The sequence below is a fragment of the Aplidium turbinatum genome, chromosome 4, assembly GCF_918807975.1.
Source record: "Aplidium turbinatum chromosome 4, kaAplTurb1.1, whole genome shotgun sequence".
Lineage (NCBI taxonomy): Eukaryota > Metazoa > Chordata > Ascidiacea > Aplousobranchia > Polyclinidae > Aplidium > Aplidium turbinatum.
The window spans coordinates 7,933,504-8,005,592 of record NC_137475.1 but is presented as its reverse complement, the minus strand read 5'-3'; the positions used below and the strand labels follow the sequence as shown (position 1 = coordinate 8,005,592).

Below are 72,089 nucleotides of genomic sequence, written 5' to 3'. Positions count from 1 at the left end.
TGCATAAAACTAATCGTTTCAAGCAGCGGTTCTAATAAATTCGGTTTGCGACCTAGGTGTCAATATGAACAAGACAGTAAGCTCAATTATAGACTATTTTAATTGAGTAAAAATAGCGTTATGGTTATGACGTCATCACCTTTCTCGCCCCTCCCAAGATTTTTTGAAAAGTCGGCGCCTATGATAGCCTAACAGGCATGTAACTTTGTGATGAAGAAAAATTGTCGACAAGCAGTAACTGAAGCTACATCACTACAGTTTAATTTGTCACTAAACTCAGTCCAATTAAACGAGAACTTCGGAAGAACTGTTTACCAATTATTTAGTCTTACTTTTAAAACAGAAAGCAAACATAGTTTCCTTGGCACTCATACACTTGGCGCAATGACACATCATATTGGCGCCAGCTAACTGGCGGTATTGCCAAAATCTTGTGTCTAAACTTAAAAAATCGGTTTGAACTTTTCCCAATAATACATAATTTTCTCCTAAATCAGTCATACAGTAGGCTATACCGATACGTTTAGATTTTAGAAGAACCTGTGTTGTGTGCTGGACCGCAAAGAATATTTCTCTTGTTAACCTCTCTGCTGTGGAGGTAGGCTTCCATCTTTCAATTGATTGAGTTTCGCTTTTAGCAGCATGATCGTTGCTTACTTCACAAGGTAGATTTAAACGATCTGTCTTAGCCTGATGCTGCGAGTTTGCTGTGGCAATAGTAAGTTGCGCTAGCTTTCGGAACACAGTTCCCTAGTCATGTGCTATAATGAATAATAATAATAATAATAATGTTATGGTTTTATTTATTGTCGCTCTACAACAGCTAAGGTCTTTTAGCGATAGGGCTCATTTTTAATTTATATCAGGTTTACGATGTTATCACATTATTACCCGACTCATTCTCACTGCGCTATGCAGGATAGAACACAATCGGTACCGTTTTTAGAGTCTTCGGTTTGACCCGACCTGGAATCGATCTCAGATCTACCAGCACCAGAGCCGAAGGCGAAACCACTCGGCCACTGAGCTGGTTGCTATAATGAATGGTGTTGAAGTCAGTGAGTGGTTCTAAAGTGTGGTTCTTTCGTTTAGCTTGAGGCTGCTGGTTGTTGAGTTTCTGTGTTGTTAGGCGTTTTTTGTTGCAAAATTTGTTTTCAGTTGATTAGTAGATTAGATGACGTAGTTCTTCCCTTTCGGCACGGTTGTTGATTTTAGGATTTTGTCTGCTGATGAATATGGCCTCTTTGAAACGTAATTTTACCGCGTCATTTTCTCGGGCAATTATAGTAAATTCAAAGTCGGTGTGGCATTGTTGTTGATGATTAAAGACCGAGCTTTTGTCTGAGCTGAGGTGTTCTTTGATGCGGGAGTGGAGTGGTCGAATCGTGCTGCCTATGTAGCTTTCATTATAGCACAAGCACATGACTAGGGAACTGTGTTCCGAAAGCTAGCGCAACTTACTATTGCCACAGCAAACTCGCAGCATCAGGCTAAGACAGATCGTTTAAATCTACCTTGTGAAGTTCCATCTTTCAATTCAGCTTAAAAATTAATGCAGAACGCTCTTGATTTCTGAATGTTCCGATGTGAGAGGTTGCTGATATGCTGTATAATAATTGCTCAGCCGCTGTCCCTTCAATGATGATTTAACGTTAACGACACCAAACCAAGTAGTGATTATTCTTATGAAAGTACTGATATCACCATAATATGATATGTTAAACTTTGCACCAAGGTGAATTAAAGCTCGTGAAGTAAAATTATTAAATATTTGCAAAGCCAGTTTAAGGTTTTGTCGCTTCAGACTTAAGGGATTTAGAGCTTTCAGGGATAACCGATAAGAAACGTTTAAAATCAAATCTGCCTGATCGTTTCATGCGAGAGATCTTTAAACTTTTGTTTTATGTACAGTAAAAAAGTGTTGTGACTGTTCAGCATGAGGAGTCATTGAGTTTGATAAAGTTACTTTTCGAACAGTCGAATAGCATGGCACGATACAATATTCAGTGCTCCAGAAAAATTTGTACACATGCGGGGACATGTTATAAAACATAGAAAATATTAGAATATAATGAGAATAAGACATTGTGGTGGATGTCACTAAGCAGCCTACAACTGTTCATAAATAAGCCATATGATAGAACAAATTTTAAATGATTCATACTTCAAAGACAACATTAGAGATAAAATTAAGTTTAAAATCAAAGTATTGTGACTACTATCTTGTTTGGATGTTGAAGCAGAATTTTGTAATAACACAAGAGCATCACCAATTCGGTGCACAACATTAATAGAATTAATAGAATCTACAGTACTTTCACGGGGAAAGAAAATTTTCCCAACTTTTTTATCTTTACTGAATTTAGGAAAACATTAAGAAATAAATCTGCTGCCATTGACACAGTTTCCTTGGCTTGTGGCTCTGTATTTCCAGCATTAGGCCAATGAATGGTCCCAATGACAAGATTCTCCCTATCATCCATCAACTTCCATGGAAACATTACCTTTAACTTTTCTTTAATAGCTTTATGCTGTAAAAAGAGTCGAAATATTGGATGCAACCTATTTCGCCCCATGAACACTACGTCCCCCGAAATCGGGAGACGCAGTGATCAGAGGACAACATTAGTTCAATCCTTATTAAGGGTTAGGGTTAGAAATAGAAACATTTCTAACCCTAACCAATCGGTTGAATCCTTATTAAAGGGTAAGGTTTAGAAATAGACACATTTGTAACCCTGACCCTAACCTTAACCCTAACCACTAGGTTGAATCTTTATTAAGGGTTAGGGTTAAAAATAGATACATTTGTAACCTTGACCCTAACCTTAACCAATAGGTTGAATCCTTATTAAGGGAGTTAGAGTAAGAAATAGAAACATTTCTAACCTTAACTTTAACTTATGCAAATAAAAGCATGTAAATCATATAGCTACAGAGTGTTTTAAAGAGGCTGCGTATTTTTCTAAACAGTTTTTAATTTACTCTTTAATTTTATAGACACTTAACAATGAACGTCCAAACAAGCACAACAAGATAGACCACCTTCATGAACAGCCGGGCCTTGCACAGAACGACACTCTTAGAGCAATCAGTCAGATACAAAGAGCCGTGAAGTACGGAATGCAAAAAGAAAAAGAGGCCGCCAAGCTAGAGAATTCTGTTAAAGCCTTTCAAGTGAAGCTGAATCAGGCTGAAACAATAATTCACAACCAATACAAGAGGATTGTGGATTTGGAAAATAAACTTCTTGAAGCAACGGATGCCAACAATAGGCTTGCCGTTTTCTCCTACCAACAGGTGCGTTGACAATTGTTAGAACATTAAGGTCTTGGCTTTCAATTGATTGCCACCTCTTGGCGATGAGATTTGTCAGATGCAGTGCATGATATAAAATGCATAGAGCGCAGACAGATTTATCCACTGTATTAAATAGTCCTGAGAGAGCATATTAATTCTAAAACGAATTTAAGTCTGGGTCCATCCCTCTCCTTTTTGATAAAATAGTGTTATAAAAGTAGCCTACCTACCGTAAGCTATGTGATGCTTTTGATTTTTCCTTATGACTTGTTTGTGGATGGCCTTGTAAAATTTTTTATTTTTGTTTGTAGTCTTGCCGGCATGAGCAACAGTACCAAAAAATACGACAGGAAAATACGCAGTTGCAAGCGGATTTCACAAATTTTAAATACCATATAAGTATTTTCCGTGACTTGGAGTGTCTGAGCCTGGAAAGTGTATGGCTATAGTTGGGAAAGGGACATGGAGGCATTCTCAAAATTTTGTGCGCCCACAAATCTAGTGTTTGCACCCCAGATTATTTTACTTTTCATAAGACCAAAAACCGTTTTTGATGTTTTGAACATCTTTATCCTCGTACGGAGAAAGGCTGTGGAATCGGGCGAAAAAAACATAGGCTACGACTCTGACTCCTCGATTTGTAACTTTTGGTCATACTTCTTCTTTGCATGAAGTCATTTAATATCAATGCATTGATAATAATTATAAGCGATACTTGAACAAACACGTTTTTAAAGGTGGGCTGCCTAAAACACAATTTGAACTTTTGAAGGCAATTCGCAGCAGCCAGCAGCCAAGCTTCGATAAATTCTACAACAAATCAGCGCATGGCAACTTACATTTTCAAGTTTACTTAATCCTGGCCAGAAAATTTCCTGCGAAATTCCAGTGTTTCAAAATAAAATTGAAAAACCTAAATTTAAAGTTTTCCAGCCAAATTCTAGTTTATAAAAAAAAATTGATTTCGTCTTGTAAAATTTGAATTTTCCTAATTATTTCCCTAAAACAAGCAAATCCCTAAAAACTTCTCTACAGCCAAAATTTTACTGCAAATTTCCCTAGGGAAATATCCCTAAAAGTGGAAACACTAAGCTCAGGCTGATGTGTTACTGTACTTTCTTCGTGGCATGGTTGAACTACTTGTTATTATGACATAATAGGCAGAGTTTCATCATCATCATTAAGTTCCTTCCTCTCGTCGAGGGTTGGGCGCCAAGTTTCTCTGTTGTGAGCAGGGAATGGAATGGGATGGGATGGAATGGAAGACATAGCCTATTTTGGGATGGAAGATGGAAAATGTCAAGGATGGAAAGGAATGGAAGATCTTGATGATGGGATGGAAGACCCATCTTCCATCATTCCTTCACAATTCCATCATTAACTTTCTAACGCTTTATCAAGGCATGCAAAATATTACGTTGCTTGCTGAACTAATTCGAACGGTACCTTTTAACAATAATTCAAACGGTACGTAATCCATAGGAAATACTGCTGTTAAATTCTTATAGCAAATTTAGCCTATGGTTTTTAGGTTTATTTGTGGCATATTCAACGTAGAGATCACAAAATGTGAAGATGGAAGAGATTTCTGAGATGGAATGGAAGATTTCTAAGATAGAATGGAGATGGAATGGAAGAAAATCTCAGGATGAAAGATGGAAAAAATGTCTTCCATTCCATTCCATTCCATCCCATACCCTGGTTGTGAGATTTTGCTACTGCAGTTTTGTAATCAAGTCCTGACAGTCTTCAATATCATGAGTCCAAATTCTTGGTGGTCTGCCCCTATTTTGTTTGCCGTTCATTTTTCCTTCTATTAGTTGTCTTTGAATAGAATTAATGCGAATCATGTGGCTAAAATATTTCAATTTTCTTGATTTGTTTGTTTGTAAAATTTCCATGTTGGTTTGTATTCTAGCTAGTACATAAAAACATCCAGGTCTATTTTCTCGGTCATTTCTTTTTCAAAACCCAACAGAATCAAGTTCGCCTGTCCGTTCGCGTTAAATTCGGGCCCAGGTCCAAAAGTACCACCTAGACCCCTCTGTCAACGCCCCTGGTGCTAGGCTTTTAAACAACAAAAGCAAGCAAAAAAATTATAATTTTTTATCCCAGCTACAAAAGTTTTCACTCTTTTGTTCCGTCGCAAATATTTTATCTATTATTAATACGCCAACAAAATACGTGTTCACTAACTCGATTTGCATGGAAACTATTTGTATTGGTGAAAAAAAGTAGAAAATAACACATGAAATAAAGCCATGATCAGCAAGAAAACAATAAAAATTGAAATATCAAGCATTCAAGCTCAATGGGGGTTAGGTTAACCCCCCACCTCTTCCCTGCGTACGCCGCTGTATGTACCAATTATTTCAAATTTTTGTGTTCTGTGGTTGTATAAAAATGCTGAAAGTTGCACAATGTTGTAATGGCAGGGGCGTGTGATTTTGCACTGCTCACCCCCACTTCAATGGGTGGAGGGGAGGTGATCACGCCTCTCACCCCCTCCCCCCTTAGGGTGTCCAACGTTTTCTTCGTAAACAGTTCTTCGTTAAACAATTCTTTGTAAGCAATTCTTTGTAAACGATTCTTCGTAAAAGTAATTTTTTGTAAAACAATTCTTTCCAAAGCATTTCTTCGTGCATGCAATTGAGATTTGATGCACACGAAGAAATGCTTTACGAAGAATTGTTTTACGGATTTCATTTCACCAGCAGCTGTTTACGAACAATTGTTTTACGAACAACTGTTTACGAAGAATTGTTTTACGAACAACTGTTTACGAAGAATTGTTTTACGAACAACTGTTTACGAACAATTTTCCTATAACCCCCCCTTGCATAGAGCCCATCTGTAATGGACTCACTCTTTGCTTGGAGACAGAAAAGCATTTATGGTGTACAGACACTTTCGCCTTGGGGACCTTTCAGGTCCTACACTTTTAACCCTTGCATGCAATTGATGTACATAAACCAACCTACGTTTGAACTCTTTGTAAAACATCTTCGTATTATTACCATGAAACAGCCCTTGCTGACCAATGATCTCAGATAAAATTTAAAGTGATAGGGCTCTCCGTACAGCTATTGATAAAACGCTGCACCGCCTGAGTATAAATTTGGGTGGGACCCTAAACAGACGTGGGCACACTAACCAGGGTTTTGGAAGCGGTAAATAGGGCCTTGCGTGATTTCAGCCATTGAATATTAAGTCTCTGGAGCAACTTTTTTTTATTTCATTTCCTATAGCCAAAAACAAACATTAAACAAACTAAAATGAGTGGGTCCCTGGATGAAATATGAAGAGAAATTAATACGGCCCTACTACCCAAGACCACTTTTGAACAATATGTTTGCACTGCACAATCACAACAGCGCTAAAAATTCAATACTTCGAGAACGCTAGATGCAATAAGAAGGTAATCAGGGCTTTCCTGCTGCAGCTGGTGAAAATATTTGCCTATTTGTGCAAGTACAAAGGAACAGAAATCTAAACCAATCCAAAAGTAGGGTGAAAACACCTTTGCCTGTTTTGTTGAAAGGGAGTTAATAACCAAACGAATTGCTTTTTCTTTATGTTCAATCTTCATACTTCATACAGCTTCACTCACATTATAATTTATGTTTTATGTTTGTTAAGAAATGTTTTTGTACAAAATCACAAAACTTGAAATACTCTGACTATGGTATGTTGCAGGCTCTTCGACACCAACAGCCGCAAAGGCCCAATGAATTCGTGGTGAGATTGTGAACAGCAGTTTAAATGCTAACAATGCAGTCGCTTTTTAGACCAATTTGTTCATTTCACATGCAGTTGAAGTATGTTCTGCTTCCGGTTGATCGTAAAAACGTTTCTTCTCCAATCAAGTCGATTTCGAAAACAAACGACATTTGTAGTTTTGACTGCTCGAGCTTGAGCTGTTTCAGTCGTTATGTGCGGACTCCTGATAGTTTTAATTTCGTGTCCATCCTATGCCGTTATGTACAACCATGGTGGAATTGTGGATTGTTCTTTCATTTACTGCATAAGTATATCCGTTGTTAAACACGGAGATGGGTAAGCTATAAGTAGGCCTGCATATAGGATAACAATGGCGGCTTGTGTAATTTCACTGCAGCCCCTCCGATTTTTTGGCACATCCTGTCGGTAATATTCTTGGTACACTCGACTGACGATAAACATATGTTTTTGGAAAAGTCTTTTAATGGCTAGTGTGTAGGGCTGTAGGCTACACCGGTATGATTAGCAAAACACAATGCTCGCTGTTCGATAATGAGTACAAGTAGACACTAGACAGGTAGTGTGCTGACGCAAGGAAAATCGCTCCTTCTCAACATTGCATATCCTTGGCGACAGATGGTTTAGTTGTCTTCTTTCCACAAAGGCAAGGATTCGATTGACTGACAAAAGCAGCGGTTGAGAACTATGTGGCATGAATTGGTGGTGCGATGCTGATGAGCTTAGCCTCATGGGCGAAACACGTGTCTATCGCTGTCAATTCTTACCCCTCGACTGCCGAGAAAGAAATGTAACAGACGTCTTTTTTATTAAATTTGTCGATTTGCAGACCTTTCAAACTTTTTCGCTCTGTTGACTGGAAAACGTCTTCTCAGAGAGGGAAACTACCTCGTTGTCACATGATTTCATGAGGTTAATACTTTGTTGTGTTTTTCAGGTCATCGTCATGCCCAAAGAGGAGGATACTCAGCGTGGCGTGACTAAGTAAATCATCCGTGGATTAGGCTATGGTATAGCCTAGTGGATGATATGTATATATGTAACATGTGTAGTTGCCACTTCTCCACCACGTTGTGGAGAACGGTTGGTCTTATAGTTAAACTGCAAATAGTTCTGATAGCTTTAGAATGATAGCTTTAGATGGCTTCAGATAAGATAAACTACAAGCTTTAACCCTTAGAAGGTTGGGCTCCTTGAGTCTTGCTCAGTTTGGGGGGTGGGTGCTGTCGATTCTTCTTATGCTTTAGGAGTGATATCTCTGTTATTTTTTAAGGCACGGTGTCAAATGAAGAACATGCATTGCAATGTTGTGATTACATTTTTTTTACATAATTTTACAAACAGCCAATTCCCTTCACGCTGTGAAACAGTTAAGATTAACGAGAAATGGGGAAAGTTAATGACTTTCATCCAGCTAATGGGAAAATTTTGAACAATAGATTATGAAATATTTCAGAGGATGTGCGGAGAAATGCCTTATATGTCTCAATTTATAACCTTTATTCGCTCAAACTTTCAGCTCAATAGAGGTGAATAAACGATAGAAAAATCAAGAAATCTCGTAGTCGCAGCCTCAGTGGTTTTAGAGATACAACTGTTGATACAAAAAAGTTGAATTGATAGCCCCCCCAAACCTTCAAGGGGTTAAAACGAAATGTGTTTTTATTTTCCTCTCCGTAGCCATTTTTATTCTGTCACTTTGAAAAAATCATATTTGTGTATATTGCCAGTATACACAAATATTGCTGCTCATGCTTGTGTTTCAATCATGCTTTCAATAATGTTAGACTGCCGTTCTTTGATGTTAAGTCGATAACTGCATATGTAGTATCGTATGAGTGCAGTCTAGTCTAATGCCTAGACATAATCGATCCAGAGGCTAAGGCTACGATTAGGCTACACGGAATGGCCCGTTTCGGTGAGTCCGATCCCTTAACGGGGGATTTTTTCAATTTTTTTTTAAATTATTGGGTACCGTAGCCTAATTATCATTGCCGTTTTAGGGTTAGGGGTTAGGAGTTAGGGTTAGGGGTTAGAGGTTAGGAACTCACCGAATTGGACTCACCAAATCGGACTCACCGAATCGGACTCACCGAATAGTAGCAGACCCACGATTACATGACGTTTCATTGTGTCTAAAATCAAAATTTTCCGTTCCGCTTCGTCTGCCCGACACAGAACTGAAACCGAAATCTCGGGTGATGTATTTCTGATGATATATTCTAAGAGTAATTATTTGTCTAGTTTGATGAATGAACTCACTGATTGCACAGTAAAATAATAACCTCCTGTACATATTCGTATTTTTTTTTTGTTTTTCGGACGCTGAGAATAGTCACACAATTGGTGTGGAGTAGCCTATGACAACATACAGCACAGAGACGCATAAACACTAATCAACGTCTTTTTTCACACAGAAATAAAACGTTTGAAAAATAATCTACAACCAGCAGACCAACAATGCATGAATGTAAAGTAGGGTTTATATACCCTTGCAGCATGCTTCACAACAATACAGGAAAACAAGAACCAATAGGCTACACATGTACTGTAAGGTTGATCCAACAAATCAAGAGGAAATCAGTTTCTGAGAAAAGGCTTTGTAAACGTAGCAGTTGGCATAAACCCTTGCATCATGAACAATTTCAAGCTATCGAACCAACATGCATGAAAGTTCCTTTTTCATCCATTTCTTCAACCTGACACAAAAGTAAGAACTGATAAAGGCTACAATGTAACTGTAAAAAGCTTTTTTTGCATAAACACTCAGCCATACTTTTTAATAAAACATACAGACATGTTATAATGCAGGGCTTCACAAATTTTTACTCACGCGACCCCATTTAATCTCCAAAAATTTTCCGCAACCCTTCCCGGTTAAAGTGATAAACTGTGCGGAATATACATTTGTGATATTTATAGAAAGTTTTAATTGGAATGAAAACTGAAAACAAGCTAATGGTATTCGAAACCTACTGATGTTCGCCTTCGTTTCCGAAGATGGCCAGTGAGATTGAGATCAAGCCTTTATTTTTAATATGGGCTTTGATCAGTGTAGGCCAGGGATTCTCAACCTTTTTTGGCCCATGGACCATGTTTAAAAAATAAATATCCGATGGTCATGGACCACTTTGCTATGTTGACGCCTCATGAACGCCACTAGTCGAAACTGTATTGCACATAGGTAAGAAAACTGAAGGGCGTGTTCAATCTTATTCCTTGATGAAGTAATACGTAGTTAACTAATTAAGCAAACCCTCTTAATATGCACGCTCAATCTTAACTACTTGAATACACATAATTTTATTTTAACAAAACATCATACACATATTGTTTCAATAGAATGGCAATGTCTCAGTTTTGCCTTCTTACCAACAGGAGTTTCTAACATTTTGTTAATTTGGAAGCACTGCAGAATATGCTACAGTTCTTCATTTAGCGTCTGAAAAAATATAACATGTGAGATTAATAGAATAATTTAATTAACATTCAGTGAAACAGCGAATAGCTCTACTCTCCCTAAAGAAACTTTGTATCATGAAGAAGCGCAATCTTCGTGCACCGACAACATCACAACAATTACAGCAACATATGATTTAGCCTATTGATTAGGCCTGCCGGCACTTCACTTATGCCTTGAACCATGGCTTACTTAATACAGGCCTTGCCATCGTGCGAGCTGGAGTCCAAGCTGGAGGCGAACAACAACTCATGTCTATAACTTGCTAAACACACTTTTCAAGGCTTGTTTGCCCATTTTGTTAAATCCTGCTCGATTGATACCATATCAGTAAATAATAAACCACTTTTTTTTAAATTTAATTGATAAGTTATATGCATTCTATGTTCGATTTACAATGAATGACACATTGGAATAAAAGGTGTTAAATGAAACAGTACAAATGCACACAAGAAAACAATATTTCTTGTCCAGCATAATCTGCTACTATTAACATTGATTTAACGTCAGTAACGCAAATACAAGCACAACACAAAAGCACAATGAAAGACAATATGTAATGTATGGGTCATTCTATTATAATACAGTCAAAATTTTGTAACCCATCCTCTCAGGATTTCTTCATTTTTTAATATATTAGAGCTAATGGGAAAAGATGAAGATTGGCATTTGCACTGTCAATATCCATCAAGCGGTTTTCAAGATATCGACGATTATATTTTTGCCAATAGAAGCGCCATTTTCATATCACAAAAACAGCTTAGAATTCTTATTTTGTATACCTAATGCAGAAATAATAAAAATATGTATTCTTATAGTTTTTGGGGCAAGGAATTCAAATATGTTATTACATTTGTGAAAAAAGCAAAGAAAAACACTTTATTTTATTGTACAAAAGTTTGGGGTACTATATTTCAATGCCCCATATCTCGAATCTGCAAAAAGATTTTTCCCCCAACTAATGCATGCTAAACTGTCAAGAAAAGCACCTGCTTCATGGAGAAAAGTATGATAAATACGTTTCGTTGCAAGCTTCTGCAATTGACATGAATTTTTCATTGCTATACTCATAATGTTTTCAATCAATAGACTTGAAGTGTCATACAATTAACGCACTAATGATGCTCTACAGTAGTAGAGCGAAATGAATATGCCATAAATAGGGCACTGCTGATTATTGATTTTTTAATAAAAAGTACATGATCACACAGCATGATATGCATCATGATGTCATAGTAAATGTTCAATTTGATTGGTGACAGATTTTGATTTAAAAGACTTTCATTAAGTGCATCAAATGCACCTTCGTTATCTGTAATTTCAAATTCTGATCTGTCAGTTTCAGTCCAGATGTACTTGAAGATTAGCATGCATCATCACACTCATCCGTGTCAGATGGGTTGTCCTTGGCTAGAATATCAAGCTTTCTTTTGCTTTTCTTTGGCAAGTAATGCATAATTTGAATCCGGGTGTAATTGCATTGTGGGTTTCTATCAAACTTCTTGCCATGGGTATTTAATGTAATTGATTGGCGTGATTTGGGAAGTTTAACTCCATAATGGAGTTGTAAGAGATTGCAGCATCTCGTTTGGCTCTTTTCACATCGCACAATATGTATACTTAATAATGATAAAGCAAAGACGTATCATTGCACTTGAGTCGTAAATGCAATCTTCCACTTTGACTCATGCTCTCCATTATACAAGTTCTAGTTCATTTCATTTCAACTGTGCAGTGTACAATGGGTAACAATTCTTGTCGTTTGGTATACCACGTTTTATGACATTCATCAGACTCTTTTGATTTTCCAATAAAGCACTTCTCCAGCTCTATAACTTTGACACGTAAATTGTTGCAATAATGTTGTGTATTGTACACTGTACAGTATGTTCTACAGTAAGTTATTTGCCTATTAAATTCCTAAAAGACATGATGGTAATACACAACACATTGAGCACTCTGAAAGCATTGATCACTATCATATACTGTACACTGTACAGTGTATACAGTAGTAGGAGTAGCCACAGTCTCATTAACGACCAGAATTAAAGCAAATAGCCTTGCCATTTTGTTGTTGATGATTTAGCTAGCTTTCTGTATTTCTTAATAGGAAGTGGCTATTTTTCCACACTTAATGCCATTGTTACAATCAGGTGATGCCAGAGTTAGGATTAAAGTTAGGAAAGGTTAAGGTAGGGTTTAGAGTTAGGAATATGATTAAGGTTTTGATCTTTGCCCAGGACAAAAAAAATTTCCAAACTACAAGTTTTTGTTTTCAACAGCTTTAATCTTTTCTCAAATTAGGGAAGAATTCCTCATCTGGCAACACTATTAAGGCTATTATTAAACTATATAGTGTAAAATCAGGGGTGTGCAACCTTTATTACAGGAGGGCCATATACAAATATCTGGGTGAAACCGCGGGCCGCACATTTATTTAACATTTTAACATATTATGCTTTATAGTAGTTGCAGGCACAAAAGAGTAGTTTGTTTGTTATTCATGTTATTCTTATGGCATTATTAGAGGTTATTCCTTGCAAAAATAATAAGATAAGACGCATAAATTTCTGAAGAAAACTGCTAACTTATTCAAATTTATCGTCACACCGACTACGAGTTCAGTGAGAAATTTGCAGCTGGTTTCTTTTCCCGACGACTTTTTTCAAATTTACTTTAATGGAAGTGCTCGCAATTCGAAGTCCATTTTCCAGGTGTTCGCCTGTCAGAACCGATCGATAGGGATATTTTATGACGCCAATTTTAGAAAAAAATTGTTCGCACAAATAGACTACGTTGAGCCAAAAAGAGTCATTTTGAAGTCATGAATTTTTTCAAATGTGGATAGTCATCTTGGTTGAGATGTTTTCGGTAAAAATCAAAAAATGCACGACTTCTTTCAGCAGTTCATAAAATCGTTGCAACATGCAGCCCTTGCTTAACCAACGCACCTCGGAAAAGTACAGTAGATCTTTATGTGCCGTGTTGAGATCATCCAGAAACTTTTGAAACTGACGATGGTTGAGCCCTCGTGCTCGAATGAAATTACTGCCGTAATAACCGGACTCAAGACGTGTTTGAACTTCAAGGATTTTGCGCACAGGTTTTTCTAGTGAATGATAACTTGCAATAAAAAATTGCTATGTCATCATTGATTTTTCTCTCCCTCAAGGCAGACTTCAAGAGACCTATGAATCCAATGCTAGTTCCGGACATGGATCAAGCACCATCATTTGCGATTCTGCATAAGCTGGACAAGTCCAGTTCGAACTTGTCAAAAGCATCAATTACTTCAGTAAAAATGTCAGCACCAGTAACTTGTCGTGCCTTTCATTGACTGTAGTGACAGAAGCTCTTCCGTTTCGTTCAAGTTTTTGTACACTCCTTTTACAAATATGGCCAACTGTGCTATCCTTCTGGTCCGTATTTTCATCGATCGCAAAACTCCATGAAACAAAGTTCTTCACCTTATCTCTGAGAGTGTCACTAATATCACAAGCAAAATCATCTATAGCCTACGCCTCGCTATCGTCCACCGTGACAGACATATTTTCTCGAACTCACCCTTCATTTTAGGGCACATTTCTTCTGCGACATCGATAAGACACTGCTTCACAATTACAGTCAGAATACGGTTTCATAGTTCAGCTATTCTCTGTGCAAGCTGTGCCTCTGATCTACTGACGTTCCAAATAATTAAATACAATCGGATGAGCGGTGGCCGGTGGGAGATTTCTAAAATAGTTAAGAGAAGGTGCGAAATGTACAATAATCCACTCTATAATGAATTGTTCGCACGTGCCAGACTAAACTAAATTATAAACACGTTTTGCGGGCCGAACACAATTCAAAATTAGCACATCTTCGCGGGCCACACAATTTTTCTTCGCGGGCCACATTTGGCCCGCGGGCCGCAGGTTACACACCCCTGGTGTAAATATAACGACAATCTTCTTGATAACTGAATAACTGTTATTGCTAAATTGATTTAAGAAGTTTAGTCAAGTTTCACAAGTCATTCCGTTCATTGTATGAAAAACTGATAAATTCTTGCAATGAACAATCGACATTCATATCAAGTAACCAACTGCAAAAGTGTACAAGACTACACAATACACATTGATCATATCTTTGGCAAGGAGCAACGAGCAAGTAATAATTGCAATTCATCACACAACATGTACGCCTCAATAGTCGCCCCATTATGAATTAATTGTTATTAAGTTATCTAAATATAACATGCGAGTAGCTAATCATATGATTTTATTCAAGCATAGGCTTACCTTTTAGGTTCCGAAAAACCGTTAATGCCACAATCGTGTAATACCAGGATGGCAAAGTGATTCATGTAGCAATTTTAGAACGGCTTCTGATGTTGTTGTCACAGATGCAGATGTTGCTCTAGAGAAGGTGTCAGGTGCAGTGTTTTTATTTCCTGGCTTGTAAACGGTAGAGAAGTTATAAGGTGAAAGCTCCAAACGCCAACGTTGTATTTTAAAATTTTTTACCTTGGAAGGATGTTTTAAATCGAACATAAAGGATACGCTTCTTCGGTCCGTAATCAAGTTAAAGTGTCTTCCCAGCAGTAAATGCTTCCACTTTCTCAATGCTTCTACAATTGCGTAGGCTTCCTTTTCAATTGCTGAATGCATTTGCTCCGAGGTTGATAAAGTTCGCGCGTGAAATGCCACAGGACGGCCGTTTTGGTTTAATGTTGCGGCAATGGCAAAGTCTGAAGCATCTGTTTCTACAACCAGCTCAGTGGCCGAGTGGTTTCGCCTTCGGCTCTAGTGCTGAGAGATCTGAGATCGATTCCAGGTCGGGTCAAACCGAAGACTTCAAAAAACGGTACCGATTGTGTTCTATCCTGCATGGCACAGTGAGAATGAGTCGGGTAATAATGTGATAACATCGTAAACCTGATACAAATTAAAAATGAGCCCTATCGCTAAAAGACCTTAGCTGTTGTAGAGCGACAATAAATAAAACCATAACATTATTATTATTATCTGTTTCTACAGTAAAAGGAATGGATTCGTCGATTGGTTGTAGAGAAGCATGGGTTAACTTAGTTTTCAGTTTGTTTTTCCGTAGGAAATACAATAGTACGGTAATTGGGGAAAAACTTACCATAGACATTGTGTAGGCTATGCTGTGAACTCGAATGGGAGGATGATAGTGAATTGAATGTGGAAATGTTTGGCTGATTGATTCCTATTTCAAACAATAATGTTTGTCGATTTTCCTTATTTTTGTGTACGGTACACAGTAACTATTTCCGTAACTAAGGTATTACTTTAATTATTTTGTTTAGGTGAAATATTTAGCTATATTGCTAAGTCTAAGAATGTGTTGCTAATTCAGTGAAATTGCTTCTTAGTACTTGAAAATTGAGTTGGCCCTATTTTTGGCCCCTTGTTTTAAAAGTTGGCTCTTTTTTGGCCCTTTTTGAACGTGCAGTTGGCTCCTTGCCAAATTTACATCTGGTAACCCTGCTTCAAACCCTCAATAGTCAGATTTTATGAAATGCGGTATGCAGTTGAAACAATTTACTGAGCTGCGAGCAGTTGAAACAATTTAGTGTCGTTAGATGGTCCCGCAATACCGGATTACAATCCCGATAAAGCAGTTATTGCGTGGTACAACGATTCTATTGCAGGACGTCGCCCAGACTTCAACAACGCTAAGTTATCATTTTAACATTGTTGCAAGTTTAATTTTATTTGTTTGTGCTATCGTTACTTTGGCCTCCAAGCACGCAGATTTGGCCGCCGAGAAGGAGCTTTCGGTAGGCCACGATGGCTGCCGGAAAAAAACGCGAGTTTTAAGGCCTGCTCTAGTCAACAATTTGGGTCGATCCTTTCCTGAAAAGCATAGGCTAACAATATATACTGCATCATGTTAGCATCAAAAAAGGTTTTGCCATTTTTTACATCATAATAATAAACCAGTAGAGTAGTAGACTACTATTTCTGGTGCTTTCGTGTGTATCTCTATAGTTTTAGAAGCACTGTGAAGAACACAAATCAACACAACACTTCAAAACTAACCGCAGCTATATCTTGTTAGAAACATCGTCCGTTTTCCAGGAATAGGTTGAATGCCATTCTTTGCTGCGTTTGTCTGGTTGACTGGCGGCCGCCAGGTTTCCGATCAGATCCAACTATTATGAACAATTGCCATGGCGCCATTCTCTCCATCAAACTCTATAAAAGGCTATAACATTGTTCCATGTCTGTATCTCTCGTCCAAGAAAACCTTGTATCAATAATAGGCTATGAACAAGTTAGTTAAGAATAAACCTGTAACTAAAACATATGTAAAACAGATATTTCGTCATATGGTTTGTTCCGATCTTAATTTTGTAATATAATATATACAAAAATTAAATTAGCAATACACAATCTATACAGCAACCAGTATATAAGCTACATGGAAGATAGATTAACTACCAGGGAGGCAAGGGACTCACTAGCCTACGACCGAAGGGACCCACCGCGGTAGATGGTAATCTGTGGATGTAAAAGTTTGGTTATTGGCTGCCTCAAGCTGTTCTGCCTGTCTCGACTTTTCTCTTGCTGATCTTGGAGCAGACTAGGAGATGGCGGATCAAGCTAGAGAACTAGCGCGTTTTAGTAGAGAATTAATTAAAATTTTATTTGAATTTGTTTGTGTGTGTGTGTGTGTTCCTTCTTTCGCCCGCTTGAAGAAGGACATCTGCGTGTGGAAAAAGGGCCACTGCAATTTGACATCTCATTTGGTGGAGATGCCAGAGAGGAGCGGCCAGAGGGAGGGTAGCTTTCGCTGACCCCAGAGTCTTCTTAGGATGGGCCGCTGCAATCCAGTCATCCCAGGGCGAGTGGGACAACGGAAAGGGACGGTTAAAGATCTCCCGCTGCTATCACTCTTCCGGCATCTGGCCGTTTCGGATGAGTGAAAGGGACGGGTTAAAGATGGGTTGTTACGCCCTTGGCTGTCTAAGCTTCTTCAAAGATGTTCTACGACCGTACTGGGCTAGTGAGACCCACCGCTGCAATCAGTCATCCCTACCACCGAGGACGACTGAGAGGGCGTTTGAAGAGAAAGTCTCGACTGGTTCTTCTTTCTTCTGACCGTAGGAGGAGGTTTAGAAGGAGTAGAAATGTCAGATGACAAAGGAATGTTATGCTTTTGTGTTATGTCTTTTGTTTTTGTCATGATCACGTACAGGGCTTGTATGGTGGACCGTTTTGTGTTCCGTATGTATGTGTCACCTATATCCAGAGATATCTTCTTTTAGATGATGGTGTGTTTGGCGACATTCATCATGGTTAGGAGTATCGGGTTGTTCTTTTGTCCGTCAGGGAATTAATTGTGGAGAATCGTGTCCTTTGTTATTTCGCTGTCTTCGTTGGTTAGGTCAAAATATTGTTGCTTCAGGCGCTCCCATATTCCCAGCGCAAAGGAGCACTTGGTTAGGACGTGGGTCACATTGTCTTCAGATTTTCTGCAGAATTTGCAATTTGTTATTTTATCGGATTGTATTGATCTATTGAATTCTCCCCATTTGTATCCTCCATCAGCAATCCGAAAGGACGTGGAGGATAGATAAAGTGGAAGGAGGATTTTGATTTCCTTGTTTTTCAAAAGAATCTCATTCCAAGAAATCTTTATTCCGTTTTGATCAATCTTGTCAATCTTTTTTTCATTTTACGTTTTCAGATTGAGGTAGATGTTTTTATAGGAAGTACTTTCCCAGTCGTGTTTCAAGCCTTTAAGTTTGCAAAAGGATTTGAAGATGTCCGCATACATTTCGTTTGGATGTGGGGCATGCAGAATGCTGATGGAGAACAAAAGAGGATTGATGTGCCTCATTCTGTAACTCAAACTAAACATTTGCGCATAAAATATTACGCCAGCAGTTATTTGCGTTTGAATATTTTTTTTTTGAATAACTATAAGCCAGGATGGTCCAAACCCCGCACGCTGGCCGCGTGAAGCTTTTGTGCAGCCCACGAACACTTCCCTTGTGCCGGATTTTGCAATGCAAAGTTTACAGGTGTTGAAATTCACCTACGTATTACAGCAAATAAATACATTGCAGTAGTCACAGCTTTAACTCAACCTGTTATCAGACGTGGCCAAATGGCCACGCCATTCACTATTTTTGAAATTTTATATAGAAGGAATTTTCCTAAGACGCTGTTATTTCTTGACTTTTACTTTTTATTACTTGCGCATCGTTTAAACCTGATTTGGTTATTTTTGGAACATTATGTGGTTTACAAGAAGCATTTTGTCACAGGTTGTTCAGAAATTTTGTCTAAATTCCTATATTTTAGCAATCGGCATCGATATGACTCATTATCGCTATTGTGTAGGCCAGGGGTCCGCAAATAGTGGGTCGCGACCCAAATTTGGGTTGCGAGACCATCCACTCTGGGTCGCAAAACGGTTTAAACTTACCATAAATATAACTTGTATGGCAAAAATAAATACCAACATAATAGTCTTTGATGTGCTGAGTTTCGTGCAATTTGGTAGGCTACGAGAAAATTTATACTTTCGATTGTAGTACAGTAGTTAAGCCCACGGTTATATATCCTTTATATTCTATATATCCTTTCGATTGTAGTACATTGTAGTTAAGCCCACGGTTATATATCCTGGAAGACACCTTGTGCCAGGGCATGAAAACTCTCTCAGCTTATCTCCAGAACTGGCGACTGAAACTCAGCGAGACCAAAACATTGGCGGCAGCTTTCCACCTACACAATCGGGAAGCTGATCGTGAGCTACATGTTCAGAACAATGGAAAACTTCTGTCCTTCTGCCCCGAACCAAAATATCTTGGGGTGACACTAGACAGATCGTACACATACCGCCATCATTTGGTGTCACTGCGCAAGAAAATGACATCCCGCGCTGCACTGCTCAAGCGCCTGGCAAGCTCCAGCTGGGAGGCGAGTGCTGACACTTTGCGTATAGCAGCCTTAGCCCTCGTCTGCTCTTCAGCAGATTACTGTGCACCTGTTTGGTGCCGCAGTGCTCACTACCATAACATCGACACTGCCATAAACAGCGCCCTGCGCACAGGTACCGAATGCCTGCGTCCCACACCATTGGACAATTTTGCCATTCTCGCTGGCATCCAACTTGCTGAGCTTCGTCGCGAAGAAGCCACTCTGTTTCTTAGCCGACGGGCACTAGAGCCTAACCATTTTCTCCAGCACAAGATCTCTGCTCCCCCAAACCAGCACCCCCGTCGACTCAAACCAAGACACCCATTCGTGCCAGTCGCCCAACTTCTGATCAACGAAGCAGATGAACTTCATCTCTGCGGCTAGTTGGGCGGACTATAAATGGAATTCTGAATGGAAGTCAAGTACCACCAAACTCCATTCGTTTATCCCCGACGCCGAGACATGCCCCATCGGCCTGACACTACAAAGACAAGCATGAGTGCGCCTCAACCGTCTTCGTACGGGCGTCGGTCTTTTCCGCTCAACCATGCGCCATTGGGGAATGGCCTCTTCCTCCTCTTGTGAATGTGGTGTCGAGGAACAGACCGCAGACCACATCATCAATGATTGTACCATCTTCAAACCACCTAACGGAGTGGAAGGTCTGCGCGTCGTGGATGATGAAACTAAAGACTGGCTGCTCTCTAGTAGCCTTCCAGTGTAGTCCGGGAACATTGTGAATCTGGGGCGGTAAAAGGATAGGGTAGACCTTCGGCCCCAGAGGCTTGCACGACGACGACGAAGCACACGGTTAATAGGTCCACCCGCTTATTAAGCCCAATTTGGTCCATTCCGGAATTACTGAAGGCACAGGAGTGGTAGAAAATTGTTCCCCGCTTAATAAGCCAAAATCGTCCGGCCCCGATGTGTCCTTAATAAGCGGGGACGACCGTATTGGAATTCATATTAATTTGCAAAGTGTTTTGCGCAAAATTATATACTTCCGAAACGTTTGGGTCGCGAAGATTTCGAACGATTGCTTTTTGGGTCGCACCAAAAAGTATTTGCGGACCCCTGGTGTAGTCTACACAGTGGTCGCAGTCAACCGCGAGTCAAGTCATCAATCACACGTTAAAACTAAGCACTAACAGTGGGACTCTAGTAGGCTTACAACGTATTGTTTCAATCCAGTCCAGGCAGTTTTTATAGCGTCAGTGCACGATCTCGGCTAGTAAAGTTGACCAGTTTTTACGAAGACTCGACGTGTTCAAAACATGAAAAACAAGCTTTGGCAACTAGGAATGATCCGCTACTTTAGTATTTTGTATTTGAACTTTGCTACTTCTGTAAAGAAAAACAGTGCATTTGACAGCAAATAATGGGCTAATCACAACCGAATCAGCAACCACAGCCATCCAAAAAGCGTTGTGCTATATGTGTAGACGACATCAGAGGAACCGGATATTAAAAAAAATCTCGGCAAAGTTTCTCATCGTTGCTTCAAATGCAATATACTTTTATGCACAAAGGCTTTGCTTTGTGACAAAGCACATGTTGAAGCTATTATTTTTTGCTCATATAAATTTTGATAATTTCAATTTATTGCATTTTTATTTCGTTTTGCAAGGGAACCTGTTTTATTTCAGCAATAAAAATTGTCGTATTTAATCGACGTGGTTGCCTATTGAGTGTGGAATTGTCATCATCACACAGAAAAAGCCTCAGGTTGGTGTGTCATACACATTCAGGCACTTAGCCTAATCAATCGAGTTAACAGGGTAGACTGAGGTTGACCAGAGTGAAGTTTCCGTTTTGTTTCACTGCAAAGTGTAGACACACCACTTGTTATGACCATATTCTACTTGATTTGACTTTAGGCCTACTTATAGTTAGCCATATTCTACTTGACCGCTTTTAGCACTCGTTCATGCTTGCATTGTTTGAAGGCTGAAATTGAGAAGCCAGTGACACAAATTGAATGAAACCATCGAAATAAAATGAGCCTTCAATCTCCTAAAATAGTCCTTATATTTTTGCGCAAAACTAAAACGGACATTGTAAAGATTTTATTACGTGGTAATTGCGCATGTAGACTTATAAACAAACTACAAAGTAAACATTATCTGTGTTAAACATAGCATAGGCCTACTAATATTACATTATGAAATTATAGACAATAAAATTGGTACAAATGTAGAGAACAAATGCTTTTGTATCGGAACGACATTATTTCGGCATTTCAAAGCCACACTTAATCAAAATTTCCAAAATATACGAGCAGCATATAGTTGTGCGATTGATTAACACAATCACGAAACTAGGATGGCAATATTGTTCAGCTGAGGTTTTCCATTTCTTCCACGTGAGCGTTTCTTTTTTCAGCATAATCGAAATCCCACGATGGAAAAAATCCAGTGAAAGTAACAGGCTCGGAACTCATTTGCACTTCGATAATTGGACATTGAGGGTCTCTTCCCCGTGGATCCTTGTCTATGTATTCTTGAGCAAGTCTAAAAAATGAGTTTTTTTTATTTTAAATGAAAGCGTTCATCCTCAATGGCGTAGGAAGCCCACTTTAAAAACAAAAAAAGGAGTTCATCTATAGGCCTGCGATAGGCTTACTACATTTTAAGGCAAGGGTCTCAAACACGCGGCGCGCGAGACCGTTTTGGTGCAGCCCGCGGTGCATTTTGAACTTTCAAATAATTAACGATTGCAGTATCTGAACAAATGTTGCATATTTTTTCTATACATTTAGAAACGTTAAAACCATTTTAAAATTTCCAAAAAATGTGAAAATGCTTTTCAAACTTTACAAGACTACGCTACTGTCAAGCCATTTTATTGCGTGCAAGTGCGAGAAACTCATATTGCTACATTACAATCACATTGCCTGTTCACGTTTGTGCCATTATCGCAATAGTAACCTTAATATTGCGGCAGTCAGCTCTTCAAAGATATATTTTTGTGAGTCGTTTGAAAGTCGGTAGCAAGATTTTTGCACTAGTTCGAAATCGTGCGTTTGCGTTATTTTTTGTTTTTTCTTTTTGTTTGCATTTTTTGCCATCTTTCAGTGTTTTCAGTCTCTTTTTGTTCCGACTACTATTTCGTTTAGTGCGATCGTATGTTTTTGGTGTGTTCTTACTAGGGTGTAGGCTACCTTTTTTTTATTGCGTTCTTACTGTGATTTGTTTATTGGGATTTTATCTTGCTTTACGGCCCTCAGGTTCATTCACAAGTATTCATTTGGCTCTTTGAGCAATTTGAGTTTGAGATCTTTGCTTTAAGGTGAGCTGCGCCAATTTTATATTTTTTAAGCGTCTTAAGCCTCTGATTAGTCTATTGCTTCAAACCGAGGTGCTTCTCTCATTTCTTCTTCATCTGCTCCCTCGCCAATCCAAACAAAAACTTCATCCCAAGCATCTAGCATCATGATGTCGTCAGGATCTAAATCACTCTGGGTGAATTCTCCTGGAATTTCCTCAACCATCATTCGACCTGGATGAAAAACATCAAGTAACTTTTATGCCAAAACCTTAACCAGTAGTCAGTGGCGTAGGAGCATATGCTGCCGCCCCTGGCTTTCGTTGAAAATGCCGCCCTAAGTAGACTGCAGCAAATTTTGAAATAGTTTCATGTTCAAGCAATCTTTTCAATAAAAATAATTACAAATAATGTGCCGCTTCTCAGAAGTTCTATAATGCTTGAGAAAGAAGCCTCACTGTCTCAGCGTTAAGGCCAAAAATAAAAGACAAAAAATGGACAACAAATGTAGGCTATTAGGCAAATAAAAAATCAATAGCCGCCTCAAAATTGAACTTTTCGAGCTTTCGCCGAAGCAAAATCAACGATAATATCTTCAAATCAAGTTTTTGAACGTAGTCTCTTTCTATAGAAAGAGTCGATACAGCTGATAGCCGATCATCATTCATGATAGAACGTAAATACGCCTTTATCATTTTGAGCTTTGAGAAACTCCTCTCACAGCTCGCAATTGAAACACCAATGGTAAGATAAAGTTTCAGACACAAGCATAAATATGGTGTCGAATCAAATAGGTGTGATTTAGCTCTCTCTCTGTAGTTATCATGGCTGATACAGCCCTCGATGTAGCCTACTGTACAATGATGTTCCAGTTTGAACGATCTCGTGCGTCTTGCCAAATTTTAGTAGGGTTTTTGATTTGTGATTGAAAATTGTGCAAAAATGTAAATGTTTGAGCTCCTCTTGACCGTTTTCCTATTATTTTTCCACTTAAAGATTTTCCACTTAGTGATTTAGCTAACCACTGTAAAGCATCAAACGCTGTTGCATTACGATCAAACGTGGTTTCACTGCTTCGCACTTCCAGCTTCTTAAATCTGTCAATTTCCACAGCTAACTCCAAAAAGTCCACCTCGTCATCTTTATTTATTTTTGCATTACTTCATTTCTCGTGCTGTGTGCACTGTGCAGCCTCATTTTGCCGCCCCCTTGCAGCCTGCCGCCCCTGGCGCAGAGCCAGAACCGCCAGGTGGCTGCTACGCCACTGCCAGTAGTGTAGGCTACTCTTTGAAGTGCTTTATCTTTACCCCTTCTAGTAGGTTAATTATGTTGTTGATACTAAAAGCATGTTATGGTTTTATAACTTTGCATTCCTCTGTGAATTTATTGCACCTATATACATTATGACCTCATTAGATGAAACAGAATATCAAGGACACAACCATTAGAGCTTAGAGTTCCGAGAGATCAAGAACGTAATTGAAAGCAAAACTGATTATTTTGCTTCTGAGAATGAAAGGTGATTCACAAAATTGTGCATACATTTAAATCTTATAGGACATGCTATTTTAAACTAGGTAGCTTGAAGTCGGCTAACTTCACTGCTAAAAACCACGCACCATTTTATCCACAGTAACTTACAAACAGTGTTGTACGCGTCATTGAAATAATTTGACGGCGTCAGCGTCAGCGCGAATTGCCTAAAAACTTTACAGCGTAAAGGACTGCGTAAGCTCTTAACGAAATTGACGGCGTCAGCGTCAGCGCTAATTTCTAGCGCTATTTTTTGCCAGCGTCTCATAAAACGCAAATATTTCAACCAAGTTCAGGCTAACAATAGCTATAAATAAAGAGCAGGTATTATGTTTTGAGATTGTATTGTAATTAGCTGCTCAGCCTATTAGTTATTTCCTTGCAGAAAAACAAGCATTTCAAAACGTTTGTCTGACAATCTGCTGCGTTTGGGACGCATATTCAGGGGCGCCGAAGCGATTTTTGACTGGAGGGGCAGGAGTATGAAATAAGGGCACTTTTGTTGCTGAAAGGCCAACTTTTTTTTAAAGCTTTAAGATAAGATATAGCGATAATGCTCATCTATCAGCTCATTATCGAGTAATGATACAAATATCCGCTATACAAAGAACAATGGCACGGAAAGGCATCATGCTAATTTATAATCATGTAATATAATTTACTGTGATGGAGAATTTTGTGTCGTAATATTATTTTGAGGCAAAAAGAGAACATTATAATTAGGCTAAAAGCGAATAGCATAAATTGTTATATTGCAAAGTGTGCAGTAGCTTACATGACCTTAAAAGGGCACCATTGCCCCCTCTTCCCTCCCCATTCACAGAAATTTGAGGGCAGTGGGGCATCCGCTCCCCCTGCTCCACCCCCGGCTACGGCGCCCCTGCGCATATTGTCTTTTCCAAATGAAAACATGCGTTCCACACCAGCGCTGGTTGGTATTGGTGTGTCGTATTTCAAAAACAAGTTGAAAACGTTTAGTCGGAAAGGTATCACTGTTCCAAGCGTGCTGTGATAGTTTAGCATGTATAAATCTTTTAACGAGGTCCACTGCACCAACATCGCTCTTTTCAGGGGCATAGAACTCTTGAAATAAAGTATATTCAACGTCCGCGATGCCATTCATGGATTTTTCGCTTTCTGTCTCTGATCCCTCGTTCTCAATACATGGGTGATCACCATTTGGCGATCTTCTTCCGCATGTATTCCAGGTAGCCATTCCAACCAACGCAAAAACTGGTAATTCGGATGAGTCGCGCTGGCCAGAATACATTGTGAAACTCTTATTGAGAAACAAAATTTTCCATGAAAACAAAAAATGACGCTTAGCGCTTGACGCTTAAAATCGGCAAAATAGTTGACGGCGCTATCACTTCCGTCAACTGAAAAATAAATTGACGGCGCTAGCCTCAGCGTCAACAAAAAGTTGACGCCGTCAAATGACACCGTCAATTTGACGACGTCAACGTACAACACTGCTTACAAATTAATCAAGTTTATTTCTTATCAACCAGATATTGGTGTAGATAAAACAAAACTTAGGCCTATAACTTATCGCTGTATTGGTCTAAGCAATTTTTAGGGTACCGGTACCATTTTCAGCTTAGAAAGCGTACAACTATAGTAGACAGTAGTTATACCAATTAACCCGCTCAGTGGCCTAGTGGTTTCGGCTCTGATGGTGCTTATAAATCTGAAATCGATTCCAAGTCGGGTTAAATCGAAGACTTAAAAACAATAGGCCAACGATTGTGTTCTTTCTTGAATAACGTTGTGAGGATAAGTCGGGTAATAATGAGATGACTTTCTAAATCTGATATAAAACCAAAAATTATCCCTGTCGCTAAAAGACCTTATCTGTTGTAGAGCGACAATACATAAAACCATAACATGATTATTGTTGTACTTAGTTATACCAACTTGTCTGAAACGTAAGCTACGCCAACCTTCTGCATTTGAAATTGCAAACAGTCGTGGTGCATTGTTCTCCAAATCTTCTTTAAAACGAGGAGATGAAGCATATTCTTTCTTTCCACCAAGCAATTCCCAAAACTGATTGGTTTCTTTTCCTTCCTTTAGGATTTTAACTTGCTTCTTTTCTGCCCCTAACAACTCTAAATAACAAAGATATTTTTTCAAAAGTTGATGCCAGCACGTCACTGAAATAACAAAACGGCTGTTGCAGTGACACAGTATGAGTAGACTAACATACGTTTTGTGTCAGGGGAATATATATTTAAAATAAACTAATTGGAGCAGTGCCGGTCTTAGGGTATTTCGGGCCCTGTGCGGAATATGCTTTGCGGGCCCCAATGACAATGATCCAATTCAGTAGCGTAGCTAGGTATTTTGAAAGGGGAGAGGGGGGTGGTTTGACGGTGGGCGGGTGAAGCCTGACGGCGTGATCGCTGAAGGCGACACCCAGCGGCGGGGGGTCTGGGGTGCTTCCCCCAGAAATTTGGAAAAATTACTTTGAATTTGGGGTATTCTGAGAGCATGTTCAACAAAAATTTGGGTATGAATATTACTGTAAAATGGTGCTGTCCGGTGGCATAGCAAAAGGATAAGATCATGCTTTCTTTGGCCTTTTTTGGAAATAAAGCTATGTCTCTATGTTGAGTATGGAAACAACCTATTTCGTCCACTGAAAAATTCGTACCCCGATTTCGTACCCTGAAATCGGAGTAACAAAATCAAATTTCGACCTATTTCGTCCCCTGAAAAGATCGAGAGAAATTTTGAAATGTTTGCGGCAACTCCGCTCAGTGACTTCGGCTCTGTTTTTATTTTTGATCTTTTCAGGGTACGAAATGTTCAGGGCACGAAATAGGCTGCACCCGCTGAGTCTCCATGTGTTCTTGTTGCTAATTGCTTTGTTGAATTCACTTGTTGAATTTTTTCATTGGAAATTACTGGAAATTCCACTGGAAATTACAAAATTACTGCATTTTCTGAGTAAATTGCGGGCCCCCTGCCCCCCTAATTTGCGGGCCCTATGCGATCGCACGGTTTGCACACCCCAAAGACCGGCACTGCTTGGAGAATATTAACAATCGGAAACTTCACTCTGTCAAACTAGGGATATGACAAACACTGTGACCGGCCTGCGTTAGAGGTTCAAAGCCTCTGCATTCTGAAAGTATGCAAAACCGGCAGGATTAAGGTCTTCAAAAAGCTCAGTCCAAAATAAAGACTCCCTCAATCAATTGATAACTAAAATGTCATGTTTTAAAGCACAAAACTAGTAGCGTTGACACTGGAGTTCGGGGGTATTTTTGAACCCGGGTTAATTTTATGGGGGGCGAAACCTTTCAAGGAGTTTCGAAACATTGAAAGAACCACACTCTAGCCTACTCTTTGAATATAGGCTTAGTGTGTTTTTTCTTTAAAAGTTTCTTGATTTGGGACCTGGATATCTCATTGGTATTTGGGATCAGCTGATCCTTTCAACTGCCCTATATTTATCAAGTCATGTTGAGAACTCATCATTAGTATCTTTCTTCATTGTATTGAAGGTTGAATGCAATGCGCCATTATTCTCGTTTGTGAGCTGTTCATACCGCACTTTCATAATTTAATTTTACCTATTTTGAGAAGTTTGTTGTCCCATTCAATCTTCGTCTACCTTTGTTTTGTTTTTTCTCACCGTTTAGCTTTTCTTCCATTAATTGGGGACCAGTTATTTCTATTAGTTAGGGACTAGTCTGACGAAAATTTAAACCAGATTGTAGGTTCGTTTAAGAACCTGTTAGCTTTACTAAGTGAAACTTCTTAAAAAAAATACATTTTTTGATTCAATCTAGCAATTTGAATTTTTCTTGGCCTTTGATTAACTGACCTGCACCATATTGTGCAGCAGCCATTTCTAGTTCATTAGCACCAGTTCCTTTCCATATGTAACATTCAGTGTCGGTCTTGATTAAAAAAGCATCATTGGAATTGAGCAAATTTGCAGCAAATTCAACTTGGATCAACTTCGTTCCGCCCGCAGAAGTAGATCTCACCTGATCAACAAAAGTTTCATAAAAAGTAGACCTAGATATTGTTCTATGTAAGACGTTACAAATATCAATGTAGGCTATACAAGTTTAGTTTCATGCTTTAGAAAAAACAGACATCTTTTGTAGAAGAGTAGTCTGAGTTAGTTGAATCTCTTTTCTCTTTTCGACAAAAAGTGGTAGAATAACGTCGGTAAGAAGCATAGCACGTTTAGCTCATTCTAAATTAAGATAACTACACTAAAAGCAATACGACGATAATTTTATTCAGAGATTTTTTGTTCTTAGAAAGTATAATTTTATTCCTGTGTTAAATTGCTTTTACTGTATTTCAACATAAAATAGAATTCAATACTAAGATACTTGTTTCAAAATAAATAAAATGCAGGCTGAAATAACTACTTCTTGAGCAAAACGAAACAGTTGGCCGAAACAGCTCCATAGTAGACTGCTACCTCAAATCTGAGAAAAAAACATTTAGTAATGAACAATACTCTTTGCGTTGTTTTGTCTTCTGATTTGAGACAAAGAGTTTAGAAACAGCCGTTATTCTGGTGAAAGATATAATCGAACAATCATTTTTATGAAGGATCAGCACATTTACTAGCAAAGTCAACCAAGGACCACTAAGAAAAAAATTCAAGTGCAAGAACAAAGGCCAACGCTGCTGAGTCCAGCCATATTATGTGGCCGATCAATTTATTCGTCAAAAATTATAAACGAGAAGATTTTTTGCATTTTTTAAAAGATAGTTTTGAAGTCTTTTGGTTTCAAATTAAACTGTGCTTACATTGGTGTTATGTCATTTAAGGTTTCTTTAGTTTAGAGAATATTTTTGATTCACCAAAAACTTTGGAGCGACATGGTTGGAACGCCTAGTTAATTCAACAGAAAAATTAAGAACCCAAAATTTTGATACTGAACACATGTTCAGCAAACGTTTCGAAAACTAAACTGTCTTCCTCTCCAGCGCTATTAAAACATAACAATATATTAATAAAAGCACTGCGTTACTGTTACACTATATTAAGGTCAATTCAACATAACAGCGTAGGCCTGTTTTCTTTGTAAATGAAGACAATTTAGTTTTCGAAATGTTCCCTGAACTTAAGTTTAGTATCTAGACTACATTTAGGGCTTTTCATTTTTTTATTTTATTTTTATTTTTTGGAAAATACTAATGTGCATTTCATCATTGGATAGTTTGCTTTATAAACATGGGCTTAAATCAATTGGCTGTAATCTATATAGTCGAACTATAATAAAATAACCTAGTACAAGTGTTCACATTTCCACAATCACACGAAAGAAGCCCAAAACTTCACATCTTCATGAACGAGACTTACATGGTAAAGAGAAGAACCTGAAGCTCCTACTTCTGCTTCTTTGGATTTAGAATATCCTCCAAAAGAGATCATGAGAGGATGGCCAAAGATACTCAACAAATGTTTCGGTTCTTTGCCCTAATAAATATTGAAATATGTTTAGAAACCTACCAGGAAGGCGGGAACTCGGGAAACGCAACTTACGCCGTCTTGGTTATCAGAGTAGGGTTATAGTTGGTAACGACTAGAACATCACACAACTAAGGCGAAAGAGCCACGCAGCTTGAGTCCTGTCTTTGACATGGGTTACTAAGAAGGTTGGGGGGGACTTGTATACCTGGGACTGGTATACAAGTCCCCCCATCTCCCTTGGTAACTCATGAAAAAAACAGGACTCAATGGACAATGGACATGGCTCTTTCGCCTTAATTGTGTGATGTTCTAGTTGTTACCGTTATAGTTGGGCAAGAGTGTTGCCAAGTAGCCTACTTTGTATAGTTTTAAACAAAAAGCAATTCATAAACATGTAACTCAAAAATCAAACAATAAATTCCAGTAATGCATCGAATAAAATTTTCAAAGAGTTACAAATTAATCTAAAGTGATCTATTATCAACTCATAAATCAGGTGTAAGTTTAGATATAAAAAATAATAACTTGTCAAAGTAATGGTATTGACATATGTTGAATAAGGGTTACATTCTAGAAGGACTCGTAACTGACGGCCATGTTGTCAAATTCCTAGTGGTGAACCCTGGTGATTGACACTTGCAATCAAGCAAATAACAATTCGAAACAGCAATTGTAGCTCACAGAGCTCTTAGCAACTCCATTCTGTACAGAGTGATGCCGACCCAGAGCATGCGCCCTTCAAGTTTAGCCTAATAGCTGTTCAGGGGGGCAACTTTGGTTGTCGCATGGGAAGATATCACCTTGCTGAAGTTGAATGTGGAAGGCCTGACCAAGTCTAGAATCGACATCTCAGAACAACTAGTGAAAGCCAACCAAGCAATAGTTATTTTTCTACAGGAGACGCACGTTACACGTTAAACTTTTAACATTGCGATTGTCTTAAGATCGGCAATAACAAAAAAGAAATTTTTGGTTTATAAGAAAGCTACAGTGTAATTGGGCAGTAGCCGGATAACCAAAAAAGATCTTATCCAATAAAATTGAATCGTTTATCCTTATTATCCAGTCCACCTATAACTTAAGTTAGTTGAGTATAGCATAGACTGTAATATTATCGTGAAAACTTACTTGTATTGTACCGTAAGTAATAGTCATTTAGGTCTAAAACAAAATAAGTTGTTTGTCGATTAGGAAATGAAAATTGTGATGATTGCGAGTTTTATTTAAAAGCATAACTTGAGAAGAAAAACTTAAACTGAAGAAGAAATGTTACAGTGGACTACTCTACGATATTTGTTTATTGATAAGCGTTACATACGAACGCACATACTTGCACTACGCGGACTTGGACTGGACGTTTTTCATGACTGTCGTACAAGCGCTTGGCTAAGAAAGTGGATGCGATGATCTGGTGAGAACAACAAAGATAACATTTGAAACATCAGCGATGTGTTCCATCCTTAGGTAACTGCATGCGTATGTAGTTTTAGTTTTAGTTTTATGCTGTTTTAACAGTTTAATAAGGTTGCTGTAGTTGTCTGTATTCAAAATCTTGGCTCGCATGTGTAAGGTTAGCCTTAGTTTATGAATTTGTCATCTGTCTGCATGCAGCCTAAGTTGAAAAAAGTAGAAATAATACTTAACACCAAGAAAGTGAAGTAGCTCAGCTATGTTTAAGGATTGTTTGAAGGCTTGTTTCGAGGTACTGGAATTTCATATTTAGTGATAATACCGTACTATTATCGTAATAAAATTTGAAAGAAAACATGTTTGCTTAACCTCATCTTTTGTAGCGTCCAATCCCTGCCAATAGTAGATGATATATTCTACTCGAGTTTTAGGAGTGTAAGTGTACAGTATGACATAGCAATCTCCAGAGTAAAACTCCCCATAGTCATCTTGATTTACGGGAGCCAAATCTCCCCCTTCTACTCGATACACTTCAACCTACATGCAAAATATTTCCTTGAGATTTAACGAATGGCAATGTTCTGGTTCATGGTTGTAGACTGCAGATAACGATCAATGTTTGTAGGCTACAGAGAAAGATTGAAGAATTATTAGGCTACAATCTGTCTGTTTGGGGCAACCAAGATCAGTTTCGGCTCTTGTTCTACAATACTCTGCATAATCTTCACTTGATTTAAGTCAAACAGAAAACAATAAGCATTGGCACTAGCGTAGCCATGGAGTAAGGTCATCAACTTTAAGCACAATTGCATACACGATTGCTATGAATCAGTGTATTAACAATATTTAGTTTTATTTTTGATTCAATTATCGTGACGTCACACTCGTCTCAAGGTGAGAGTTTACATTTACAAGCCTCAGTCTCGCTACGCAGTAGTACGCATTGGTAGATGTGGTCATATCATTATGTAATCACTTGAGTGTAGTTTGTTTTTATTTCTGATCATCACAACGAAAAACAATATGTACCGTATGTCAAACATGGCAGAGATGTAGAAAAAGGTAGAAGCGACTAGGCCTTATACCATTTATCATTTAACTTTAGTAACTTTTTACGAATAGCAGAAAATTTTTAGAAGAATCGCATTAGAAAAACAAAAGAAAAAAATTAGAAAATGTAAAACCTCTCCTGAACCATCGTCCACCATCTTTTGTTCAGCGGCAAAGGATGGTTTTTCGTACAAAGTGCTGACGTCAAACTTGATTTGGTAAGGGAAAGAAGACTCCTCGGCTGACTAAAACGAAAATTTAATTTCTATTGTTAGGATAAGATGAAGCTTTTAAAAAGTAGTAATGAATCTTATTTCAGCCTGACTCAACGAAGGATCAAATTCATGTAGGCTGCCAGTGTAGCTACTCGACTGCGCCTCTATTCGTTAGGCACTGAAAGCAAAGCATATCTGCAAAGGATACAGCGCTCGACTATAGCAACCAATATGAAGCAATTTTGTTTAAACAACTTTGAAATTTGTAGTTTGTATCGAGTTTGGAATCACATGTCATGCAAACTGCTAATTTTTTTTATTATTTTTGCTTGTAAAACTATGTTATGTAGCCTATTATTATCGGTGGTAAGGTACCTTTCTTTCAATATAGACTACTGCAGACTTTAATGTGAGTTTCCTTGTCATTACGAACAGATTTCCAACTGTACCTAATTACTTTTCGTCGCTAGCGCTTTTTTACTTAGAAGACCCAAATTAATTTTTATCGATTGCATGGCGTAGGCTATACGCTCACACACTGCAATTTCGCTTTTTACGTTTTAAGAGCCTGAGCGTTGAAGTTGCTTTCTCAATGTATGAGATAAAAAGGAAAAGCAGAAAAGACTACAGTACCGCATCTGTTTTGGCTATCTTCTCAAAAGTGTAGATCTTCCCCAGCCCTACGATTTGATTCTTTCTCTTCCAGTCTTTGAAATACTGTGTGAAAAGGACGGATTCTGAATTTTCAGACATCACCTGCAAAAAAATGACAACTTACAAATTTGCCGTGAAGTTACATTATTTGTCGTTAGTTTTTATTGCATTACCAATCTGCAAGTTTATTTATACATATTCTTTCAAACATACTTGAAAGCATAGGCCTATATGCCGAATTTTGGTATGTAACCTAACCTAAGCATAAACCAGTGGCGTTCATACTTAAACGTTTATGCCTGTCTTTAACATAAAATGATAAGCATGTAAACTTTGACTTGATAAGCAGGGCTTCAATCAGGACTATAACTTAGAGTACCTTCTTTTGTAGAGAGAAGAAAATTATTTTGCTTGTTTTTTACATCGGATCTCCACAATTAGCCTATACTGATCTACTGTAGTGTTCGCATTGATCTAATGCAGTGTTTCCCAAACTTTTTTTTAATAGCGCCCCCCTGGACAACGAACAGAGCATCAAACGCCCACCTTCGACAAAAAAGTAAAACTAAAGTTATTTTCCATTCATCACAACTTAAAGTCCAACTTTAATGAGACGGATGAGGTTGGTGCAATGTCATCAGCCTCTTGATATCGGGTTTCAGTTTGGATAGGAACAATCACAAGCGTTGTCACGGCAGTGAAAGCATACTCCACCAAGTAGGCCATGAGCTGGGAAAGGCTATGATAAAAACTTTGACCCGATTCCACTCGTGAGGGTATTTCTTTTTGATTTGGTTCTGCAGCCAGAACGATTAATACGAGATATTGAAGTTCGGTTTGAGTGCAATATCGCTTCGCAATGTTATCAGTTCCTCCTCAAGAATTCCATGTTCGGAAATATCACAGAATGGGTCGATTATCCAGTCATGGATTTCTAACCGGAATACATCCTTGAATCCAACTCCCATGCCTTTGTGTACTTCTTGAATGATATAGTTAGTAACGTTAGTTTTGCGTTATGTTATTGCCTAGTGCATTGCACCGAGTCACGTGCACTTGATTACGTCGTGCCGCCCTGTGGCTGTGAGTAGTTTGTAATCACGGCAGCAGGACTTCTTGGTAGCTACACAATTATTTGTCCTTAGTTCATTTTAGCTCTACTCGTGTTGAGACCTCTATTCAATTCCTTTACGTTTACCTACAAGCGTAACAGTGGTGTCAGAAGTAAAATAGAATCTACGTGGCAGTTTTCTGAAGTGAGAAGATTATAACATTGTCGCAGTGGTTTCTGCACAAATTAGTCATGGAAGAAACAGTCAAAGCAATGCTAGCCACAATGGAGAAACAGCAGGAACAGTTTTTATCAACGTTAAATGACATTAGTCGAATGCAAACCAACGAATCAGCGCCAAAGTTTGAAAGTTTCAACCAGGATAAGGAAAAATGGAAACAGTATATGCAAAGGTTCTTGCATCACATGGACATTTACAATGTTGCAACTGATGACAAGAAAAAGGCATGTTTGTTATCCTGGGTTGGCCCCGAGACGTATAGCTTGATTGAGAATCTTTTTGGTGACAAAAACGTACGTGATAAATCGTTCAAACAAATTTCAGATAAGTTAGCATCGCATTTTAAAGAAACCATCCATGTTCAAGCAGCGCGCCATAGTTTTTACAACTGTAAATTACAAGTGGGTCAGTCTTATAAAGATTGGACAGCAACTTTACGAGGACTTGCTCAAAATTGTGAGTTTATAGGCAAAAGTGAGCAGTGCAATCATCTCAGCTATGTCGACGAGCAGATTAGAGATGTTATTGTATTAAACACCCCACACCCTGAAGTCAGGCGTCAATGCTTGACAAATTTAAATTTTTCACTTGATGATGTTCTCAACAAAGCTGAAGTTTATATCAGAACTGTGCAAACCGATAACATCCTAAGAGGGGAAGGGACATCAGATGAAGCAGTTGTCGTTAATAAGATGTCCGCAACCTATATTAAGAGAAAGAAACCTTCAGTTGGTTCCACAAATCAAGGTCGCAAGGCGTGGAAGTCATGCCAGGATTGTTTTTCTAAACATTCTAAGGGTGAATGTCCGTTCAAAAGTTACGTGTGTTACAAGTGCGGAAAAAAAGGGCACATCAAATCTGTGTGCCAGGCAAAGGGGTTACAACGCCAGCAGAAAGACCGAGTAGAAGCTATAGGCCATGTAAGCAGTTGCAACCAAATTCGAAAGACACCTCCATGGAAGGAAAAGCGGAACTCAAAAGCTTACCAACGCATCGGAAAGCAAATTTGGATCCGTGCCGAAGTTAATGGCAAACCGTTCACGTGCCAGTGGGACACTGGCTCAACATGTTCCATGGTGGGATTAGATGGATACCACGACCTAGGTTCTCCCACGTGCTATCCATCAGAAACCTCACTACATGCTTATGGTGGTAGGCCTTTGCATGTTAAAGGTCAATGCTTCGTAAATGTTAAAATAGGTTGTCAACTAAAGTCAAGGATGAAGTTAATCGTATTAAATGAAAACAAAGGCACAAACCTAATGGGTCTAGACTGGAGTGACAGTTTTGGCTTGACCAGTCAGGGTATTTCGGTGTTAGATCAAGTTTCAGACAAGAAAAAACATCTCGTATCTTCACAAGTTCAGCAGACAGAAGAATCCTTACTAAAGCAGAGGGAAAGGCAAGTTTCAGCTTTAACTTGCAAATTTTCCAGAGTTTTTTCGTCTGATCTTGGGAAATGTGTTAAGACAAAAGTTTCTATACACTTAAAACCGGAAGCAAAGCCCGTTTTTTCCAAACCAAGACCAATTCCATTTTCCAAAAAGCAAGCTATCAAAGAAGAATTGGACAGACTTGTGGAGCGCAACGTTTTGCAGCCAATAAATTATAGCGACTGGGCAGCTCCGATCGTAGCGGTGTCGAAAGCGAATGGAAGTATACGAATTTGCGGTGATTTCAAGGGACTGAACCAGCAAATACAAGTGGATCAACATCCGTTGCCGACGTTGGACACGTTGCTGGAATCGCTGGGAAAAGGTCAGTACTTTTCTAAAATTGACTTGTCGGATGCTTACTTGCAATTAGAGCTTGATGACAAAGCAAAAAAACTTTGTGTCATAAACACACCTTTTGGTCTTTTCCAATACAATCGTATGTGTTTCGGTGTGGCGTCAAGCCCAGCCCAATTTCAACGTTGCATGGATAAAATGATTTCGGGAATCCCTGGTGTAGCAGCATATCTAGATGATATCTTAGTTACGGGACCGACAGAAAAAGATCATTGGAATAACTTAGAGAAGCTTATGGATCGTTTAAGCGAGTATGGGTTTTGTGTTAAAGTACAAAAATGTGAATTTTTCAAGGATTCGGTTGAATATCTTGGTCATGTAATCGACAAAGACGGCAAGCGACCGTCGAGCACATCAGTCGAAGCAATAAAACAATTACCCCAGCCGCAAAACCTTCAAGAACTTCAAGCTTTTTTAGGGAAAATTAACTATTATGGTCGTTTTATAGCAGATCTTCCAGACAAGGCAAAACCTTTAAATTCTTTGTTGAAAAAAGGAGCAGTGTTCAGGTGGACACAACATTGCAAACTCGCTTTTCAACAACTGAAAGAGGACGTGATCAATGCAACCACGCTAAGTCACTACGATGAGAGCAAACCACTCATACTAGCCACCGATGCATCCCAGTACGGAATAGGAGCAGTTTTGATGCAGAAGCACGATGGTATGGAACGTCCACTCGCCCATGCATCGAAAACTTTGAGTGAAACGCAGAAGAGGTACTCACAAATTGAACGAGAAGCGCTCTCTATCATCTATGGAGTAACGAAGTTTCACCAATACCTGTACGGTAAGAAATTTACTTTAATTACGGATCATAAGCCACTAGTTTCGATTTTCTCACCAAAAAAGAATCTACCAGTCCTAACAGCTCAGCGTCTTCAACGATGGGCTATTACCTTAATGGCATATCAATATGATATTCAGTACAAACCAACTAATCTACATGGTAATGCAGATGGACTGTCTAGATTGCCTATGGGGTTAGACAAAACGTTTGACGAAAACGAGGAGAGAGAGAATGCAGAGGTTTCTCATTCTGTAGAGGAAACCATGGACGGTTTACCTTTAACTTCGAACGAGCTTAAAACAAAAACGCTTCACGATCCGGTCTTAAAATTAGTTCTGTCGTATATCCAGGACGGTTGGCCTAGAAGATTACCTGACAATGATAAGCTGCGCTGCTATGCTTCGTATAAAGACTCGATGTGGGTAGAAAACGATGTAATACTTTTACAACGTGACGGTTTTCCACGAGCAGTAATTCCGCAATGTTTGCAGGCACAAGTTTTAAAACTCTTGCATGAAGGTCACTGGGGAATCACCCGAACGAAGCAAATGGCACGCAGATACGTATGGTGGCCGGGGTTGAACAAAAGCATCGAAGAGATGGTGAAGTCGTGCGCACCTTGCAGGCTTGTCGCAAAAGCTCCGGACAAAGAGTACCAAGCATGGCCGAAGACTACAAAGCCGTGGCAGCGGATTCATCTCGACTATGCTGGACCTTTCTTAGGAAAGATGTGGCTGATTTGCGTTGATGCACACTCAAAATATCCTTATGTTTCTATGCAGAACATCGGACAGGCAACTTCTAAAGCAACGATCAGCGCACTTCAACAAATCTTTGCGATAGAAGGCTCTCCGGACACGATTGTCTCAGACAACGGAAGCCAGTTTACGTCCGGAGAGTTCAAGACATTTTGCATCAAGTTAGGAATACATCACATCACCTCGCCAGTGTTCCATCCTGCTTCAAATGGAGAAGCGGAACGCTTTGTCCAGACCTTCAAAAGGGCGATGGAAAAGAACTATAAGGGAGAAGTGAGCAAGCAAAATGCGCATCTCTTAGTAGTCACAACGTACAGAAGCACACCACACCCATGCCTCGACTGGAAGACTCCAGCCGAAGTTCTTCATGGGCGCCAGCCGAAAACGCTATTGTCCTTGTTCTCGCCAAAGGAAAAGAGTAATTCAAAACAAGAACCTGCATCTCATAAGCGAAGCTATGAAGAAGGTTCATTAGTTTATGCTCGCAACTATGCATCTGGTTCGAAGTGGCTCCCGGGTACGGTAATTAAAAGACGGGGACGTGTCCTGTACAACGTACGAACGGAACGAGGCGTTTGGAAGAGACACATAAATCAACTTCAGCCCAGGTTTCAAAACGTTCATACTGAAAGTAAAAGTGATTTTTCTGATTCAAGGAAAGTTAAGGTTGCACCAAGTCCAAAGAAAGATTCCGAACCGACCGATACCAATGAACACTCTGGGCATAGTAAAGCTGTCCCACAGAGACGCTATCCAGTTCGAAACAGACGCAAACCTGATTTTTATCAGGCTTAGTCAATACGTTTGTTAGTCGTATGTGCTTCTGACCCTTATTGTAATACGACCATTATTGCAGTGATCTGTCAGAAGCACTATATATATTGTGTATGTTAAGTCGTGAATACTTGGTTAGTATCACCCTCCCTTAGCTGTAATGTTTTATTTCTACTGCTAAGTGTTAATTTATAAGGGAGGAGTGATATAGTTAGTAACGTTAGTTTTGCGTTATGTTATTGCCTAGTGCATTGCACCGAGTCACGTGCACTTGATTACGTCGTGCCGCCCTGTGGCTGTGAGTAGTTTGTAATCACGGCAGCAGGACTTCTTGGTAGCTACACAATTATTTGTCCTTAGTTCATTTTAGCTCTACTCGTGTTGAGACCTCTTTTCAATTCCTTTACGTTTACCTACAAGCGTAACATTGAACATGATTGCTGTACGTCTCTTCATCAACATCAGATATGCCTTTGTCACTGGTATCAAGTTGATGCAAGCTTGAGAATTGGAAAAATTCTCGTCTAGCTAAATTTCGCTGGTACAAAACGAGCTTATTTCGTTACCCTGAAGGGATAATTTCAATTCATTAAATTTAGAAAATATATCTGATAAGTAGGCGATATCATTTCTCACAACCAGGACATCATTCGCAAGGCCAGGGTCACAAACTCTGTAGAAATTCCACGATAGTTTCAAACAGCGAATAAAATCGTGCAAGGCAATTTCTTTTGGAAAGCCATCGTACTTCGGTGTGGAGTAGTAAGCGTTCAAAAGCTTCATCATTCTCATTGCACATTGCACAATCGTTTGAATAAGCGTGTATTCAGAGCGTGTGCTTTAATTTTATTCACTGCTTTGATGACAGTCTTCAAAGATAGATTAAGACCAGCGCTAGATCAAAGTACTCTCGGATTGTAAGATCGGATTTACGTAATCGCAATGCTTCAAAGTAAGTCATGCGTTACGACCTCAACTAACTTGTAAGGCACTGCGAAGCGACTTTGCCTACATAATTACCACAATATCTGCCACAGAGCTCTTATAGTCACCGTCTTCTTTTGTATTTCTTTCAAGCGAAACATGACAAAAAATGCTTTGCAATCCTCTTCTTGTAACTGCCCCGATTTACTCTCAGCGCCCCCCAATCGCCCACTTTATAGCCAGCGCCCCCTTGATGGTCGCAAACGCCCCCAGGGGGGCGCTGGCGCCCACTTTGGGAACCACTGATCTAATGTCATTGAATATAACATTGAAATAAACCTTAAACGCAATACGCAACTTTTACAAGTGACCTGTATGTTTGTAGATGGAGGATAGCCGTTTTTGCTTACAAACTTTAGAGCATTTGCCATAGCACCGGAGCGCTCATCCCAGCTCGCTCCCTTACCTGTAACATAAAGCATTAGCAATCAGAAGACAAGTGTGAGTTCTATTCTATTCAAACGTAGCAATTCATTCAAATGAATGAATAACAATAATTATCGGGTCTCCACCAACTAAGTTTGCAATTTTATAATTTTCATACCGTATGGCATAATGTAACGTTTTTCTAAGAAAATGTGCAATGACGAAAATTCCTTAGAATCAGGCTAGCTTCACACGCTTGCAGTAAAAGCTAAAAATTATAAAACTAAACCAGAGATTTCTGTAACTTCTCTGTAACAAGTCTGTAACTACTCTTTCTGCAACAGGATTTTCTGTAGTTATAGAAATCCCTGAACTAAATTCGCAAAAATTGTTGTTTTTTCAATTTTAATCAAAAACTTCTCATTATTTGAGTTTTATCAATCTGTTACCTTTCCATACAAATATGCTTCCATTGTTTCCATTGTCTACAATGTAACAATCTTTACTGGACAAGAGAGATTGGTCAAACGGTGCTGATGCCACGCTTTCTGTTATCAGTTTGTCTCCATCACTGGAGATTTTGAAAAGTTGAGCGGCTTTTGAAAAATCGATAAATTCGTCTACTACTTCCGGCTGAATGTCATCAGGGGTCCCTTCAAGAGCCTGAACACAAAGTTGGAGATAATGATATCCTAAATTTTGGTATTTTGTTCATATGCTTGGGTGGCAGCTGACTTTGATGACATTTTTGTTTTTTCGCTGCTCTCCTTGTTGTGCGAATTATTTGTGATTATTATCTATGTTTTGTACGTTTTTGATTAATCTCCAGCAGAAGACATAAACTAAACTGTACACACCCTGCAAAATATGTCTTCACATTACCTTAATATCACCAGAAGGTAAAACGATGCAAAAACTACCAGGGTGTGTTGGCTGAGTGGAGTTTCATATTTGGGTTATAGTCGATTCAAACCTATAGCCATCAGATGAATTTCTTATCAATTAGACTGCCCAAAATTCCTAACTCAGTTAGAAAGTATTTCCTATAGAATTATCGTGATCTATATTTTCTTTAAACAAATTTCTTAAGTTACTTGACTGTAGGGCTGTAGCCAGGCGCGGATCTAGGAGTTTTTTTCTGGGGGGGCCAGAAAATTTGAAAATCAATTAAAAAGAAAGAAAAAGATAAAACACATATGAACAATGATACTACGACATATAGCCTAGATATGATATAAAATAGACATTAAAACAGACATTTTCATCAATTGTGAATGTTTAAAAAATAAATTTTGCTTCAATAAAAATTGCTAAGCATGCAAAGTAAACTTGAAATCTGGTTTAAAACCCTGCATGCCTATCCATGACCAATTGGATATAAGTTATTTTATGTTTGCAGGCATATACGGTAATTGATTGAAATTATAATGAAAACTAAAAACTAGAAAACAGCCATTCCAGTGGCGTAGCCAGGAATTTTAAAATGTTTTTTTTTTTTGACGTCGGGCTGGCGAAGCCACCGGCGTGTTCGCCTAAGACGACACTGAGCAGCGGGGGGGTCTGGGGGCCTCCCCCAGAAAATTTTGAAAATTTACTTTGAATTTGGTGCATTCTGAGAGCATTTTCAACAAAAATGTGGGTATGAAAATTCTTATAAAATGGTGCTGTCCGGTGGCATAGCAAAAAGATGAGATCATGTTTTCTTCAGCTTTTTTCGGAAATAAAGCTAAGTCTCTATGTTTTCTTGTTGCTAATTCCTGGCTGAGATATTTGAATGTTTGGTATTGGCAAAACTCGCTCTTTTAATGCAGTTTTGTTTAAAGTTAAGTAAACTTTGTTTTAGAGACATAAAGAGACTGAAAGCATCATTCTCAATATCGTGACGTCACATGCGTGCCAAAGGAGGGGGGTTGTAACCCCCAAACCCCCCTGGCTACGCCACTGAGCCATTCAATGTTTCAGGTTGTTTCAACTGACGCCATTTGGTTCAGCGTTGGTTTCAGCCCCAACAAATGTTGCTATTAAAATGTATTTGAAGTTGTATGAAAGAAAATAACGGAGTCTGATCGATGGGTAATTTCAACCATAACAACAAAAAACTATTCCCTCCCCCCGAGATAAGTTAAGTCCGCCGTGGGACTAACATCAGCTGTATAGAAGCATATCAAACCATTTGATGCGGAAACATACAATTTCAACAATTCCTCACAAAATTTCGGGGGGGGGCCCGGGCCCCCTGGGCCCCCCCCCATAAATCCGCGCCTGGCTGTAGCCTACCAAACCATTTTGTTGGTTTGGTTTGAAATGAAAAAAAAAATTTACACGAAAAATAACCGTTAAAAAAGAATTAAGAAAAAAAATAAAGTCAAAACGAAATCAAATTTCATTTTGTTTTGAAAAATTGTCAAAGTTTTTGTTTTAAACACTCTCATGATAACAACAAGGAAACTAGCCATTGATTTTTAGCACTGCAATACAAAATGCTTCATTTGTTAATTATTAAACTAGAGACTTTTTGTAATTCCTGTTTGACTGTGAGCCTTTATCGACCTGCACTGCAAAATAAGAGCAGCAATGACTCTATCTACTATACTGTGTTACACGGCCGTAGCCTAGAGCATCATGCAGGTTTTTGCTCTATTGTTGAACTAGGTTAAATCTTGGCGCAGAGCATTTAGCTTTTAGAACAGGGGAACAGTAGATGTTGCATTGTTTGCTAATGTCCGCATTTGCAACATGTGTTTCCTTAATGACTCTATTAAACACCACGTTTCATTTTAACTTATTTGTAATAGCTCATGTCATAGGTCTCATACGTCTATCATTGTTTGAGGAATTTCATCATCTTCTTCGTGGACCGTTGTTATTGTTCCTTTTCCGCCTTTCTCCTCGTTTTTAATAGCGCTTATCAACTCACAAGCTTTTAACTTCTCGTATCTGTTGCTACTGCACCCAATCCATTGAAACAATTCCTGGAGTAAAATAAAACACGCTAGTGTTATCTTGAAGTAGTTAGCTGTTGTGCCTAAGGGTAAGAGCAGATGATCACAAACAACTCTTGAAGGCCTCGGTATGAAAACATCTGTATGAAAACATTTTGTATGAAAACATTGTATTTTTTGATAAAATTTTTTGAGAAAATGTGTTGGTTGTTGCGATAGATTGACGTAGCTAAAAGCGGCATATGGCCCATTGTTTCCTATCAGTTACATTTCATGGTCGTCTTAGGTCATGAAGCAAGTCCAACATTTGTGCTGACAATATTTTGCAGAAGTTTCAAAACTAATGAGTGAACTGCTTTATAGTCTACTGAGTATACTGCAGAGTCATCGAGAAGATAATTTTGGACCATTACCAATGAAATATTTAAGCTCCAAAAGACCCCTGGACCCCCTTGTCAACGCTACTGATATACTCTACTGTATCATGTTGGCAATACAACATTATTATATAAGCTATACGTTGAGTTTACATAGGCTACTTAAACCAGCTAGTGAAACAACAGTTTACATTGCCGACTTCAAGTATGAAGATGTCTCCTTGGTTGAATGATTTCCAGCTCATTTCAACTTCTCTTGCTTTGACTCTCCTGCGTCCTTTTACGTGAATAAGACGCTTTACGTTGCTAGCGTTGGTGACTGTATGATGGAACCCGGAGTCTATGCCTCCTTGCTACAACATAACATTGACAAATCATCGTTTATTTAGTCCAATAAGCTCGTTCAATTCAAATCAGGGTCGTGGCCAAGTGGAGGCTTGGGAGGAGGGAGGAGTAATCGCCAAAAAATAGGATTTTAATGCTATTACAACATTTTAATGATATTGGATTCCATATTGAACGACGTCTCACAAATGTTCGGCTGCATTCAATAGCAATATTTTTAAACAAACTTGTTATTTTAAATAATAAAATATTTGCCACCCCAACAGTTGTTTTGCTTCCTAAAAATATCTTTCTAGTCACGTCACTGATTCAAATGGGCCAAAAACAAGTAGTGCGATAATGACACTTGTTATAGCCACAAAGATTTTGATTGAGCGAAGCAGCAAACATTTCTTTTTAATGCACATTAGCATTATTTTTCACGAATATTAAAACAAGCATTATCAGTGCAGTGGCGTAGGGGAACAATGTCAATTTTGTGTCCCTGGTGATATTGTGTGAGACATAAAACATATTGCTTTATTTACTTTTAAGTTGTTTTTTTTTAAATTATGATATTTTCCTAAGAAAACAATGTGCTCCTTTTCACCCCACTCCCCTCAGCTACGCCACTGCATCAGCAACAAAAAAGGTTTTATCTAAAGACGAAAATAAAAGAGTAACTCTTAAGGTGATTAACGTAGCAAGAAGTTACAGTAAAATTTTGAAACGTTAGCCTATAACACGAACATACTGTAGTAATAATATACATAGGTAACAATAACATATTGGAAGTTTAGGACTATTTTTTGATTTGCTGCTTGCAGTAAGATCTCAAACAGTTAAAAAAATCACTGTAGGTCTCGTTACACAACCAATACAAGCAAAGTTATGCAAGGAAGAAATGATATTGTAGGTTGCAGTAATATTTTAGAATTTATCGAGGTTGGTAGATTAAAATGCCTGGCAGTTAAATAAACCAGCATTTACCTTGTATGTTATACCATGCATGAAGTACCCTACAAACGTTGGAGACTCTTTTTCTTGTACTTCCCTGAACTGCACTGGAGCTCCTTTTAATGCATCACTGATCTGCGTGGCCAGTATGGCTGCCGCTCCACGTTCATCCTGTGATGAATGATCCCCCAACCAAAAGTGAAGATTGTACGACAATGACGTACCTAGTAAAGTAAAAATAACAGCAGTAATACTAAATTAATAAAGTAACGCAGTAATCATATCTACAAGACCACTGAGAGGATAATTTGAACCCGGTATCAATGAGATATTCAGGACCCAAGTTACGACACTTTTAAAAAATATAGAATGAGATTATTTACCAAGCATTGTAATTAGGCCTATCAATTAATTTCTTGCATTCTTCCGGTGACTGTAGATTAGACTACCACAAGATGTTGAAATGATAACGAGCTTTTATTTCCGATAAAAGCACCATTCAAAGAATGCGCAATGTTTTTTTAAAGTTCTCAGTCCTCTTGGAAGGGGTGCGGACCCCTAACATCTTCCTGAGTCCAAAAGTACCCCAATTATTTTATGATCAAACCTCAGAAAAAATACGTCACTGCACAATACGTCATTTCTCGAAGTGGTTCCCGAGATTAAACAATTACCCGAGCCTAGTCAAATTACGACATTGATTGTTTAATATGTTTGAGTGTTTGCTCTAACCATAAAAGTCTAACTTCATCGAAATTTATAAAAAAAAAAGATAGAAGGAGTAAATTGGTTGGAACGCCTGGTTAATCCTGATGAAAAACTGAAGCTGGTTATTGGTGGAACAGTCAAATATGAAACAGAGAAGTTAGAATTGGATCTTGTTTTTTTTTAGATAATGATATTATTGAAACTTTTAAAGCACCTAGCTTTACTTTGCAAAAATAATTTATTTTCAAGTTACCTGCTGTTTTAGTATACAGAACGATGTAAGAATCTCCTGTGAAGAATTGTCCGTGTTGTTCTTCCGGAACAAGAACCATTTCCATATTCTCGATCCTCCAAACTTCCAGGCCCGGCTTGAGACCAGCCTGGCAAATTTCAGTTGCAGAAGACATTAAGAAGGTTACAGATTTCTCAGTAGATATTGTACGTATTTTATGATTCTCATCTACAACAACAGCTTTTTGGGTAACTTTTAGGCTGCGTGGCAATATCGACACAGTCAATGACTCAAAAATAGCATGTGCTGTACTGTAATATAGTTTTGGTTTGTTTCATTAAAACTAAATATATATATATATTTTTAACTAAATAATAACATAGTATGCAAACTAAATAATAATATAGTATGCATTAGCAATATCGTATCGTTGACTATTCCGACTGTTTATGGACTGTAGCCTACATTGTTATGAAGTGGTCACGTGAAATTATAAAGTAAAGAAATGGTTTTCTGTTTTCATTATATCATTCCAACAAAATACTTTGTAAAAAAGTTTATTAACAAATAGCTACCGTACGCTATACGTTTTGTATCCCTTAAGACTAATTGTCTTGTATTTTTTAGAATGCACTTATCCTGTTTGGTAGTTAATTGTTGCTTCTCAAAATTCTAAAAAGTAAGAAAACAATCCAGCTTTTTTATCACGATAACCAAGCCTGTCTCTGCCGTTGAACGAATTCTCGCTTCAAGAAAATACAATTTTATCGCAATAGATGTTTGGTGTGTTGATTTTATAATTGAAAATCTAGCCACTGCCATTTCAAATGCTGGTCTTAAAATAGCACCTTTGCCACCCAAGTGGTAGTAAAACTGTCTCTTTCAATGTAAAAAGAAATATAAGTTGTTCATTTTAATGTTGGTTTTATGGAGGGCAACGTTAATTTCAACCAACAAGTTGTTAAATCGGATTTCGAAGTGACTTTGCGAAAATAAGTTTTTCTTGTTTTTGCTTATTGCTACATGTTGTTAGGCACATTTGCAAACTTTCAAAGATGGTTTATGTTAATTATTCAAAAGGACGCCATCTTGGTGACTGATAGTCCCCAATACTGATCAAGGCAGACGTGTTTCAATTTTTGGTTTGGTCAATGGTCATGGCAAATTCTGGAAATACTACACAGGAATATACTACAGTCTACTCTCTGAAGTTTATCTCCTTTCTTGCACACAATTTCCCTAAGGATGCAATAGTAATTTGGACTCATCACAAAATATAACGCAGTGAAATATTGGGTTAATAGTGATCGAAAGTCTTAAAATTTACAGTAAGTGTAAATTGATGTTGCTTTGAGTAGCATTTTTAGGATGCTGATTGTTTTTTTTCCACATTGCGTTAAAGTTTGTAATGTTCCTTTGCTGCTTTTATTCTGCTGTTCACTTCAATTTGATACCAGCTCAGTGGTCGAGGGGTTTTGCTTTCGGCTATAGTGCTGGTAGGTCTGACATCGATTCCAGGTAGGGTCATATCAGACTTTAGAAACGACACCGATTGTGATATTTCTTGCATAAAGCAGTAAGGATAAGTCGGGTAATAATGTATGACAGCCTTAAATATGATACAAAAATTAAATAAGCCCTGTCTCTAAAAGACTTTAGCACTTGTAGAGCGACAATAAATAAGACATAACAATATTAACCAAATATAACAATATTAACAATCAAATATAGGCTATGACAACCGACAAAACTAACAACACACTCAATCTCACTCTCTACGGAAAACAAATAGAACAAGTACCAGAATTCATATATTTTGGCCACCGACTACCGCGACCAACCATGGAAAGACTGCAGTGCAACACCGAATTGGCTTAGGCTGGGCAGCATTTGAAAAGAACAAAAAGATTCTAACATCCAATAGACTCCCAATTAAACTGAAATCAATAATTTTCAACACCTACGTTTTACCAGTCGTGCTGTGCAGTCTAGAATGCGTAAATCGGACATCACCAACAATAAAAAAACTCACTACCTTCCAAAATCCCATCATGAGAAGCATGACCAACAAAAGGCTACTTGACCACACGAAAACAGAAGATCTTCTAACTATGACAAAACTACATCCAATTGCAGCAATAATAAAATCAAAAGTTTTAAAACTGTTCGGCCACACTAAAAGATCACAATACGGAATCAGCAAAAAGAAAACGTGGCAGACAACCAAAACGATGGCAAGACAACATCCAATCATGGACCGAACTCAACTTGGCGACACTGGGCGAGTTGGCTCAAAATCGCCACTCTTGGAAGCAAATAACCCATGTTGATGCGCAATCTGCTGCAGGCGGAGATGACGACTGATGATGAACAATATTATTATTTATGTTTGACTTAGTTTGCAAACTATTGTAGCTGAGTATTAGTAGAATAAACTTCTAAGTGAAAATTTGTGGTTGGTTTTACTGCAATATGATTAAAACATCACTACAAGATTATGAAATAGCCTACTCTGCAAGTATGCTTAGGTTGAGAAAGAGAGAGAAAAACCTATTATTAATCTTATTGAGTAAATTTGCTTTCAAAAAAGCAATTCTTTTCCCATAAACATTGAATATGAATATGCGCATTCAATAAATATGTGCTGCGTAGAAGTAGCCTAATCTGCACAACGGCAGTCTGGTGTTGTTAGTTGTAAAAAGATAGGTTTGTAGCAATGTATGTAGCTGTAATGTACATTTGTCCTTTTAGCAGCGATACGTATAACGCTGTAGGCCTACAGTATTGGATTTTTGTTTTACCTTTAATCAAAAGGAGGATTCTATAAATTTTGAAGACCTTGCAAAACTGCCACGTTTAGGTTGTAAAGTTCACTGCGGCGTGTACTGTTTACATTTTGAAAGGTTTACAAGTTACAGTAGCTAAAAAAAAGTGAAAATCGAAAAGATGTTTTGACTCACATGGATTTTTAAAAAGCTGTTAAAGTGAGGTTAAAATTATAGCAAGATAACAAAAATTTAGTTTTAAACGGCAACAATGTTGTCTGTCAACAGTTTTATGAAATAAATATTTTATGTAGGCCTAAATCTAAATCTAAGCGGCAGGGTAAGTTGTTCAAGTCATTTCAAATTCTGTTAAATGGCCTAGTTAAATTGTTCATTCCAATTTTTTATCTTACTTTAATATTTTTGTGCTTCATCCTATGCATTCCCCAACGGATGACGTAAAAGCCTAAAAATCCAAATCCCAAAAGAAGTAGTACAAGAACTATTATTATCCCAATGGTTACCAAATCATAATCGTTGTTGTTGGCGCTAGAGTTGGGGTTACTCTTTGGATCTGTCATGATGGCTGATGGTTTAGAATTTAGCTACACATTTTATAACTTTTTTTGTCTATTTCATCAAAACAAGACAAACAAAACACAAAAAATGAATTTTTTTACTCCTTGTTTTGTAGGATGGGTTTAGAAATGTTGCGTCATAAACTGCTTTGTTGCGTCATACTTATTGTTTGCGTTGATAAAGGGCCTTGCCTAGCATCTATCTTTGTATGAATTGGGATTGAGTAGATTGTAGCGTATAGGAAGACAGCCAGGGGTTGGAGGAAAAGCACCCGTAACAGATTTGTAGACCTTTAAAATCTATGTTATTGATACTGAAAACGTGTCCTTAATTTGTGCTAGCAAATTCCTACTTTTTGTTGTCCTCTCTGTGAATAGATCACCCACTGTGACAAAGTCTACCGGTCTGCCTACAGCTCTGGGTTACAAATTCTCAGCCAAACCTTCAAATATTGCGGACATAGGCTTTGCATTTTGTTCAAATTCATAACTTTTGTCTTAACTTAATGTTTCCAAATTTGTATGAACTTACTGCATAGTGCGTATTGATCGTACAAACAAACAAAAAACAATTTAAAATAATTAATAAACTTATATATTTAACGTGATGCTTAATTTGATTTGTGTGTAGTACTTTCTCATTTCCAACTTTTAAGTTCAAAAATCTTACCTCTCGTAAGTCAACGTTTCGTCGAAACAACAGAGAAAACACAGAAGCCAGCACAATGCATTGATCATTGGAAAGATGAAAATAAAAGCTGAATAATTGTGCGTGTCTGATAGTTTGTCATTGTCATGGGCGCAGTGCAAAGCACGACTGCTGTCAGAAAAATGTTGGCCTGTTCTGTTCAGATAGTCCCTGTGTTCAGAGCAGAAATACGTCTTTATTTTTGTTAGCCGAACACCATGACCTTTCGCATTGAAGACGATGTCGACTCCTGGTAGTTTGTGCCACTTTGTGGAGTCAAAGACAGATATTGTTTTGAATTCAAAATCCATGAGTAAAGCACATGATAAGTTGCCTACCATGAATAAGCCAGCACAAAATGCCGGAACACAATGAAGCATGAGCCAGTGGCGGATGCAGAGGGGGGCTATTGCCCTCCCTATAATACAAATAAGAAAATTTATATACAGTTTATTTGCAAGATTGGATAAAATTAATGTAGACTTCAACATTATTGTGTTTTGTTAAAATCACTCTCTCCGGCCCTTAAGGCTAATTGCTGCATCCGCCCCTGGCACAAGCACTAAACGCAAAAAAAAACGTTTGGTCTGAAAACTGTAAAACAAATTAGGTTTGTAATCTGTCTGTAAATTAATTTTTTCGTAAAGAATGTGAAAAAGGTGGTTCCTTGCTAAAATATTGGAAGCACAACTTTTATTTCCCCTATGTTGAAAAGCTTGTGGTCCTAACCTAATGCTTTCACACCCCTTTTTTAAGCAGGAGCATAGTTTGAGAAATAAGCTACGGACGCAAAACATTTTAGGTGTGGTCCCAAAAAAATAGGAGTCCACTGAATTTCGTGGAAGATAAATGGTGCTGAGTCGGCATTGTCTGAAATGGCCTAATGTATATACGTGCTTCATCAGAAACCGATCATCATATTCATATTGTGATTGGTATGATTTAATTTATACTTTCCAGCGTGCACGATGTAGGCCACAATTTGAAAAAACAACCACATTGCGGTATTGCACTGTCTATTGAATAAAATCAAGTAGGAAAAAAAACATGACAGATTTCAACCCTGTAAAGTGAAATGCCAGTTGTGCAAATTAAATATGCCATTAAAGCCAAAACTCGTGAGAGCATGACAGATACATTATCTTGAATATTCACCAAATCGAATGATTAAAAAATTAATGCATACAACATCAAAGAAGAGCGTGAAGCATAAATCTTGACAACTAATTCAATTAAAAGTATCTTAAGAATTTGAACTTATAAACAGGTCAGTAAAGACAATAGCTTCACTAAACGGTATAGTCTGTATATTTGGTCTCAAATCCAAGTTAAGCAAAAAAGGCGTGTGCTTTGGAACATAGGCTATGTACTTTCAATAATTATCATGATGCAGAAACATTACTTGATTTTATATTTAAAAAAAAAATGAAGCTGAAAGATACGACAGGTATTTCTTTCATAATCTTTACAAAACAAGTGAGCATCACAATATACAGCATTTATTTTAAATCCCTAAAACTTTCTTCTATTCAAGGGCTTCATGATGTTGAAGAGTACGCTTTCATAGATGCAGCCATGATTCGATTAAACCTTGTGGATACCCTCAGCACTAGACTTTAGTGCCCTATACACGTAGCCTACATTTCATCATGTAAAAACGTACGTTTTCATTTATCGTAAAAGATGATCGGTCTTTTTTGCAAGCGCGGTTGTTTTTACTTGCCTCTAAAACATTGTCATGTGCCTTTTTTTACTTATGCGGTGCCCTTTTCACCTCATGGTTTCATCATCTGGGCGTTATGAGACGTTCTGGTCATTCCAACCAGGATTCGGGATAGAAAGAGTTATAGAATAATAATATTAAGTTAAACATTTCTGATTAATATGTATAAGCTAAGGTTTTGTGGTGGAAAACCTAAAGTGCAATTCGGTAGCTATTCGGGAACATAGTTGACATACGTTAAAAGCTAAAATGTACAAGGTTAGTAGGCTATACCTCCGGATAAAAGCAATAAAAAGTAAAGCAATACACTCGAAGCTGCGATAAATGTTTTGGGCCACAAATACACAAAGAGGTTCCATCTTATGCATAAAGGCTCTTCATTCTGTCTTCATAACCTTTTCTGCCCTTGAAGAAGTTTACATCCCAAGAGGGAAAGAACCCAGTAAAGGTAACCGGCTCCGAATCCATCTTTACTCGGATCAATGGAGCATCCGGATCTCTTCCTCTCGGATCTTTAGCAATATATTCTTTAGCAAGTCTGTGAACAAAGTAGTATTTGACGTGAAAATCGAGGTTAAAAATTAAAAAAAAAATGATACAAAACTTTTCATTAAGACAAAAAACAACTAAGATTCAAACAAATGTGGTTGATTGATAAATTTTTTAAGCTTAGAATGGTGTCAATAAAACTAGTTTTAAAATGTGGCTCTTTACTGCAATTATAATTATAATTTGAGTCAAAACAATTATAGTTATAGTTACAATTATAGTTATTAGTTATAGTTATAATTTGAGTACGAAGTCAAAACAATTATATTCTAAATAGAAAAAAAAGCCAAAAGCGCAGAAAGTTAAATTTGACTAAGCCTTTCAAACAACCATTTTCGTATGGTATTTTGACGCGAAACGTAAACTCGGATGGCTGCGATAGGCCTAATTGGTTAATGCCCCATGTGCATAAAGAAACAAGCAAAATCAAACAGCGCTGATTCAGTTCCAGTGGTGTGGGCTCAAGCCACTTATTTCAGAACTGCCCTCCATTCAGCGGTACCTGGTGCAGTGGATGGAATAATTAAAAGACATCAATACAACAAAATGCGACAACTTCACAGAGTTAATCTCGATTACCGATCCTGCGTCAGTGGTTCAAAACCTGTTGAAATTTTGTTTATTCCATCCAGTTGAGGTCACTGATTGGAGAGCTATCCTTAAACTGTGCTTCTTAAGCGCACATCCAAAGACTTACTAATGTAGCTCTGCTTAATCCTGCCGTTTTTGTTCATAAAGTCGATAAAGTAATTTTTGATAAATGCATACATTCCAATCTCTGAATTTACTCCAGCTGTGTAGGTATTTTTAGTCTTTTTGTAGAACGTCACCAAAATAGGTACAAATACAAAAAAATCATAAGCAAAATCACCCTTTAAATAAAATTATTGAAAAATCATATAGGCCTAAGCTTACAAGTTTTTTTTTCCTAAACAGGGGTGGAATTCACCCAACTGTGCCAACGCTATAGATTGGAGATTGAGAAAGAAAACGTGACATTCTGTAGTTTATGTCGAACAAACACAGTTACCAATTAGTATTGAAGATTATGACGGTATCTTACTCTGGAGCTGCCTTTCTTTCCTCTGCATTTGCTCCGTTCCCAATCCAAATTAACACTTGATCCCAAGCATCCAACATCATCACATCATCTGGTTCGAGATCACTTTGCGTGAATTCTCCAGGAATTTCCTCGATTGTGACATTACCTGGGATTACCATAAGGAATATAATCATGTTGTCATCAAAGATGGTATTGGGTATTTGATAACGCACACGCTTTCTAATCCGGAGACTCGGGTTCGATTTCTGTATCGGTCCGTCGTCATTTCTTAATGAGAAGTTGAATGGATTTTTCAGCAAGATTAAAGACAACGTAAAAAGGAGCTGACCGCTGACCATTTTCTGATAAAATGTAGCCGACCTTGTTAATTTCTTTACAAACAGAAACACTCCCAAAGACTAAATCTGCACAAATATTTAACTTTCTTAATTTCTGAGCTCAAACATTGCTGATTAAGGTAGGCTAGTTTATAGCCACAGAGTACCACAATAAAAAAAATCACTTTAAAAGAAAACACTTCAGTTTGATACACTTTAAAAATCTGAGCAAATACAGTACATTGATATTGCTTAGTTGCCTAGTGAATTTGCAAAACGTAATCTGTCATTTTTTTTTAATTTGGCGATAGAATAGTTTAATTTCTAATAAAAAAGTTGTAAATTTATTCAGTACAGAAAAACAGTTACTACATGCTCAATAGCTTCAAAGAATATTACTACTAAACCAGGAGTCACCAAACTACGGCCCGCGGGCCGGAATCGGCCCACGAACTGATTTCAACTGGCCGCTACGTGCTGAAGAGATAACAGCTGCACTACAACTGTTGAGGAAAAAAGTTACCAAACTTTTTGACCATTTTCTGATAAAATGTAGCCGACCTTGTTAATTTCTTTACAAACAGAAACACTCCCAAAGACTAAATCTGCACAAATATTTAACTTTCTTAATTTCTGAGCTCAAACATTGCTGATTAAGGTAGTTTGTAGCCACAGAGTACCACAATAAAAAAAATCACTTTAAAAGAAAACACTTCAGTTTGATACACTTTAAAAATCTAAGCAAATACAGTACATTGATATTGCTTAGTTGCCTAGTGAATTTGCAAAACGTAATCTGTCATTTTTTTTTTAATTTGGCGATAGAATAATTTAAGTTCTAATAAAAAAAACTTCACAGTGTAGATTCAACGGGTTCTTTTTGGCAATATCAAATTACACTAGCTTTCGGAACACAGTTCCCTAGTCATGTGCTATGACGAATGGTGTTGAAGTCAGTGAGTGGTTTTTTAAAGTGAGTGGTTCTAATAAAAAAGTTGTAAATTTATTCAGTACAGAAAAACAGCTACTACATGCTCAATAGCTTCAAAGAATATTACTACTAAACCAGGGGTCACCAAACTACGGCCCGCGGGCCGGAATCGGCCCGCGAACTGATTTCAACTGGCCGCTATACGTGCTGAAGAGATAACAGCTGCACTACAACTGTTGAGGAAAAAAGTTACCAAACTTTTTGTAAAAGACTGACGTTGCTGTTTATCATTAGGCCACCACAAATGGAGACAGCCTAGGCTAAATTTGGAAACGTGTAATGTTTTTTAAGAGCACGATGCCCTGTAGTGTATCACAGCAGGGGATAATTTTTCCAGCAACCATTCGATTTTCATCACAACTTTGCTATTCCACCGCTGGCTTTGTTATTTATTGTGCTCAATTCAAGTCAATAGAGATTCTAAATAGTTGTGTGTCTTTTCGCAATTTGCATCCGGCCCGCAGCTGTTGATCTCGCAGCAATCCGGCCCTCAAAAAAGTTTGGTGACCCCTGTACTAAACCATCACAATACGCAGCACAAACTTTACCAGCATAATCCACAAGCAGTGGCGTAATTTACAGAGACGAAATTACATGCCCTTCCGCTCTGGTACTTTAAAGATAGATTTGCATCTTTTATTCTTATGTAGCCTACTATTTAGAACAATATAACATTTAAATAAAAATGAGCCTCTCGACATAAGCTTTAAATTCAACTTTATGCTTTGAACAAGAATAACTTTCTTACCCTTAGCATTAGATATAGCAAACAATTTCGGTGGATTCTTATCAAAGTCCTCCAACAACCGAGGGCACGATGCGTATTCTTTCTTGCCTCCAAGAATCTTCCAAAACTCTTCACTTTCTGCCCCTTCCTTGAGGTTGGTGACAGAAGTTACTCCAAGACTCTCTAAACAATAACTTTAAACTTAGTGAGACATAGTGGCATTGCAAAAGATCGTTACAATTAACGATGCATGACTGCATGAAAGTTTTTGTATGTTTACAGCCAAGTGCAATGCATTGCAGGTTTGCAACATAACTGTATATTATAGTCTCGTGCAATCGACTCTTTGCAAAAGAAACGAAAATCAGCTTCGTTTCAACTGGCATAGACAACTTTTAAGTAACCCTACTTTCTGCGAAAAATTTTCCCTTGACACACCACTTTAGCATAGTTTCTTATTGATTTTGAAGTACCCCATGGTGATAATAAAGTATTAAAACTTATGCTAGCACCGAGCACGTAATAAGTTAACATAAAGCTAAATACTTAGGGTATGTCTCAGGCGACGTTATTGTACATTTGTGCTCTTTTCCACAGTCTGCAGTACGTCAAATGTATTGATTTACCCCTAAAACAATATGACACATTTTCTAGGTTGGCATGCTATAGTCTTGTTATTTTTAGCGTAATATCAACGTACTTGCTCCGAATTTGGCTGCATCCACTTCGTCATCATTGGATCCTAACCCAATCCATATAAATCCTTTAGCTCCGTTTTTAAGCAAAAAGACATCATTGGAATTCAGCATGCTGGATGAAGTGTCCACTTGGATAAGTTTCGTACCTCCAGCAGCCGTCGATCTTATCTGAAAAGAAAAACTGACATTTAAGTCAATAGTTCCCTTATTCTTCGCTGTTGCTTCCACCAATACTGCCTCCTTGAAAAAGTAGCTCTCGTCCTTTAAGAGTTTTATGATCTTTATAAACATCTTTTTATGACATTTCATCAGTGACATTTTTAACCCTTTGTATAACAACCTTTTGTGTAATAATTAAATACAGCAAAGCGAGGTTTAGTTTTAAAGCATGCTTGTGCAATAACCGAATAGACCATACCATGCAGGAATTAAGATTCAGAAGAAAAACATAAATAAAGCAGTTTGTTTGAAGGCAAATTGCCTAGAATTAAAGCTTCACCTCGAGGCTATTGACTGATTGTACACACTATACACGGAAGCTAACAATTGAAAGAAAACTCATCGCAATCATGTCTTTGTGTCTTATTAAATACACAAGCAATTCCGCTTAATTGCAGTGTAACAAGATAGCTCGAGCAAAGCGTGTAAGCAAGCAGTTATTGTCCTAGTTTAACCCCAATTAACAGCTGCAATTTATCTGTGAAAATAATGATTATACTGTAAGTTATATCTTTAATGTTTCTCTGCCTTACAACGTAACATCGATGCTCATTGACATTCATTTATTCGGCCACGTGTACCTGATAAAGAGCTGTACTTGAAACACCGACGTCTTTTCCGGCTGCCTTTGAATATCCTCCCGAGGTTATAATGATGGGGTGGTCGAATATATTTAGCATATGCTTTGGTTCTTTGCCCTAAAGCGTATTAAAGTTAAAACAAAGATACGATGCAACCGCGTCAGTGACTACCCAAACAGCAAAACCCGTCATTTTTACATTAATGCAACGTCTGCAGACGATTTTGAAAAGTGACAGGTTTTGTTGTCTTGGTATGTTTCAGAATAAAATAATTCTTATTAGATCAGTTTTGATTCAGATGTTCGATTAAAAAAGTTAGGACTACGAGCCGAGCCGTATCTTAGTGATAGAGCGGAGTGTGATTTTTGAAACTCCGCTCCTTCTCCATAAAGCCAGCCTCACTCCAATCCGACTCCGAAAAATTTCATTGTTTTACAGTACACTCCGAATCCACTCCAAAATCAACTTATGAGTTAGTGATACTAGCCAATGCGTATAACGCGAAATAGATCGGGAGTGCAAATCCAAACTGAACTTCAGTGGCACGTAAATGTTCTTGATAGCGCACACTTATAAGCACAGTAACGTTGCCAGGGGGGTCCAGGGGGTACTTTGGAACCCGGGCCTGGAATGCTTTTAGGGGGCAGTAATCTTTTCAAGGAGCCCCGGAGCTTGAAAAAATCACCTCGTATTCTTTGGATATTGTGCGCTTTTTTCAAAAGTGTGTTGGTTTGGGCCCCCAAGATCTGATTGGTACCGGCCCAAAATATCCTCTCAACGGCCCTGTATAAGTAAGCTTATCACCGCAAAGTCGAAAATCGTGGGGACTATTTTTTTTTTATTTACAAACATAACTGGCATATAGCCTACTGGATTAATTGGATTACACTGAAATACAAATTTGCTGAACCAAACTCCAAATCCACTCCACTCCATGCTCAACTCTACCGTATAGCCTACAGTACATACGGTATAATATATTGTATAGTGCAGAAGCGTTGACAGGGAGGGTCCAGGGGATATTTTGGTTCCGGATTCGGGATGCTTTTAGGGGGCAGTAATCTTTCCAAGCAGCCTAAGAACTTGAAGAAACTACCTTGTAGTAGTTAGAAATAATGCGTTTTTTTAGAAGTGCCTTAATTGGGGGCCGAAGATCTCATTGGTACTGGGCCCAAACTATCCTCTCAACGCCTTAGTATAGTATATCACCACACTAATGTATATGAAAAGGTGGTAGAACCTTACAGTTTTAATCGTGCCGATAGTTTAAAGGGACTCTTTGAAAAAACCTTATTACGACTTTCAGCAACAGCCAGAGTAAAACAGCTCACCGTTTATTTTATGTCTATTGGAAAGTTTGGATGTTTATTATCTTTATATCTTATTTTAGGGATATTTACTTTGCGAGAAGTGACTGCAGTGCGTATCGGCTGAATTAGTAAGAAACTGACAGTTGTTTTAATGGTTCACTGACGTTTCAACAACATGAAAATATGCATCCTCGGAGCGAATAACGTATAGGGATATTTAAAGACGGATGGGAGGAGGAAATAGGAGGCCAAAAAAGAAGATACAAAAAATGAGCCAAACAAGGTCAGGCTGAAGAAGGAGGATGCCAATAACAGAATGAAATGGAAAAAAATGAAATGAAGACAATCGGTGCATGGGAAAGAATCAGCCATCCCCACTAGCCAGAGCAAACTAAAATTGAATGTCGTATCTCGACTTACGATTAGAAATTTAAGTAAGTGGACGGGAATGCAGAGAAGACAGGATGATGATAATAGTACGACTTACTTGAACAACTCGGACTTGGACAGGGCGCTGACCGTATTTGTCATCCAGTTCTGTAGCAAAGAAAGCAGAAGCTGCAATCTGCAGAAAAATGAAGACTGAAAGCGTTTCTTTCAAAAAGTTTCTAAAGGATTTCCTGACAGATTGTTATAAACAACTAAGTAGAGAATATCAATTACCCTCGTATTAACAATACAATCACAGGCTTAGTAAAGTACAAAGCAGCATTATGCATTAAAAGATTAAAAATAAAGTGTAAGCTATTGCACAAACAAAACAACATAGAGGGTTAGCAGGTCGGTGGTAGGTATTTCCGGTATTTCATACAGTACAATGCACCGTTACAGAGAACAGTATGATCCATATACGCTACACATTGTTTGTGTCGACGCAGTGCACTAGTGTAGACATAGATAATGCTGAAATAGATGCAATAATTCTAAATATGCAAAATTGCTCCATGACAGTACACATAAACCGAAAATATCACAACAGCTGACAAAGGTCAAACACTTTAATATCCTTTTTGTATATTTGTTTTCACCTCATCTTTAGTAGATTCCAATCCCTGCCAATAATAAATGATGTATTCTTCGCGTGTCCGTGGTCTGTACGTGTAAAGGATGAGATAGCAGTCTCCAGCAAAAAATTTACCATAGTCCTCTTTTTTCAACGGCACCATTTTGTTTCCTTCCACTCTCCAAACTTCGACCTGAAAAATAATTCAAATATTGATCAAATATTACTTTTGAGCATCAATCTTTACTCATGTAAATACAGTATAGCAAAAAATTCTGTTGTGCAAGTTGCGCATAAAATATTGCAAAAAATTCACAACATTTTGGCTAAAACACTTTAAACGTATCAATCGAGTATAATGACGCTTACTAAAGTTATTGTTTATCGGTTTACTGCCTTAACATAGAATAATGTGAATTACTGCCGGCATAGATTGAAGAATGTTCAGAGTTCAGACATTCAGCTCTTCAAGTGGGATAAAAGGTGTCTGTGTTGAGACATAATTATCAAAGTTTGCATGCGTGTGAATGTGATAGTTTAGATACTATACGTGCGAGCAAGCCCAATTGGTTACATGCCAAGATATTATCTTGGTGATAACTTCCTAGTAATTAATCAGTTAGTACCAAAATGTTCTAAATTGATAATTTGTAAAATAGCATTGGACTTCATCACTACTTGACATCACGGAAATAAACTTTAGATGAATAGCTGGAAACCCCTACAATAAAGTTCTAAATCGTCGTCGTCGTCGTGGGCTTCAACTCGATTCTGAGCATTGGTTTTCTCTTCAAATCGGATGTGACGTTGGAGGGTGATGTCGGATGTGACGTTGGAGGGTGATGCCGGATGTGACGTTGGAGGCCTAGTCTACGGCGGAAAGGACGTGGGAAAAAGTCACATTGTATGGAGGGTGAGGAACGTATTTTTTTAGCTTTCTTTTCAAAGTTCTGAATAGCCAATAACAAAATACCTTTCCGGAACCGTCATCGACCATTCCTTGGTGAGCTGCAAACTTCGGTGTTTCGTAGAGAGTCTTAACATCAAATTTGGTCTGCAGTACATATTAGATTACATAAAGTTGCATAAAAGTAATGTGGCACTAACTTAGGAAACTTGAGCTTACAGTATATTGTGTTTCAATAATGAAGAGTGCTTCTATTGAAGTGAGAAGTGCTATAGAAACTACTTAAGCGAAATTAAGCTAAAGCGTAGCCTTATTATTAAAGTTTGGAATACTTTATTAGGCAGTTATTTAAATTATTGGGTCAAGAGACCTTTTGCTATTCCTACATGATATTAATTTGCTGTATTTTATATAGCCTGTCAATACCATCAGAAAAAATACTCGTGTGACTTAATTACACTAAAACAAATTATAAAACATCTGGGCGATATTGACCCAGGACCACACAAAGCAGAAAACACCTCATAGTCGTTGTAGATTCAACTAAGTAGAAGTTTAAAAGGAAACCAAGTGCAGTTGGAATATTAAATCCAGTAGTCCTCGATTACTAGGCCCAGCTTGGGACCGGACGGTGTTTGTCTTTTTAAGCTGGTGGGCCTATTAAGCGGGGAATGATTCTCTGTCACTGTTGTACATTCAATAATTGGAGTCTGGACAAAATTGAGTTTAATAAGCGGGCGGGCCTGTTTATCGTGGGCTTAATAAACGAGGACTACTGTACTAAGAATTAACTTGGATAAGAAGGTATAAAGATTGCCTTGTCAATCTTTGCTATCTTGTTGTATTTGAATACTTTTCCAAGCCCAACAGATTGGTCTTTCGTGGACCAATCTTTGAAGAATTGCGTAAAGAGAACGGACTCTGCACCTTCAGCCATTACCTATAAATTTCAATTTTGTTTGTTAAAGCTGGCTTTTCTTTTTTCCAGAGCAACTCTGAAAACATTATTTAAGAATTATTAGCAAATTGATACCACAGTCAGTTTAATTATTATCGGAATACAAATACAAACACAAGGAAACAGTAAAAGCGAAGACACAAAACAAATAAACAGGAAAGGTGACAAAATGAAAGTAACTGAAACCGTGACTTCAATGCAAACCTAACAAATATCAGTAAAAGAAATGAATTTAATCGGACCATCAAATCTAAATGGTTCCATTAACGAGACAATATCTTGGTTCGATCACCCCCTTTCGTCATAATCCATCAAAATATCTGCCGATCGTGCAGCACCAATGACATGGTGAAGATTTAATTATACAATTACTGCTAAGACAAGCATAACCAGATAATGAGAGTTTCAGCTACTGACTTGTATCTTGGTGGAAGAAGGATAATTATGACTCTGTATGAATTCTTCAGCGTTTTTCATGGCCCCACTTCTTTCATCTTTACTAGCTTGTTTACCTGAAGCGAAAGCACAAGCCTGGTTAAGATAGCTTTCGTTGAAACCAGTCTGCCTAACATTAAAAATGTGATCAGTAATTCAATTTATTACACATCCGTATTTTTTTATTTGAAGATCGCGTCAGGTCAGTTGTAGAACGAGAAGAGTCAAAACACAATTATTTCTGAAAATTTTACGTTTACTGACGTATTGCCAAATTTTATTACATAAAATGTAATATAACTACCTTTCCAAACAAAAATGATCCTGTTTGCACCATTGTCCAATATAAAGCAATCTCCCGATAGCAAAGCAGCTTGATTGAAGGGCGCAGTGGCGACTTTTTTCACCACTAGCTTTCCGGTGTCAGATGAGACGTGGTACAATTCTGCGGCCTTTTTGGCTCCTCTTGATTGCGAGGCAGCAGCACTGTCTTCAATCTCTGGACCAATATCGCTTGGCGACCCCGACAAAGCCTAAGCATAAGTTAAACGGGACATAAAGTTTTTTGATTTTAATCATTCTGTTTATTTTAATTAGCCACTTCCCATCGGTATTAGCGCGCCGCGATCGTGACGCGGTAACGGCATTTTTTTCTTTTTTTTTCTCGCGTTTCTGCATTTTGTACTGTCTTGTATAAAAGCAAACATTGCCATTGATTGACATTTAATTTTACATCGAAATAAAAGAAAACTTGGTAAAATGAAAGCAGCAGTGGTGTCTTATATGAAAGCAAATATTGTCAGTGATTGACATTTGATTTTACATCGAAATAAAAGAACACTTTGAAAAATGAAAACAGCATTGGTGTCTTGTATAAAAGCAAATATTGTCAGTGATTGACATTTGATTTTACATCGAAATAAAAGAACACTTTGAAAAGTAAAAGTAGCAGTGGTGTCTTGTATAAAAGCAAACATTGGCATTCAATTTTACATCGAAATAAAAGAACAGTTTAAGAAAATAAAGAAAACTTCGAAAACGAAATCAATAATTGATTTTGGTGTGGTAGTTTTTGAAGCATGGTACAGGGCAAAGCGGTACATCGCACTTGTCACATCGAAACCTCACTTCTCTTCTCTGACCTTTTTTTGCGCATACAATACACCGTTTATAATTTTTATTAGACTGTGTAGGCGGGTTGAACTCCAAAAAATGTCCATCTTTAGCTCTGAGACGGTCAGGGGTGGGAAAAGATCGTTTTCGGCCAGCTCTTGGATACTCTGCAATTTCTGCTGATTCCAGCATCTCACGAGCTAGCATGACTTTGAAGTTAGGCAAAGTCAATCGTCGGTGCTCTTGATGGAGCTTTTTGAATAGCAGAAATGAATTCACCAATGCTATGTCCACCATGTAAAAAAACAACTTCTTGTACCACTTTGTGTGCTTTCTTACAGAGCGGCAGGTTGCTGAAAGCTGATCTGAACGATCAACTCCCCCCATCCATTGATTGTAAGAAATCACACAAGTGGGTTTTACGATGGGATCTCCATTGATGCTGGTTTTACCTGTTGGACATAGCTCTGATGAATGCCATGTAGAGAGCATTTTGACGTCCTTTTTGTCCTTCCACACCATTGCCATCACACCATTTGCCGTCTTGAACACGTGCTCCCCTCTTTTTAATTTTTTTCCCGGAAGATTGGTTGGCATGTGCTTCCGGTTCAGCCGAACTGTACCAACTGTGTGGGTTTTGTTTTGCAGCAATGTGCAAAATAACTGTGGACTGCTGTACCAGTTGTCGATATAAAGGTAATAACCTTTTCCAAGTAAATCATGGCATAAATCCATGACCACTTTTGTACTTGCTGGTACAGCACTGTCTCGATCCTGGCCACTGTATAATTTGAAGTTCCAGGTGTATCCACACATACCCCCACTTGATTCACACAGTCGGTACAGTTTTAGTCCAAACCGTGCCCTCTTTGAAGGATTGTATTGCTTGAACTTTAGCCTTCCATGAAACTTCAGCATAGATTCATCCACAGAGATGTGCTTCTGTGGACAATAAACTTCCTGAAAGTTGTGGAGAAATTCATCCAGCAGAGGTCTTATTTTGAAGAGACGATCGGTTCCAGCATCAAGATCATTGTTGTGGAAATGGAGGTTTCGCATGATCTTGATGAACCTATCCCTCGGCATGGTTTTCTTGAATAATGGCACATCGAGCATGCCATTCGTGCTCCGGTACATCTGCATTTCTGGCAGACTCACCACTCCCATCATGATTGAAGTAGCTAAAAAAACTTTCAGCTCTTCTGCTGTGGTGGCGTAGAAAGGCGTGTCATGTCGTCGTGAACTGGTGGCTTCAGGATGCTGTGTGGCATACAAATTCGTCTCTCTTTCAATGTTTCCAAGCGTTTCGGAAGTCACAAAACGTTGAAAAATGTCCAGGGGCGAGGTTGTTTCATCTAGGTCCACTAGAATGCCACTAGTGCCCACAAAAGGAAAAATTTGGGGATCAAGCTCATTTTGGGTCCAATTCCAAGTCAAATTTTGTGCCACACTTTGACTTGGTGACCTGGAAGGAGTTTGATCTTCATCAGTTTGATCCTCATCACTTTCGCTGTCGCTTGAGTTCAGGGAGAATGTGTCGATTAAATCTTCCAATTCAGCAACATCTCCATCTTCGGAACCGGACTCACCAGACGATGCAGAGCCAAGAATTTGTTGAAGACCAACTTCAGCATCAACCGTAGACAATCTTCTCGCAGCCATTTTTCAAATCAATAACGTATTATGTAAAGCTTATATATATCACTGAAAGACAAGAAACAAAAACACATAAAATACAAAGCTTGTCATCTGAAATGTTCTTTGAATGTCTGTACCGGTACTAAAACTGCAAATATCTGCCTGAAAAATCGCAAGCATTACGAAAAGATCAGTGGAAAAATACTTCCGTTTTACAACAAAAGAAAATTCGCGTTGCCACCTCTTACAGCTAAAGCAACCACTGGAATACCTTCAATTCGCTCATGCTGAAACAGAAAAACAAATCGAACTGAACTGGAATGAACAGTAGCTCAGAAAGCTTGCGTCATAGGCAACTTTCTGACAAACAAAATTCCGCTATAGCATTGATTTATTACAGCTGAAACCATTGCCTGAAGATAATAGAACCAATAGGTGATTCCCCTTTCAGCTGCTAGCAATGAGCTAGCAATGAGCGTCGATAAGCGCTATCCGATGTCAAACCACGAAAAATTTGCGTCATTTGACGTTCCCCGTAAGATTGGCACGGAAAAATCACGCGTCATTTGACGCTATCCGCATGGAAGTGGTTAGAATAGTCTAAAACAGCGATTTTCAAACTTTTTTGGTCTGTGACACACCAAAGAATTTCGGAATCTACCGCGGCCCATTGCATTCCTGCATCATTTTTCTACTACCGAATTTATGCGCTTGCAGTTAAGAATATCCCAGACAGCCACTCTATCTGGCCCAGATCTGGTAAGGATCTGGTCAGATTCGTACCCAATCTGGGAAAATCAGGACCAGATAAAGTTGCTGTCGGGAGACACTATTTTCTTCCTTGCAAGGCGTCCCGGTAACTGAGTAAAAACCAAACTAAGGACAACAAAGATACCATCATACAAAAAAACAAAAACAGCTATCTTATCCATGTAGTATTTTCTTTAAAACCTACTGCAGTGCTGCAAAGGTGAAATAAGGAAAATCGACTTCTTACGCTTACAAATATCGACTTCTAAACTTTTGATAAGCTTTGATAACCCTTCTACCGCTTAGCCCATTGGAGTCAGACATCGCGTTGCCTGGTATCTTGAGTTTTGTTTTGTAAACAATAAAATTTATTTACTTTAGTCATCTTTTCCGGAACGGATTGACCTTCGTCGATGATGGTGATTATTCCCTTTCCGCCTTTTTCCTCATTCTTGATGGAATTAACCAGCTCACACGCTTTTAATCGTTCGTATCTGTTGCTCTTGCTGCCATTCCATTGGAAGATATCCTAAAGCAAACGGTCGTTTACACTTAAATGCGGTAACGTACATCAAAGCAAATTTGCAACCTCTCAAAAAGTCTGATCCAAGTCTACGTAAAGTACCAGGCGCCATTTTTTTAAATCTCCATTCATGAAAACTTCTTTTCCATAAATTAAATTAATCTAGATTGACATTGGCTGCATATAGCGGATATTTACATTTTCAACTTCCACAATGAAAATGTCTCCTTGATTAAATGACTTCCAGGCCATGTCAACCTCTGTCGCTCGAACCGTTCTGCGTCCCTTTACGTGAAGAAGACGTTTAACGTCACTGATGTTGGTCCTTGCGTGCTTGAAACCTGACGCAACGCCACCTTTCTGCAAAATAAACGTGCAAATTCAGCGTTTTACTTAACACAGAGTTTTGTCAACACAGTGTTTGGTCAACCCACAGTGATGTATACACATATCTGAAACTAGAAGCCCTGCTTTCATTATTAGTGATTAAATACAGTTGCAAACGCAATTACATTTAAATACTGTTGGTTATGAAATCAGACTTGGTAAGCCGTGAGTTCAGTATTTGCATTCTGAGCTCTGCTGCCCAGTTATCGAAATTATCAGCTGAAATCTAGATATGGCAAGAGTTGTCCATAAAACAGAATATTTTAAGATTGTTTACTTTAGTTGCGCTACAAAGTATTGACTTTGTTTCATTTGTGTTTTGGACATCTAAAAATGGGAACGCAAGCTTTAACTTTACTTTGGACGAAACTTTGGTTATCTTATCTATAGGTATCTGAAAAATAGTTGCCAAAAACGTATCAAAAGATTCGTTACAGTATATTTTTCACTTCAACATCTTAGTGGAAAGAACAACTTGTACAAAAAGAAATGTTGTGTTGAACATCAAACAAATTCCTACCCTTTGGATAATACGTGATAATGGTGTAAATATTTGCCTACTCTGTCAATCAATAATTGTGACCAGTACGAACAGCATTTACTAGAATCTCAAAAGTACCGCTTTATCTCAATCGATGAATACCCAAAATAACTAAATCTAAAATGACTAAATGTACGCTTTGCTTTCAAATTCAACTTAATAAGTTTGTAAATTATGAGTAGAAAGAAAGGTTTTTGTGAAGATATCCTACAACTAGCTCACTAAGGATAGCTTAAAACTAGCCTTTGCTTGCTGAACAGCTTAACAACCAAATAAGTACCGCAGTTTCGTGACCTTATGCAAATTATGGCTTTTATAACGTTTATAATCAAATGACTTCCTTACATAACATAAACTTGGAATGTTACAAAGCTAGTGCATTAAATGCAATTGAAACGTCTGATCTTTCTTGATCTACCAATGGCCACTTTCTTGAGTCAACTTCAATTACATGTGCGCTTGTTCACGGTCTCGGAGTGTAAGATACTCTGCTTGGAAGTACCGTACCTAACACAAAATAGGCTTACTTTGTATTTAACTTTCCCTTTGAAATATCCCATAAAAGTAGCGGATTCTTCGTTTTGGATTTCACGGTTTTGTACAGGAGCTCCTCCAAAGTGATCATCGATTTGAGTGGTGAGGATTGCCGCCGCTCCCCGTTCGTCCTGAGATGAATCATTTCCCAACCAGAAATGAAGGACCCAACTCAACTGTCCTCCTAGAGTACAAAGAAAATGACTACGTAGCCCAGTAAGCAACCACGTCTGCTGCGTGGTTAAAGTAACAAGAGCGTTTGTCTGCCGTTCGAAAGGGTCGTGGTTAGATACATTTCAACAACAAACTGCTTTGTTTTAACAAGATACTTATTGTACGGTACTAAACCTTAAACAATACACCGCTAAAAGAGCATTTCTTCAAAAACGTAAGTAGGAGTGAAAAACCGTTGAAAGAAGAAATAGTTTTCTTCAAAAAGAGGAAAATGCTTTCAAAATAAAATGGATTTGACGGAAATTCCCTATGGAAAAAGAATAAAGTGGTATTTTTTTCATATTTTTGGACCCTTTTTCATCTTGGACTTGGGTCCAAAAGTACCTCTTGGACACGACGGATGGCTTATTTGCCGTACTGGCCATTTAATTCAGGTCTTCATCAGCTAGATATAAATCATCGAAACAAAGGTATGTTAGTATTTGTTAGTGGCATTGACAGTCTTATAATTTACATGAAAGTGTAGCCTACATTTAAACTTGCCTTTAGCCTGATGGGTTCTCAACAATATATAGGAGTCGCCGATGAAGAAATTACCATATTCCGCTTTGGGAACTGGTTTCAATTCCATCTTTTCAATTCTCCATATTTGAAGACCTTCCTTTTTACCACAGCTCTCAATTTCTGCTTTAGACATTTTTCTAAATGTATAATAACTACAAAAAAAAAACAATACAAGTTTGTTAGATGTACCAGATTTGCATTAAACCGCAAACAAAACCAGCCAACAGATGTACGTATATCGCAGAACAATCGCTAATTTTTGTATCATGATAGATGCCATTGAATCGCTTAGTTTTGTTTGCCTATGCTCAAACACAAATACAGATCCTTTTTCAACGTTATAAAATGTTAATATTGAGAAAGTCCGCCAGAAAACAATTAAATTTTTAACGCTTGTAGTTTTAAAAAAAGGAGAGAATGGTTTAACTGTCGACACGCAGTTAGTCAATCCATAACCACAAACATTTCACAAAGCTGCTCCTTATTCAGACCATTATTTTAACCAACAGGTTTTTTTTTCAAATATTGTTTAGTGCACTTCTGTAAAATTTTCTTTCGTATTTTATTTTAGTGATGTGTTAGCTTGTGTAATCTGCAGCAGTAGGTGTTTTATAACTTATAATACTATATGTAGCTACCGGATATGTCGTAACCTACACTCAAAACTAAGAATGGGGCGTAGTTTCAAGATCCGAACTCAAATTGGGCCCCACGAGAAAAAAAGTTTAAAAAAAATGTAAACCTCAGATCATAAGTTACATAGAGTATTAAGCTTGCGGTTGATTATTACGTTGTATAAAGTTATAGGTCTTAAGCTCACCATAAGCAAGCCAACAAATAAAAATTGCCTTTGCTACATCGTCCTACTTCTCACGAGGTTGAAACGAAGTAAAAAGCAAAATGCTGGTTGAATAATTATCCACCCAACACACCATTCCTCTATCCTCAGCCATTAAATTTTAGTTACTGATGATTTCACTTTGCATGAATTTTGAGTGCCTTCGATGTAGTATTCTCTGATTGGTACGTGTCTGGCTGGCTTAATTATTTGCTTCCTGAATAAACACGGTAGCACTTTTATAATGAAAAGTGTCATTTTCATGTACTTCGTAATGAGTACGTGACTACGTGTCAGTTGTTTTCTCAACGTTTTGACAATGAGCTTTAGTGCAACGCAGCTACAATATCACACCAACTGACCAAGAGCGGATTAACAGGCTTTTTTAATTGACGTATTAGTCACGTGATTCGTCAAAACTACAAATGATTGTGTATATTGTGCTTCTTTTTTTTTTGCATATTATTTTTGTTTGTTATACCTCAATTTTCAGGTTGTAAAACAACACAAACTGACTCATGTTCCACGATATATTGTAGCCAATCACAGATTAGGTAACAGTATTATTTTAATTATCGTAGCTTACTCAAATAATCTCGCTCATCTTTTGTCAGGTGGTAGTCTAGCAAATTCAGTTGCAACAAGTTGACCTAATAAGACCTGGCTCTCGATTGTAAGTAGAACTTAACCGTGCCTACCGTACCAGCGTGCTATTAATTGTTGGATGATTAACTAGCTTTCTTTTTTCCAAAAGATAAGCCTCTAACAGGCTACTCTGTCACCTTTCTTCATCACACAGTTTGTGCTGCAAAGTGCAAAGGTAGGCTTACCGTTTACCTTTTCCTGTCTCAGGCGTTGTCTGGGCTAGGCTATATTGAGCTACCGTTCAAGCTGAATAGAAACGGGGCTCTTAACGTAACGGAAGTTAAGAAATAGAGTCGTCATCGATTGTTGGTCGTTGTGACTAACCATTTTAATAAAAACAGAGGAAGCTTTGTTGGTATGTGCTTAAGGGTAGGCTGTTGACAGACATCGAAGTAAGTAAGAACACGGATGCTGCTAATTTCTTAAGCCTATAAACGGTGGTGGTGTTTCAACTCAACAACCAAGAATTACTTCATTACAAGTAACTTCAAGTTAAACACATACCACACCACCAGTAAATTTCACAGTCTTCACTAGTAATTTTGTATGATGTTTCTCTCATTTACTTTATCTCCATGACTATCAAAAGATGAGAACACCCATGGCCCTACATGTTATTTTCCGGTCAGAATTGATCTATTTATCATTCTGCACACATTTTATGTTTCAGTTACTAATTTAGTAAATCTCTCGATAGATGAAATTTACTCTGCTTAGTCTGCTTAGCCTGCGCTAAAACTATGTCTTTGGTATTGGAAAGAAGGCCATTTTAAGCAGAGATCTGCTGTATTATGACGTCAATGACATATCATTCCTGTTGCTGAACTATCATAATTATGTGCACTGTGGAGTCATTCTATTTTATTCATAATGCAACATCAAAAACCAAAATAAAAACATTACTTTTTAAATATATGATTTAAAGTTAATATAACAATGCTTCAGATCAAATTCTTTGTTTAAATTCGGGTTGAACAACGTTGTCTTAAGTTACAAACTATAGTAGCTGAAATGGCACAAGATATTCTTTGGTCAATCAAATATTGTTTTTCACTTTTAATAACTTGATCTGCAACTTCACTACAACTCTGAGCAGAGCCCAGTTAGGATATTCATTATCTTTCTTGTATGTGTTAACCAGTAACTTCTTCTCGTGGTTATAAAGGGGTCAATCGTTTATTATAAACAACTCGAAACCTTCCTGGGGGCAGGTGATAAATAATCTTTCACTTCTCCTTTTCTATAACTATAAGTGGGTAGTGAGATTAAATCATGGGAACAACATAACAGAGTTGAGTTTGAATGGTTTGTCAAATGAAACGCCTATTACTTGAGGATGCAACAGAAAACGCTCAAGGAGATAATAAATCATGGCAGAAACAAAAGACAAACTGTCCGACGGAATATTATCTTTCAATTCATGCTATCAATCAGTGATATTTTTCAACTAGTGCTAAAAACGATAACTGCCCTGTTGAATTGGTTGAACACCCAAACTTTTCAGTATCTTTCCATTGTTAGCGCTTTTTGCCAATGTTTCAAATTTACAGTTGTACCAAAATCATAGTTCACAACACAACTTCAAACACCATTGCAAAGTCAAAGCAATACAAAAGTGCTGTGTATCGTTGGTTTTAAGATTTGGCTGATGGTTTGGAAAGTTGTATGAAAAGTTAAGTGCCTAATGAGGCGTAAACTTTAGCGATAAGTAAAATAATTATGTAACATGGCATACGTTCTACTGGTGCAGACTAAGCTGATTATCACAAGATGTATAAAGTGACAATCTGCTTTTATTGCGACGTTTTGTCAATCGTTGGAATAAAAGCAGATTGTCACTTTATACATCTTGTGATAGTTCAGCATAGTTAGCACCAGAAGAAGGTATATCTCCTGACTAAATAACGAGGAATAAGTGAAAATACAACAAAAAGCCAGAGCTAGAACAGTTATTATTCTTTTGTCGTATATTATCGTTGTTGTAACGTTCACATATGGTGACCGTCGAGTATGAGTTGTCGATTATGAGGCATTAGAAACGTTGTTTATGTTACTGTAACCATTGATAATAATTCATGTCATTCTGTTTATCTTTCATAATATCTGACATGTAAACTTTTCATCGAGGTATATGTGGCAAAGAGTTTACTGTAGTAGGTCGGCCAGTCCTGATCTACAGTGCCCCACCATCTTGGCTGCTTCGGGTGAATCCTCAGCATTACTAGTACCGCCACGTAGAGGCGATGGTGTTGGACTTCAGGAACTGTAATCAACGATGAAATTGCTGAAGAACAGTACGGATTCATGCCAGACCGCGGCACAAGAAATGCTGTATTTGTATTAAAAAATATCGCTCAAAGATCAATTGAAATGAAGAAAGATCTGTACATCGCTTTCATTGATTATAAGAAAGCTTTCGACCGAGTAAAACATACCAAATTACTGGAGAGGCTGGATAACATTGGGATTGACGACAAGGATCTACGTATTATTCAAAACCTTTACTTTGATCAAATTGCAGCAATAAAGATAAATCACAACATCAGCGATTGGATATCAATCAAGAGAGGAGTTAGACAGGGATGCGTGCTCTCTCCAAGCCTTTTTTCATTATACAGTGAGATCATCCTCCGATGTCTTGATGATGAAGCTGGCGTAAATGTTGGGGGAAGTAACTTTAATAACCTGAGGTATGCTGATGACACTGTCTTGGTGGCTGATTCGGAAGCAAAACTACAAAATTTGTTGAACAAAGTAAATGAAAGAAGTAAAGAATTTGGAATGGAAATGAATGAAAAGAAAACGGAAACGATGGTAATCACAAAGAAAAAAGAGAGTGAAATTCCAATCTGTCAAATTAAAATGAATGGAACAACTATAAAACAAGTAAAAAGTTTCCGATATCTTGGAACAACAATAAATTGGGACGCCAAAGATGATAAGGAGTTCAATATTCGTATTGCTCAAGCAAAAGCCTCTTTTCAGCAAATGAAAACAATATTATGCAACAAGAACCTATCTTTCACAACCAGATTCAGAGTATTGAAGTGTTACATTTATCCAATTTTTAAATATAATTCAGAAACCTGGACAATTACCAAATCAATTAATAAAAGAATAAGTGGGTTTGAAATGTGGGCATTCCGAAAAATGCAGAGGATTTCCTGGACTGACAGAAAAAGCAACCAAACTGTTTTAAATCAAGTCAAACAAACAAACAATCTTCTAAAAAATATCAAAGAAAAGCAACTTCAATTTTTAGGACACGTGCTGCGAAAAGGAAAGTTAGAACATCTCTCTCTCACAGGCAAAATTGAAAGGAAGCGTGCCCAAGGCAGACAAAGATTAACATACTTAAACCAACAAACCGACAAAACTAACACCAACATACACCTAATACACAAAGCAAACAGCAGAGAATCTTGGAAACTTTTCATACACGAGGCAGTCAATGCTTGGAATCAAGTGCGACAATAAAGAAGAAGAAGAATATCTGACAGCTATCTAACAACGGTTTTTAGTTTTCTTTCTATTTTGGTAGATAACAAAAGATCAATA

General features: G+C 38.0%; 2 protein-coding genes across 3 annotated transcripts; both read right to left on the bottom strand.

Annotated features, from left to right (window-relative positions):
• Nucleotides 1-21,449: 21,449 nt before the first annotated feature.
• Nucleotides 21,450-48,725, bottom strand: LOC145769308 (scinderin-like). Of its 2 annotated transcripts, XM_082580902.1 has the most exons (16): nt 48,491-48,725; nt 45,334-45,460; nt 44,406-44,596; nt 43,283-43,444; nt 42,589-42,744; nt 40,222-40,435; nt 39,718-39,812; nt 32,998-33,120; nt 32,284-32,394; nt 31,469-31,636; nt 31,020-31,097; nt 29,579-29,695; nt 28,073-28,238; nt 26,181-26,348; nt 22,794-22,938; nt 21,450-21,950 (listed from the first exon to the last, which is right to left on the bottom strand). In XM_082580902.1, the coding sequence occupies exons 1-16, from the start codon at nt 48,656-48,658 to the stop codon at nt 21,776-21,778; spliced, it is 2,364 nt and encodes a 787-aa protein (XP_082437028.1). In that variant the 5' UTR covers nt 48,659-48,725; the 3' UTR covers nt 21,450-21,775. The 2 variants fall into 2 exon arrangements, with proteins under 2 accessions (XP_082437028.1, XP_082437029.1); XM_082580903.1 differs by lacking the exon at nt 48,491-48,725 and having other exon boundaries at nt 45,334-45,487.
• A 1,542-nt stretch (nt 48,726-50,267) lies between these two features.
• On the bottom strand, nt 50,268-67,196 carry LOC145768183 (scinderin-like). The gene is made up of 15 exons (XM_082579660.1): nt 67,028-67,196; nt 66,304-66,494; nt 65,047-65,208; nt 64,702-64,854; nt 61,129-61,357; nt 60,807-60,901; nt 60,249-60,371; nt 59,498-59,578; nt 58,550-58,717; nt 58,009-58,086; nt 56,212-56,328; nt 55,414-55,579; nt 54,735-54,896; nt 52,679-52,823; nt 50,268-51,604 (listed from the first exon to the last, which is right to left on the bottom strand). The coding sequence occupies exons 1-15, from the start codon at nt 67,179-67,181 to the stop codon at nt 51,427-51,429; spliced, it is 2,202 nt and encodes a 733-aa protein (XP_082435786.1). The 5' UTR covers nt 67,182-67,196; the 3' UTR covers nt 50,268-51,426.
• Nucleotides 67,197-72,089: the final 4,893 nt, after the last annotated feature.

Bases quoted from the DNA above. Each gene is read 5' to 3' on its own strand.
- LOC145769308 (XM_082580902.1), bottom strand. From the start codon at position 48,658: ATGACAGATCCAAAGAGTAACCCCAACTCTAGCGCCAACAACAACGAT. The intron at 43,445-44,405 runs GTAAATGCTGGT...GTTATGTTGTAG, and splicing joins TGCATGGTATAACATACAAG to CAAGGAGGCATAGACTCCGG. The intron at 31,637-32,283 runs GTTTTACATTTT...TTTTGCATGTAG, and splicing joins TGGACGATGGTTCAGGAGAG to GTTGAAGTGTATCGAGTAGA.
- LOC145768183 (XM_082579660.1), bottom strand. From the start codon at position 67,181: ATGTCTAAAGCAGAAATTGAGAGCTGTGGTAAAAAGGAAGGTCTTCAA. The intron at 59,579-60,248 runs GCAATCTTTATA...TATGTACTGCAG, and splicing joins AGATAGCAAAGATTGACAAG to ACCAAATTTGATGTTAAGAC. The intron at 52,824-54,734 runs GTAAGAAAGTTA...TGGTAATCCCAG, and splicing joins TGCTATATCTAATGCTAAGG to GTAATGTCACAATCGAGGAA.